Source organism: Rutidosis leptorrhynchoides, chromosome 2 (genome assembly GCF_046630445.1).
Source record: "Rutidosis leptorrhynchoides isolate AG116_Rl617_1_P2 chromosome 2, CSIRO_AGI_Rlap_v1, whole genome shotgun sequence".
Classification (NCBI taxonomy): domain Eukaryota; kingdom Viridiplantae; phylum Streptophyta; class Magnoliopsida; order Asterales; family Asteraceae; genus Rutidosis; species Rutidosis leptorrhynchoides.
Genome location: NC_092334.1, coordinates 610,249,760 through 610,321,848, shown reverse-complemented (window position 1 = coordinate 610,321,848; position 72,089 = coordinate 610,249,760). Strand labels below are relative to the sequence as shown.

The window sequence follows — 72,089 nt, the reverse complement described above, 5'->3', positions numbered from 1 at the left end:
GAACTTGGTAAATTCTTCCCACACTTAGCTTTTATTTATTCTTTTCTTTGCCTTTTTATTCTCTTCTATTCCATTTTAAATGAATTCAAGCGTTTTGGGTTGTCTCTCCATTTATGTTCTCTCCGAGGTAACAATAATTTCGGCATTAATACCTAGTTTTATCGTTCATAAATATGTATAAACATGATTTTGAATTCATTTAGTTGAAATTTTTTCAAATTTTCACAAAATTTGGCAATTAAACTAAGTGTAAACCCGAGAGAATTTATAACCCTTCCCCACACTTGAGATCATGCAATGCCTTCATTTGCATGAAATCAGACTATAATTATAAATTCATGAGGGTGATTAGTGTAGAAAAGTGATTAAAAATACCCAGTTTGTAATTACTAAGCTCGTCAAATGATAGATGGTTCGCCTCATCGTTCATTCCTTTTGTTGTAATTTCACATATATTTTGCGTCTTATCGTCAAAATTAGTAGCTTTTGCTGAACTTAATGTCAGTCTTTGAAAGTGCGCTGTTTTTCAATGTTTTACATAAGATAAACTACAAACATATATATATATATATATATATATATATATATATATATATATATATATATATATATATATATTATAAAACCTTTAACAATTCAAATGAATAATTTTTTAAAATTTTGTTTCCTTTTACTTTAGGTAGTTTCGGTATGTTTACCTAGTCCGTCCCTCGACAAAATTTAAAATTTGTCGTTAAAGCGATTGTTTTAAAAGCAAAGATTTTTGGGTTTTTTTAATTTTTTTGGTATACTTTAGATCAATAAAATTAAAAATAATGATAACAAAATTTTTTGCCCCGCCCTCGGGTAAAGCAATTTCGATTCTATGATCTAGTCTTTAACTTACGATGAATTTTAGAAATCATTTTTTTAAACTTAATAAAATAAAGTAAATTTTGTTTTTAAATTCACACAAAATTTAAAAAGCGTATTAATTTCATACAAATCTACAAAACAAAATAAAATTCAGAATGGGGGGAAGAAAACTAGTTCTTTAGTGTCTGCTAGTGGAAAAGACCAATCGGATTTCATTCTCGAAACTACACGAGAACAGAATAAATAACTCTAGACAGCATTATTTCTTAGAACATTTGAATCTCGCCACACTTAGGTAGCTGTGTTTTTGAAATTGTAATTAACTTTATCGTCAATTTCTCTTGGACCATAATCAACTTGCATATCTGTGACTTTTTCTTTAAGCCATTGGTCGGATTCCTGTGTAATATACACAAATTCAACTAGTTTCGCCTTTTCTTTAGGCGATAGATTGGATACTAACCGGTTACATAACTTAAAGTTCCCCTTGGTTCTAGCATCATGAATCCGTTTAATAAGTTTCTTCATTGAACTGTTAATAACGGAGTCATTTAATTTCGTATCAACAACGGGGTTCTTTGTTATCAAGTCATCATTAGGTGTTACTTCATTTTCCCCACACTTAGGCGTTTTATTATTGTTAAGCACTACCATTGGAGTTGGTAAAATAACATGGTTCTTACCAATCGTTTTTGTTGGTTCAACAGTTTTGGTTGGTGGAGATTTAGCCTTTCGACTCACAAAGGTGACCGATTTGTCACCATCACTAAGTGTCATTCTACCCTCTCGTACATCAAATAACGCCCCGGTGGACGCTAAGAATGGTCGACCTAAAATTAGAGGAACGTTTAAGTCTTCTTCTATGTCAATGACAATAAATTCGACTAAAAAGGTTAAATTACCCACTTGAACGGGTAGGTTGTCAGCAATTCCAACTGGGTGCCTAATTGTTTGATCAAAGAGTCGAACACTCATCTCTGTTGGACTTAACTCACCTACTCCTAATCTCTTATATAATGAAAGAGGCATAACACTCACACTCGCACCTAAATCTGCTAGTGCATCATACATGACACAATCACTAAGTAGTCAAGGAACAATAAATTCACCTGGATCACCCACCCTGGGTGGAGGTTTTGGTGGAACTGTCTTCACCGGGTTTACTTCTATGGTTTTTATTTCTTGCACTTTCTTATTCTTCTTCTTCTTTCCAGAGGTATCACAAACTTTATTACCTATTACTTGCTCATACTCAAGTCCTTTTCTTGGAAACAGGATGGGTGGTCTGTATGGTGCCACCACTGACTTTACATACTCGGGTAGTGGTGGTGGCGTAACTTCTTCATTGTTACTCACATCGAAAACCTTCCCATCTTCTGATGCTGGTTTTTCAGAATTCGTTGATACCATATTAACATTCTCATTCCGAGGATTTACTTCAGTATCACTTGGTAGCTTTCCTTGTTCCCTCTTACTCATCAAGCAATCAAGAGTACCTACGTGTTTTTCTAGATTCAAAATGGAAGCTTGTTGAGTTCTTAATGACTGATCAAACCTCTCATTTGTTTGGGTTTGAGATGTAATAAATTGTGTTTGAGATTCCATTAGCTTTGCCATCATTTCTTCCAGATTTGGATTTTTCTCTTTGGTTTGTTGTGGTGGTTTATATAAGCCAGGTCTTTGTTGATTGAAAGTGTTATTTTGAGTTGATTGGTTATTCGGACTGTGACGACCCGAAAATTTCCGACCAAATTTAAACTTTAATCTTTATATGATTCCGACACGATAAGCAAAGTTTGTTAAGTTAAACCTCAAGAATTTTAAACTGTGTTCATACATTCATTCAACCTTGATCAAATTCCGACGATTCACGAACAATTGTTTGTAATTAAATATGTATACATATAAAGATGTAAAAATAAGATACAACATAATTAAGTGTAATTTAAAAGGAATTTATATATATATAATTATAAATGATTTCCATGTATAATTATCATTATATGTATATTGTAATAAAAATTATAAATAATAAGTATTCAAGAGAAGTTATTATATAATGTATCATATGATTATTAGTTATTACATAGATAATATATAATATATATATATATATAAGTTAAAAATATATATGTTATAATATTACTACTTTCAATCTTAAAATAAATATTAATACCATGAATTATAATAATATTAAGATACGAATATGATATTTGATATGTATAATTGTTATATCGTTATTATTAGTATTATAATTAGTATTATTATTACTATAGCTATTATTACCATTATCAATAATGATAATAATATTATTGTTATTACTAATATAGTATTTTGAATTTTATTATTATTATTATTAATATTTATCAATTATTAATAGGAAATAAATATAAAATATAAATGCTGATAAGGGTACATAAAAATCATATATATATATATATATATATATATATATATATATATATATATATATATATATATATATATATATATATATATATATATATTCAGATATCAGATATATATCTCGTCATATACAGATACAAATACAGTTATATATTTATGCAATTATATATAAGGTTAATTATATGTATATAAATACTTTGGATTAATATCAATTATAAATATTAAATATGAATATAATTTATAAAAAGGAACCGTAAAATCTGATTTGGAATCAGAATAGATTTCAAGTTGCTTTCAACCTGTTGGTAATTGGTACTACACTATCTCTAATTGTGTTTGATGACAAAACGAATCTGAATGCCAGCTAAATCAGTTATACATCTATTTCAACCTTTAATTTTTTAACCTCTTCTTCATGTCCGATGTTTTCTCGGAATGATGGCAAATTTATCATGTCCGATGTTTTCTCGGAATGATGGCGAATTTATCATGTCCGATGTTTTTCCGGAATGATGGCGAATTTATCATGTCTGATGTTTTCCCGGAATGATGGCGAATTTATCATGTCCGAAGTTTTCCCGGAATGATGGCGAATTTATCATGTCTGAAGTTTTCCCGGAATGATGAGGATATTCTATATGCAATTTGTTAAGGTCGATTACCAGGTGTTCAATCCATATGAATGAATTTTATGCATGATGGTTATGGGAAATGGGAATATTAAATCTGGTGGTCTATTAAAATGATGAATTTTATTGTTTATGATAAACCTATGAACTCACCAACCTTTTGGTTGACACTTTAAAGCATGTTTATTCTCAGGTATGAAAGAAATCTTCTGTTGTTCATTAGCTCATTTTAAGGATATTACTTGGAGTCATTCATGGCATATTTCGAAAGACATTGCATTCGAGTTGTTGAGTTCATCAAGATTATTATTAAGTCAGTTATAATTGGATGTATTATGAAATGGTATGCATGCCGTCAATATTCGTTGCAAAGAAAGTTTGTCTTTTAAAAACGAATGCAATGTTTGTAAAATGTATCATATAGAGGTCAAATACCTCGCGATGTAATCAACAATTGTGAATCGTTTATAATGTATATGAACGGGTCCTTTCAGTTGGTATCAGAGCGGTGGTCTTAGCGAACCAGGTCTTATATTAGTGTGCCTAACTGATAGTTGTTTAGATGCATTAGTGAGTCTGGACTTCGACTGTGTCTGCATGTCAAAAGTTTTGCTTATCATTTCGTGTCGAAAATTACCTGCTTATCATTCTTAGGAAATCATTTGCTTATCATTCTTAGTCTAGACACATCTTACTGGATTGATTGCACGAATAGTGTATAGACAAGATTCATATCTTAGCGCATCGGCTAATTTATATCTTAACGCATCTGTTACTGTAAACTTTGCCTGGCATATTCCGTAAATTCCTCCGTAATCTACGAAATATTTTGTTCTATATATATATAGGTATTCTATATAATTAGAATACTACCCGATAGTCGGAAATCATTTCATATCGAAAAATCCTTTATTCAATTGTACAAAATGGAACTTGCCACTAGTTCAAGTCCCTCGAACTCCGACAGCTATTCCGATGTGGATATTCACCTGAACTCCGAAAGCAGTGTGACCGAAATGGACCAACCAATCAGCCATCATCTATTCTGGATGAATTGGGGATGGGTTCGTAGCCTCCTCAATCATTGGAGACAAGAAGAAGGCGATCCTTTCCATCCACCACATTGCCCTCTTGGCGAAGAACCTGAAGCACTTACCGACGAACCTATCCGAAACACCATTTTCAGCCTTATTTCCAGGGTAGCTCGACACGATTATATTCTATCCACAATTCTAAACCTTATTCATCCGCTCGTTCCAACCGACAATCATTCCGGAATAATGGAAGAAGTCAACGAGCTTCGCGCTCGAGTAATCAATTTGGAAAATATGATGCACAACTTGCAGGCATCACAGACAACACCATCCGTACCAACAGCACCACCAGCACCAGTAGTACCACCAACAACAACATCCGCATCACACGCCTCAACATCACAATCTGTACCTCGAGCATAATCTTCGTTCTACGTATCGTTCTACATCATTTATCTTCGTTCGACATGACGATTATGTAATCTCTAATGTTTTAGAGATTATATATTATTGTTCTAATGGTAAATCAAATGAGTTTAATATCATATTAACTCATTAAATCCATGATTACATCTGAAGAAAATATATAGGTATATATATTTTTTCATAAAGATTGTAATTAAAAATTCATTTGTACAAACTGTTAATGGTGAAAATATTTTAACGGGTAGGTAATACCCGAGGAATATTTAGATTTTACATTAATAAGTTACACTGTACATCCTTCGAATCTGATTCAACAGTCATTTACTATCCTACTTACATTCACCGATATACGAATCTGTTCACCACAGAATAACCATTTTCATTCAATTTCATAATTGGATTTTGACTTATCAGAATCTAACAAGTGGCATAATGAAGAAAACATTGGACAAAATAAAGTTTGGTAGAAACAAACAAATTAACTATGAGAAGAATTTTGTTAAGAATCCGCGCTAACTGTTCCTAGATAACTGGTTACATTTTATTACCGCAATTTAATTATCGCAATTTATATTCTCGCAATTTTATTTATCGTCATTTAATTTCTGCTATTTATTTTACGCACTTTAAATATCGGGACACGTATACAAAGTTTTGACATATCATATCGATGCATATATATATATATATATATATATATATATATATATATATATATATATATATATATATATATATATATATATATATATATATATATATATATTATTTAAAATAACCATAGACACTCTATATGCTGTAATGCTCGAGTTCGCTATACAGGGTTGAGGTTTATTCTTAAACAATATATATACTTTGAGTTGTGATCGAGTCTGAGACATGTACACGGGTCACGACACGTATTAATTAATTCGAATAATATATATTAAACTATATATGAAATATTGAATTGCTAACTGTGGACTATCAACTGAGGACTGCCAACATTTGGACAATTAAAATGAATTAAAATATTGATTATAACATATGAAACTAAACAATTCTTCAAGTTTGCCACTTGATTTCATCCTAAACCTCATTTGTATCTTGACGATTACAATCTGCGTTCAAACCTTTCATAATTCTTGAAAACACCTCAATCGAGAAGATGAACCAACCGCACTTCATCTACGGAAGAAAAGATTTATGCATATAGTTATGCACCTGAAAAACTCGCGGAAACTGAGTAAACGTTTAACACGTAGTTGTGCTAATTCCTTAGTGTTATTATTACCCAAAATAACTTGATAATTCCTTTCAAAGTAGCAAATTTTGTCACAGCTCCAACAAGACAACTTCGACTTTTCATTTGAAACAACCTTATTATAACTTTGATATATATGCGTGTTCTTTTATTGTTACCGGGGAACCTTTCATATTCTACCATATTACCATCAGCGTTTAATCATCTAAAAACACAATTCTCCTGAAACCACCTCGGATTGATAACCGATGATTCAGATATCGTAGCATTAAATGCAGAGGAGACAGAAAAATGGTAGAAGGTCTAAACGGCCAAAAGTTTGATAATAAAGAATGGAATATTGGGAACGCTCGATAGAAAATTTGGTACTAAAAAACAGATTGAGCGAACTATGAAGGAGACCAAGGACAAATACAAGGACCAAACCCTATATTCAAAGAATTCAGGTAATTCTGGATCAGATGAAATCTTTAGAGAATATCCTGCTCCGAAGTCATGTAAAAATCTTGCGAAAAATCTTTCTTCATCAACCATCGAACTTAGAAATTCCAAAATATCATCATAAATATCTTCGATATTTCTGAAGATATTTTCATAATTATTCTCGTCCGAAATTATTTAACTCTTCGTGCTATCTATATTACATCATAAAGGAAACTACTTTAGTTTCAAAATTTCTTTAAAATTTGAGTTTGAATTATGAATGATTTTGAAGTAGTGTTGGGAACTAATGCATGAGTTAGTATAATATAATGACACTTGATCAACGTGATTATATTACAGTAAGTCATGTTGAGTTTCTAATGAAACGTGATGATTCACAGACTCTAACGTCATCATGTGCCATGTTACACAACTCTTGTATTCTATTTAACCTCTAAAATATCAAGCAAATATTTCTTGATGATTCGGTCTTTTCCAGGGTATTCTGGTAATTTAACAAATCAAGATCATGCCATTATCATTTCCTTATTAGAACATTAACAATGTTCATTCCAAAATTTATATCTGCGAATTCTGGACCATTACAAGCGGTGCTTAATCGCAAGAAGAAGAAACGAAGGGACAAAGCTCCGAAATAGAAATTTGAGTATAAAACGCAGCAAATAGGAGGGAGTATTAACTGTGGATGTCAATAATTATAGAAGACAGAAACAGGGACTTTGAAATATAAGAGAGAATATAAAGCCCGATAACAACACATAAATTACAAACCGTGGATACCAATGTTTATCGCAACATAAAGATACGGGAGAATTAAAAGCACTATAACCCCAAGGGCAAAGTAGAAGTAAGCAGATTCCTCTGGTGAAAGTTGGAAAAGGAGAATGAACGTTGCAATAGTAAGGATAAGGACAAGGATCAGAACTGGATTAAGCATTTTCATAAACTTTTAAATTTGGGAATTGGGTATAGAAATGGTGAAAGTAACGGAACGAAAGAAGTTAATTTATAGTGAAATATCTGATAGAAAAATCAAGGCAGATCTCCGCATTTAATTAAAGAATCCTAATTTTCTTATTCGCTGAAGAATCAAATCTTTTAGATTTTGAAAAATTTTCTTTAAATCCCTTGAATTCCGGAATTCAACCAAGATAACGTCAAAAGCTAAAACAAAACTTTATTTCTCATTTCATTTCTTTTATGATAGCTTCACTCGTACTCTTCAAGTAATCGAATCGTTTTATCTATATTACTCAATAGTGATAAAACTCTATATACCAACTCATATTCGTCATAAAAACATTTTTATGATTAGCCATGACGACCACGATCAAATTTCGGGACGAAATTTCTTTAACAGGTAGGTGCTGTGACGACCCGAAAATTTTCGACCAAATTTAAACTTTAATCTTTATATGATTCCGACACGATAAGTAAAGTTTGTTAAGTTAAACCTCAAGAATTTTAAACTGTGTTCATACATTCATTCAACCTCGATCAAATTCCGACGATTCAGGAACAATTGTTTGTAATTAAATATGTATACATATAAAGATGTAAAAACAAGATACAACATAATTAAGTGTAATTTAAAAGGAATTTATATATATAATTATAAATGATTTCCATGTATAATTATCATTATATGTATATTGTAATAAAAATTATAAATAATAAGTATTCAAGAGAAGTTATTATATAATATATCATATGATTATTAGTTATTACATAGATAATATATATATATATATATATATATATATATATATATATATATATATATATATATATATATATATATATATATATATATATATATATATAATATAATATAAGTTAAAAATATATATGTTATAATATTACTACTTTCAATCTTAAAATAAATATTAATACCATGAATTATAATAATATTAAGATACGGATATGATATTTGATATGTATAATTGTTATATCGTTATTATTAGTATTATAATTAGTATTATTATTACTATAGCTATTATTACCATTATCAATAATGATAATAATATTATTGTTATTACTAATATAGTATTTTGAATTTTATTATTATTATTAATATTAATCAGTTATTAATAGGAAATAAATATAAAAGATAAATGCTGATAAGGGTACATAAAAATCAGATATATATATATATATATATATATATATATATATATATATATATATATATATATATATATATATATATATATATATATATATATTATGTCCGAAGTTTTCCCGGAATGATGAGGATATTCTATATGCAATTTGTTAAGGTCGATTACCAGGTGTTCAATCCATATGAATGAATTTTATGCATGATGGTTATGGGAAATGAGAATATTAAATCTGGTGGTCTATTAAAATGATGAATTTTATTGTTTATGATAAACCTATGAACTCACCAACCTTTTGGTTGACACTTTAAAGCATGTTTATTCTCAGGTATGAAAGAAATCTTCCTCTATGCATTAGCTCATTTTAAGGATATTACTTGGAGTCATTCATGGCAGATTTCGAAAGACATTGCATTCGAGTCGTTGAGTTCATCAAGATTATTATTAAGTCAGTTATAGTTGGATGTATTATGAAATGGTATGCATGCCGTCAATTTTCGTTGCAAAGAAAGTTTGTCTTTTAAAAACGAATGCAATGTTTGTAAAATGTATCATATAGAGGTCAAATACCTCGCGATGTAATCAACTATTGTGAATCGTTTATAATGTATATGAACGGGTCCTTTCACGACCTTATTGGTTGTATGAGTTATTGTTGGGTCCATCTGGATTGTAAAGAATGTTTTGATTTCGATTGAAGTTTGGTCTTGGCGGTTGATAATTATTTTGATAATTATTTCCCGGTCTTTGGTTCATGTAGGAAACATTCTCACGTTGTTCCATCGTTTGTTCAATGTGACAATCTTTTGTTAAGTGTGGTCTACTGCATTGCTCACAACTGATTCGTATTGCGTGAATATCTTTAGTCATCTTTTCCATTCGTCTCTCGAAAGCATCTTTTCCATTCAGTTGCGGTTTTCTTCATAATGGAACCATCAGCTGCTGTGTCGAGGTCTTTTCGTGTAGCAACGTCGACACCTTGGTAGAATATTTGTACTATTTGATAAGTGTCTAAACCGTGTTGAGGACATCCTCTCAACAACTTTCCGAATCTTGTCCATGCCTCATATAGAGTTTCATTTGGCTTTTGCGCGAACGTAACAATTTCTCCTTGAAGTCTCACGGCTTTAGATGCCGGAAAGAATCTTTTAAGAAATTTTTCAACTAAGACATCCCATGTGTCAATCGCTCCTTCGGGTAACGATTCTAACTAATCTTTGGCTTCTCCCTTTAAAGTCCCGGGAAACAACATGAGATAGATCTGTTACGAATAACAACGGCCCTGGTCTAGATCGGGTTTGGGTCATACACTAGGTATGCCTTTTTGTTTTTAATTTTCGCAAATAAGCTAAATTATAATAAGCTAAACTAAACTAATCTAATTCTAAGGTAATCTAATTTAATCTAAGGCAATCTAAGCTGGTCTAATCTAAGGTAAACTAGAGTAATCTAAAGTAATCTGATCTAATTAACTAACTATCCTATGGTGGAATATGTTTTTGGTTCTGGCTACTGATTCCCTGGTATTTCGGTAACAAAGTTCCGCACAAACTATTCAACAAACCAAGTGGCCAGGCCGACTACGGAGAGGCAGGATCCTTTTGGTCCTAATATAATTGGCCACTGTTCGGAAAATCCAATAACCAAGTCCGTGTATAATTGTCTTTCTTAGACACCACTAAATGCTTGTGAATAAGTTTGATAGAGAGCAGTATTGCCTGATACCAGTTCCCCGGCAGCGGCGCCAAAAACTAGTAGATCTCTTGATATGGCCGAAACGGACGGTTTTTATTTGCGCGGTGTCGTTAGGCCGCGGCTCGCCAGGATCAGCCACTCGTGGGAGAGGGTACTGTTTTAAATTTATATTTAGCGGGGCCTAAATCTTACTACTCCTTATACGTAAGGGAAGTATAACCTAGAGTCGTATTTTTGAGATATCAGTAACATCGAACCCATATTGTAGCCTAAGATAGTTAGGGAGTAGTGAATATTTATTTTGGGATTTTCTAGTTTATAAGATAGATAAAGTAAATGCGATAAAATTTGTAATTCAGATAAGGTTAAAGTAAGTGCATACTATGACTTCATCAGTTATTCTGCCGAGATTATGGAATGCTGGCTCATGAATAGGCAGAGGCCATGTATTCATTACACTGGTCCTAAACGCCCCTGTCATAAGACATGTCACTGGGTACTGCGTTAGGCATGAAGATTCTGAATAGACATCAATGTCCCTTACCCCCGATGCCTGTGCAATCTGACTACAGGCATACACGTTCAGACGGCTCATCCAATTGAGCGACTCGGTTGGGTGACGTATTAACATTCCAAAATGGTCTAAACTTTCTTAAGCATAATAGAATACATGGTGTACCATATCCGAGAGACGTGATGTGCTTCAATGCTTTCATTAATGATTGGTAAAAGATAGTTAGGCCCTTAAAAAGAGTTCAACCATAAAGAACACCATGGCCAAGTCAAGTCTGAGTTCCATGAACACGTTCGGTTATCCTAACGGTCCAATCCTTTATGTGTCTAAACAAACAGTTCCTTAATTAACTAAGAATCCCTCAAGCGGGGTGCAATGCTTGAGACCGCGTTATGGTGTAGTGTACTGGTCAACACTAACCGTGTTCTATGGCCTTACTTAGCAGAGGTACAGCTTACAACAACCGCTGTGCTTCAGCGTGCACGTACGAAGTTTATATGCTTGGTGACTACACCAGCATGGTCTAGGACCGACAATGTACTAGGGGTCTAGTCAGATGTTTCACTACGAAAGAGTCCTTAGTCAGAATCCAAAGCTTGATAGACTTACTACAACCGGTGTGCCTCAGTCGATCTTACATTGTATCCGATAGACTTCTCTTACCAAGGGGTGACACAGATAGTGTACTCTGAATCAGGGTTCGCGACTTCCCAATAACAGAGCCTATAACTACGTTCTATTAGTTGGAAAAGCGATTGAGTTTAAAGCATAATCGGAAAGCATTTCAACAGCATACACAAACCATAATATTATTTCGGCATTATAACTGCTTACATCATAGCATACACTAAAGATAACTACTCGCTAATCATGGCAATAATATCATAAAACATTATATAAGATAAAGGATAGAAGTACTAGTATATTAAACGAGTTCCGAATACAAAAGTGACAACTTCAAGACTCCAGACCGCTCCTAATACAATCTTCAGCGTTCGCCTCCGGGTACTTAATTTCCCACTCGGAGGTGAGAAGGCCTTGAAAGTATGACTAATATTGTACAAGAGAGAAAAAGAAGTGAATTAAAGTGTGTGTTGGAATGAATGACAAAGACCCTTTAAATAGACTTGAAAATTGCCAAATACGCCTGGCAGGCCGTTTGGCAGGCCGTATTTGGCAGGGCGGATGCAAGGCAGGCCGTTTGGTGGCTCATGTGGTGGCACGTATATGGCAGGCCGTTTCCATACTGGCAGGCCGTATGGCAGGCCGTATGTCTTGCTGGTCAGCCTGAATTCCCTGGATCGTAACTTGATTTCTTGTCTTTCACCGTTTTCGCTCTAGAATCTTCGTTTTAGCTCCGATTCTCTTGATTCTTTTTGCACTGTTTTCGTAATTACTTTTTCTTCAATTCTAACCGACGAAGTGGGTATTTTCCCTACAAAGTTCGAATCTTTCTTGTTTTTGGGCCTTAATACCGGGGTGAAAACGTGACTTTTTAGCCGATATCAAATATCTCACACTTAGACTTTGCTTGTCCTCAAGCAAACTCTCATTTTAAAGAATCTTTTCGGCGTTTCCTTTCTTATAGCCTAAGCGGTTTGCTTTTATTATAAGAGCAAAAAGATAAGGTGAGTCATCTATGTTAGGACTGAAATTATCTCTGCAAGCATGCGAGGAGGTTACATGACATAGGCTAGCTTTCACGGGTCACTCAAATCACTCAAGTGTTTAGAATTCCCTATAGATCTAAGAAATGAATACGCTCATAGCCAGTCATGCTGCACCCATCGTCATAGGCTTGATAAAGACTCAAATCCTTGCTGCTAATGCGAGAACGGTAGTAATCTCAGCTTTATGGGTTATTTGTCAATGATGGAAAGAATTTTGGAGTGGTAGTGAGGTTATTTTTGAAGGGTGAGATAAAAGGGTAATGTAGTCTTTATACAGACTTTTATTCGGATAGATAGGAGTGCTGAAGTATTTTGAGAAGCACTTTTGAACTTTTTCTTCATTTGATAATCATTTTCGGTCGAGTTCTCTTCGGCATTTCTCTTATTTAGTTCTGCTCCTTTTTTCAGAACTTCATCATTTTTTTTAGAGACTTCATCTCGAGAAACTTTTTGCCGGTAAACTTTTTCAAGACCTTTGCCATGATACTTGAGAGGTTTATAACATTGGGTTTTCGGAAGGAATCTCATTTTCTGGGTTTTCTGAGAAATAGTAAAGGTGATATGGATGTGATGGTGGAGTAGAAGTAGTGGAGGTGTGGAAGGCTTATATTTGACAAATGGGTAGCTATTTTGATTACAATCGAATCACGCTTTGCTGCTTGGAGATGTAGATCTAAAGCAAGTTCTGATTCTGAACACAGACATCGGCACTCTCAACGGAAAATAGTGAAGCATTAAAGATGAATGCTGGTCTTATTTGGGGTGCCTCACCATAATCAATTTAGGTCGATAATGCCTTAGTCATGCAATGCTCTATTAGAGATTTCAATCTAACAAGAATTTTACCTTACTTAAGCCTTATTTTTATTGACAAACGTTTTAGGCTTTCAAAAATACTTTTTCGAAAAAGGTTTCTTTTGCAAAAAATTTGAAATTTGGCTTAAGGACTTGGAATCTTCGTAATGGTTTATTATGATATAGCATAAAAAGATACCAACATCCCATACTTAGACGAACATTGTCCTCAATGTTCCTAGTGTATCCCACACTTAGTGATAATCTAGGATGCGGTATAGTTTGAATCTTGAGCTAGTAGCGAAAAGAAAGAAATACCCCTAGAAGATGCGGCTGGCTTCCTTGCTTCTTTATCGGCTCATTTGTCATCCTTTATTCTTCTACTCTACTTTATTGCACGAGTTGCCTCCAGATAAGCGCTTTTTTTAAGGGCGTTGGCTCGACCGTAGTGATTCTTCAAAAAGCAAACATTCCTCGTTGATGGTTGTGATCTTGGTCTTCTTGAGGGAATGTGAGTCTTGGTGGATAAGTCCTGAGAAAGTGTCGGACCAATAGTGGTAACAAGTCCGGTACTTCTCTTGAAGATCTTCTGAACGATAAGTAGTGCGCAGTTTCAGCTCTTGATAAGTCTTGAAGTCCGATGAGAATGTGATCCACAGCTCTGCTGGTTGACCCATGAATGTCAATCATGGTAGCAGTGCTGGTGTTGATGATTTCTCTGATGGGATGCTCATTTCGGAGGTCTTCAAAAAATGTCAGAAACTGTATCTTTAGAATTTCGAAGTCTTCGGAACGGTGATCTCTATAGTAAGAGTCTGTAGCTTTGCACAGATTAGTTAAGAGACGAAGCTGGAAGGAAGTGAACAGCAATCCTGATCCGAGTATCAATTTCACCGTCTTTGAGTATATCTCCCGACATCCAGCTTTAAATATGAAACTAGGATCTGTGGATTCATGGAAGATACGTGATAGCTGCTTCGTAACATAGGTGGCAATGTTGACTCGATCTGGTTCAAGATGAGAGAACGGATTGTTTCGTCTTGCTTCCTCCATAACAGCGTCTTGTAACTCTTTGATAATCAGATCAGTGTGGTGATCAATTGTTACGTAAATCACTAGTCTATCTGGTGTGCTTTCGAAGTTATCTCTATCCAGAAGAGCGAAAAGACTGTGAATATCCTCGATCATTTGCAAATCAGAGTGATAAGTCGGGCGGCCGGTGGAAAGATCCATATGCTTCCGGATGAGAGTCAGTAGTGCTCGCTCGTTTCGTGAGAACGGAAGTGCAGATCCGGCTAAGGCATTATAAACCTTAGAGTAAATGATCTTCTGATCTCGACAGAATCTTGTCTCGAGAATAGTGCGAACTACTGAATTATGCTCTCGTTGCCTTTCTTCGGGATAGATATGATCGTGAAGAGAATTGATAAAGTCTTAAATGCGTTCTTCTAGGATTTCAACATCATTGTCTTCTCTTCGGAGATAGAGGTGGTGCTCTTCTCTGATAGCCATGATTCGTTCTGTTAAGCGTAGCGAAAAATCAATGGTTGACTTTCGGATGGCTTTGAGAATGTCTTCAAATTCATCGGTATCATTGATGAAGGTAATCATGTCTGCATGTGTGGATATAACCGGAATTTGATCTGAAGAAGAGTCCGGCTCCCCTTGATCTAGTTCGGTTGAAGAGTGTGAGTTAGTCAGAATGTCTTCGTGATGCTCTTCCTCATTATCATCGGTATCCGGTTCCACTGAGGATGCGTCTGATGAACGGGTTCCTTCAGTATTCTGATTCTCCACTTTGATACTTACAGGATCAATTTCTATATCCTTAACTTCAGCCTTGTCGTTCTTCTTTTTGAAGCTAATGATTAAACTGTGATATGTCGTTTCAAGCCTCATTATTTCTTCATGACGCTCAGTGCTTGGGACGGGTGCTGTCGCAGTTTCTTTTACGTCTTCCATTTCCTCTTCCTCTTCAGATTCCTCCTCTTCCTCTATTTCTTCGCTGGGATCCTCTTCTTCCATTTCTGGGTCATCTACAGACTGTGATTCGACACCCATCTCGATATCGTCGGCTGATGGTAATGACTCATCATCAGAAGTGATCCGTCTGGTGGAAATAGAAAACATCTCTGCATGTCCAGAAAGATCGGTTGGTCGGTCAATTTTGAAGGTAACGCTCTCCCCATGTGATCGTAAGATCATGGTTTGATTGTACACATCAATGACAGTCTTAGCCGTATTCATGAAAGGTCTTCCTAACACTATTGGGGTGTGTAGGTCTTCCTTAATATCCATTACTACGAAATCCGTAGGATACAAGAATTTGTCGACTTTCACCAAGACGTTCTCAACTATGCCCTTAGGATATCGAATTGTATGATCGGAAAGTTAGATTGTCATTTTGGTGGGTGACAAGTCTCCTAACTCTAATCTCTTGTAGAGAGAGTGGGGGATTAGGTTGATACTTGCTCCTAAATCTGCTAGCGCATGAATGGTTCCAGATTGGTAGATTGAACACGGGAAAACGAATCGGCCCGTATCTCCTAGCTTAGGTGGTAGAGAGTTTCTGAGTAATGCAGAGCATTCTTCACTTAGTGGAATTTTGTTAGAGTCTAGTATCCTCTCCTTCGTAGAAAGAATCCTTCGGATGTATCTTTTCTGGTTGGGAACTTTGGACATAGTGTCCAAGAATCTTCCATCTAGTTTGAAGGAATCAAGCTTGGATGTTTCTTCTTGTAGCCTTCCAAGATAAGGTATGCGAACTAGAGTTTCAGGGGTCAGCTTCTGAGTATATGTTGATTTGTTCTTGAGCCTAGTTGACCTTCTCCGTGGTTCTTCCTCTGGGATTACGGAATCCATTTGCTTTGCTTCTTCTATGTGGGGATTCTGAATAGTATTACTTGGCAATCTTCCCTGCGGTCGGGTTTCAAGGCGTTGTGATAACTGTACGAGCTGCGTTTCCAAACTTTTGAGCAGAGCCAATTGATTTCTCATTAGTATCTCCGTCTGATCTTGTCTAGTTGCAGTTCTCTGATTTAACTGTTGTTGTCCTTGGATGAACTGAGTTAACTGATCATCAGCTCCGAGAGTGGGGTTAGTTGCTTTTGTAATCTGGGTGGTAGGGGAATTCTCCTCAACTGGGGGACCAGTGAGTGGAAGTGGTTAATCGTAGGTCAATTGAGATTGTTGGGCTAGATAAGGTGGATAGCGATAGCGGAAAGGTTGATTGCTTCGCTGAAATTGATTAACCCTTGGTGGTTGATTGAATCCGGGATTTGGTGGACGATCTGGGTATTGAACGTAACAGACTGAACCGTCAGGGTTTTCGTACTCAACTTGATAGTCTTCAGTAGGTTGCGGGTTGGTACAATTAGCACAAGCCTGAGCTTGGTTAACCTGCTGCGGTTGTGTCTTCAATTCTCCGAGTTGCTTTGCAAGAGATTCCATCTTATCCGTGAGGGATTTGATGGCCTCCGTTTGATTGTTAAGTGCAGAGAGTGGGGCAGATGATGAAGTGGTTTCACCACTGTTCCAGTCATGATGATGCATCGTCATGTTCTCGAGCAATTCCCATGCTTCATCTGCGGTTTGGTTCATCAGATTCCCTTGAGCTGCTGCATCGATCGTCGTCCTATGATTTACCGTAAGACCATTGTAGAAGGTACAGATTTGGGCTGACCGTTCTAACTGGTGATTAGGGCACTTCTTCAGCAGGGTTTTGAAACGCTCCCATGCAGTGTAAAGAGATTCATCATAACTTTGTTTGAAGTTAATGATGTCATTCTTCAGTTTGGTTTGTTTTGAAGGAGGGAAATATTTGGTTAGGAATTTAGTCACCATCTCCGTCCATGACGTGATGGAATCTTTTTCCAGTCCTTCAAACCAAGTTTGAGCATGATGAGTGAGAGAATAGGGGAACAAGTATAGCCGGACTATATCTTGTCCTATCCCTAGCTGTTTGTAGGAGTTCGAAAGAGATATGAATTTATCAAGGTGAGAATTAGGATCGTCATTCGGTAATCCATGAAACTGACAGCTATTCTGAATGAGCTGGATGATGTGATGTTTTAACTCGAACGAGTGTCCTTGAATCTCTGGAAATCTGATTGGTCCTCCACGACCTTCAATCGAGGGTTTCGTGTTTTCTGCTAAAGTAACGCGTAACACCATTTGGTTTCTAATTCGTGCTTCCTTGCATGCTTTAGAGATTATTGCGTCTGGATCAGGTACGAATAACAACGGCCCTGTTCTAGATCGGGTTTGGGTCATACACTAGGTATGCCTTTTTGTTTTTAATTTTCGCAAATAAGCTAAATTATAATAAGCTAAACTAAACTAATCTAATTCTAAGGTAATCTAATTTAATCTAAGGCAATCTAAGCTGGTCTAATCTAAGGTAAACTAGAGTAATCTAAAGTAATCTGATCTAATTAACTAACTATCCTATGGTGGAATATGTTTTTGGTTCTGGCTACTGATTCCCTGGTATTTCGGTAACAAAGTTTCGCACAAACTATTCAACAAACCAAGTGGCCAGGCCGACTACGGAGAGACAGGATCCTTTTGGTCCCAATATAATTGGCCACTGTTCGGAAAATCCAATAACCAAGTCCGTGTATAATTGTCTTTCTTAGACACCACTAAATGCTTGTGAATAAGTTTGATAAAGAGCAGTATTGCCTGATACTAGTTCCCCGGCAACGGCACCAAAAACTAGTAGATCTCTTGATATGGCCGAAACGGAACGGTTTTTATTTGCGCGGTGTCGTTAGGCCGCGGCTCGCCAGGATCTGCCACTCGTGGGAGAGGGTACTGTTTTAAATTTATATTTAGCGGAGTCTAAATCTTACTACTCCTTATAAGTAATGGAAGTATGACCTAGAGTCGTATTTTTGAGATATCAGTAACATCGAACCTATATTGTAGCCTAAGATAGTTAGGGAGTAGTGAATATTTATTTTGGGATTTTCTAGTTTATAAGATAGATAAAGTAAATGAAATAAAATTTATAATTCAGATAAGGTTAAAGTAAGTGCATACTATGACTTCATCAGTTATTCTGCCAAGATTATGGAATGCTGGCTCATGAATAGGCAGAGGCCCTGTATTCATTACACTCGTCCTAAACGCCCCTGTCATAAGACATGTCACTGGGTACTGCGTTAGGCTTGAAGATTCTGAATAGACTGCAACGTCCCTTACCCCCGACGCCCGTGCAGTCTGACTACAGGCATACACGTTCAGATGGTTCATCCAATTGAGCGACTCGGTTGGGTGACGTATTAACATTCCAAAATAGTCTAAACTTTCTTAAGCATAATAGAATACATGGTGTACCATATCCGAGAGACGTGATGTGCTTCAATGCTTTCGTTAATGATTGGTAAAAGATAGTTAGGCCCTTAAAAAGAGTTCAACCATAAAGAACACCATGGCCAAGTCAAGTCTGAGTTCCATGAACACGTTCGGTTATCCTAACGGTCCAATCCTTTATGTGTCTAAACAAACAGTTCCTTAATTAACTAAGAATCCCTCAAGCGGGGTGCAATGCTTGAGACCGCGTTATGGTGCAGTGTACTGGTCAACACTAATCGTGTTCCATGGCCTTACTTAGCAGAGGTACAGCTTACAACAACCGCTGTGCTTCAGCGTGCACGTACGAAGTTTATATGCTTGGTGACTACACCAGCATGGTCTAGGACCGACAATGTATTAGGGGTCTAGTCAGATGTTTCACTACGAAAGAGTCCTCAGTCGGAATCCAAAGCTTGATAGACTTACTACAACCGGTGTGCCTCAGTCGATCTTACATTGTATCCGATAGACTTCTCTTACCAAGGGGTGACACAGATAGTGTACTCTGAATCGGGGTTGGCGACTTCCCAATAACAGAGCCTATAACTATGTTCTATTAGTTGGAAAAGCGATTGAGTTTAAAGCATAATCGGAAAGCATTTCAATAGCATACACAAACCATAATATTATTTCGGCATTATAACTGCTTACATCATAGCATACACTAAAGATAACTACTCGCTAATCATGGCAATAATATCATAAAACATTATATAAGATAAAGGATAGAAGTACCAGTAGATTAAACGAGTTCCGAATACAAAAGTGACAACTTCAAGACTCCAGACCGCTCCTAATACAATCTTCAGCGTTCACCTCCGGGTACTTAATTTCCCGCTCGGAGGTGAGAAGGCCTTGAAAGTATGACTAATATTGTACAAGAGAGAGAAAGAAGTGAATTGAAGTGTGTGTTGGAATGAATGACAAAGACCCTTTAAATAGACTTGAAAATTGCCAAATACGCCTGGCAGGCCGTTTGGCAGGTCGTATGGCAGGCCGTATTTGGCAGGCCGTATGCAAGGCAGGCCGTTTGGTGGCTCGTGTGGTGGCACGTATATGGCAGGCCGTTTTCATACTGGCAGGCCGTATGGCAGGCCGTATGGCAGGCCGTATGGCTTGCTGGTCAGCCTGAATTCCCTGGATCGTAACTTGATTTCTTGTCTTTCACCGTTTTCGCTCTAGAATCTTCGTTTTAGCTCTGATTCTCTTGATTCTTTTTGCACCGTCTTCGTAATTACTTGTTCTTCAATTCTAACCGACGAAGTGGGTATTTTTCCTACAAAGTTCGAATCTTTCTTGTTTTTGGGCCTTAATACCGGGGTAAAAACGTGACTTTTTAGCCGATATCAGTGACCTTGGCCAGTGCGTGTGGCTCTCATTCGGTCTTCCATACTTAGAGGTTCCTGATTTTTCATGGTTTCTGATTTAATGGTTTCTTCCTCTACAATCTCCGGTTAAATGATTTGTGGTTCAGGAGGAATAATTAGTGGTTCAGGATATCTGAATTGTCCTTGAATATCCTCCGGGTTCTCAATTGTGAGGTCGGATTCAAAAAATGGATTATCAAAAATTTGAATTGGGGTACTTGGTCGACTAGATGACGATTCTAAAGAAAAATCAACGGCGACAATATTGGCTAGATGTCTTGATCGAGTTACAGGTGGTGAACGTATGAAAGGTGGTGAACGTTTTGCTCGGTGCATTCACTAAATATCCTATTAGTTATAAAAATAAAAAATTATATAAGTTATCAAATTAATAGACTTTTTTTGATTTTCCCCACGTTTCGAATAGCCAATAGATGCGGCAGGTAGCCAGGACCCTTTAAATCGAAAGCCCACAATTCGCCACTAACAAATGCAACTATTACTACGAACCAGAAAATTTGGATGTCTATCAATTTAACCGCTTAAAATAATTTTTCGCCGAAATTTTGAAATAAAAATCTATGTCCTAAAAACTAGAGCGTAGAAATGAGAAAGAAGAAGAGTGCGTCGAAAAACATCGAAAAATAAAAAGTCAAAAAATAGAAATAAGAAAGTAGAGCGTCGAAACTTAAAAGTCTAAAAACTAAATATTAAAACTTGCGTCTAAAGGTATTAAAGCTTAAAGGAATTCTAAACGGAAAACGACAATTACTTAAAAACGTACTAAAATTTATAAACTGCGTCGTAAAATTTTAAAGCGCCTAAATCTTAATCTAAAGAAAAGCAGTTAAGGAATTTTACGGCAAAGCCTAAAAATCTAGAAATACTACGGCAAAATACTAAGCTTAAAACTATATATTACGAACGATAATTATAAAGACTACGTACTAAATAATAAAAAGATACAAATTATAAAAGGATATAGTCTAAAAATGATAAAAATAAAATTTTATAAAAATATTATTTTTATATTATTTTTTTTTATAAAAGTATTAATCTATATAAATACTAATAATAAAATAAAACTTAATAAAACAAATTAAAACTAAAACTAAAACTAAAACTAAAAATTAATTTAATAAACCCTAATTAAATTAATTAATATTAAACTAAACCCTAATTTCGCATTAAATGCATTTAAGGTTTCCTGTCAGACAGGCCTACGCGATCACATGGTATTTTGTCTGTTTGGCTCCGCGATCGCGGAGTATGCAGGTTCAGTTGTTGTTGTAGGCTCAAAATAGTTTTTTTTTTTTTTTTTTTTACAATGTAAAAGATAGATAATTTAATAAAAATGAATTTATATTTTAAAATCTAAATAAAAATATTTTTTAAAGAAAATCTTAAATATATATATATATATATATATATATATATATATATATATATATATATATATTTATTTTTAATTTTTTAACACTTATTACTAAAACAAAATATTTTTACGAAATAAGAAATAATATATTTTTACAAAAATATAGCGTTTTTCACCGAGTCCCTGGCAGCGGCGCCAAAAACTTGATGTGTGCGAGGTGTAGTACGAAGTACTATTATTTTTAATACGAAATACGGTACAATTTACACAAGTTTTAATTATTTATATAGATGGGATATACCTAAAGCTTGCTACAATACTATAGTTAGTGTACCTAATCGTAGAGTAGTGTAGTTTTTAGTAAGTCCGGTTCGTTTCACAGGGAGACGTCTTATTGCGTACACTATATTTTTAAACAATTATATTTGTATAAATATATATATTTATAATATAGTAGTATTATTATTATTATTATAAAAGGGGGTTTTACCGTTTAATGACCGGTTTGTCGATTTTAAATAAAGCGTAAAGATAAATGACGATAATATAAATGACAGAATTTAAATTGCGATAAAGTAAATTGCAGTAATTAAAATGACAGTAAATAAAGGTACGATGAAATATGAAATAAAAGTATTATGCTTATTTAAACTTCCGTAATCATGATGTTTAACGTTTTGATTTTAGTTAATTGTTACCCGGGTTAATTGTCTTTTGTCCTGGTTTATTTGATACCTATCTGGTTTTTGTCCATAATAGTCCATCGGTCATAATTATAAAATGCTCGTCAAATTAACCTTATTTCCGAAGTCAAATATTCCAACTAATTAGGGATTCGAACTGTAACAAGGTTTTAATACTTTGTTAATAATTACACTAGGTTATCGACTGCGTGTAATCCAAGGTTTTAATACTTTGTTAACAATTACACCAATTACCCTTGTATGTAATCCACCCCTGTTTTAATAAGATATGAACATTAATTTACCCACTTGATCAGTTTGAATAATCAATTACCCAACCCGAATAATTAATTAAATGATCGTAAAAGATGTCGTATAAACGTCACTAAATAGGACATGCATAATCATTTAATAATTATTAGATTAACTAATTTGAAGATAGGTTCGACAGATTCTAATGAGTTGTCATTAGATTAGACAATACCCCCCATCTATTAATAGTTCATAGTCCAATGTCCACAAGTATCGGTCTTTTGTCCAAACCCGAATTATGGTACAAAATCCAATAACCCCGTCTTAAATATTTAGTCCAACATCACGATTACTTCGGCTCAAATAAGCATAATAATAACTTAGTTACGAGAAATTAATTTAAAAAGGAAGAACATAGCTTACAGCGGTTATTAATCGCGTAGCGTTACACGGACAGAACTCCGACTTTAAAACTCGTAAAACGTTTCTTACAATAACCCAACTAAACCATAATTTATTATTAATCTTAAATTAAAATTATAATTATAATATAAATATATTACATATAGAGATTGAGAGATTGGAAAAAGGTGTAGGTAACTCGGCAGAATTCGTGGCTATTTATAGGGGATTTATGACACTTGCAGCTCCGCGATCGTGGTACTTTTGTGCCTCACAGCTCCGCGATCGCGGAGGTCCTGATTCCAGCTCATTTCTTGGACAAAATGTGGGCTGCTGTGAATATTACAATATAATATATATATATATATATATATATATATATATATATATATATATATATATATATATATATATATATATATATATAATTATTTATATATTATATTATATTCTTGTGCATAGTGGACTTGTAATTTTAACTCCGTTGAGTTGTACTTTGATAGTTGTTTCATTTCTCGGTTCCGAATTTTCGAACGTCCTTTTGTACGCGTAGATATCTTGTACTTTACGTTTCGCGACTTGTACTCTTGTCATTTTTAGACGTTATTCATCAATAAATTGAACCATTTGGATTGTATCTTGCACATTTAAGATTTTTGGTCATTTGCATCTTCAAATCGTCGATTCTTCTTTTGTCTTCGCACTTATTTATTTAAACGATTATTACTTAAAAATAGAACAATAGTAACTAAAAGCTTTACATATTTGAAGGATATTGATACTAAATATATGTTCATTTAGAGCACTATCACTTGATTTCCGGGATTGTGACTTGGCTTCCGAAGTCGCAACTTGATTTTCACTGTTTTCGCTCTAACTTCTTCGTTTTAAGCACTTTTCCTTCCATTCTTCTTGCATCACCTTTGTAATTACATGATCTACAAAATAAAGCATATAAACGCTAAAATCTTCGATAAAGCTAATAAATCTACCATTTTAGGGCTCAATTTCAAGGTAAAAACGTGAATTTTAGCCGACATCAAGACACAAACCAAGGATTGAACTTAACAAAGATTTAATAAAGCTATATTGAGATTCACACATGTTTTTTGAAAAATAACTTGACACCAAATATAATATAATTATCTTATAGACTAAGGATTGTCAACTCCGTGGACATGTACAAGCATTTAATGCTCCGAGCCGTTGCATATCAAGCATTAAATGCTAAAAGATTTTGCACGTCTTTCTATCATCTTTTTGCAGATATGCTATCATAAGAAGTGGTCTAAAATAAAAATTCAAACTAAGCACACGAATACATTGTGGAGTCCAAGGCAACTATGATCGTTGAACAAACTAACTATTGATCCACACCAGCAGTCTGTCAAGTTTCGCATGGCTGTATAAGGCAACACTCGACCAAAATTGAAGACACGCCCTCTTGGATTATAACTTTCAAATACTACAACAAATTCACTAAAGCTTCCAAGCATCTTTTTTAGGTGTTTTGTGGCGAAGGGGATTCTAACATTGTTTAGTATTTGTTAACGTTAAACAATTATAACCTCTGTGATTAACTTAGTGAGTTACTTCCATAAGAAAACCTGGAAGTAAATGGTGCGCTCAATGGTAGCACTCTGAATCTTGTCAGTCAAGATTATACTTGGTGTTACTTAGTGATTCTTAATGACAGACCGTCGTTGGACGGCACCGTTGCTAGCGAGGGTGGTTGAGTCCGCCGTTGAAAGCCCGACCTCCATTATGCCCAACAACGACATTTTGATCGACGGTGAGTTTGGGAAAAAAAAGAAAATTAAATTGAAATATAGCCGTTGAAAAAAGAAAAAAAATTAAAAAATTTAAAATTAGCCCTTAGGTGTTCAACGATGGGATTTTTTTTTTATTTCTTATTATAGCCTATTTAAACACTACCCCATTTTAACATTTCAAACACAACAAACACTCTCTTCACTCCAAAATGTAAAAAAAAACAACAAAGAAAAAAACAACACAAAGAAAAAATATCGAGCAATCTTTAAACAATGTGGATAACGATATGTGGACCTCGTTAATGCAAGATAGTGCGCAACACAAAATAGTGATTCCAATTTCGGGATTCCAATTAAATTTCACCCGACCAAATTATCCACCACAAGGCGGTTTTGGGTATGGTTTTGGACCGCCTCAAGGCGGTTTCGCATCTCCTCATGGCGGTTTCGCGCATCCTCAAGGCGGTTTCGCGGGTTACGGACGATCATAAGGCGGTTTTGGGGGATTCGGACCGCCACAACAATTCAGTTATGGTAATGGACCAAATAGCACACCGTCAGAAAATTCCCAACCCGGTCCGAATGCGGTCCAAAAACTCAATTTGAGGCCGAAGAAGTTGAAGAAACGAAAACACCCGAGTCACGTGGTAAACGAAAACGGCCCAAGGTTATGTGGTCCGATGATGAAAGTTGAATTTTAGCAGAATGTTGTGCGCGAGCTTCTCAAAACAACATTATCGGGAACTCTCAAACTACCGGGACATTTTGGGCCACTGTCCGAGCCGAGTACAACAATTTGGTGAACGAGCCTCGACGACAAGATCAATTAACCGGAAAATGGAGTAAGATGTGTAAAGACTTCAAGATCTTCATTTGAATTTACGAAAAGCTTTCAAAACATTGGCAAAGTGGACAATCGGACGCTGGTATTATGAAACATGCGGAAAAAAAAGCTTAAAATTCAAACTAATAAGACATTCATGTATGAAGAGGCTTGAAAAAGTATAAAAGATTGTCCACAATTTTTAACTTATGAAGGCTTCAATAACAAACGCCGAGAACCCGAGTTGATTAATCTGGAAGATCCCGACCCGACTCCGAAACCTAACATGAATGTACCAAATTTGGAGCCTTTATTCCGAGGAGATCCTATTGGTCGTCCTCTAGGTCGTGATACTTCCAAAGTTGCTAGAAGTTCTGGTTCTTCTGATGCGGCTTCTCGTTTATCTTCAGATGACGCCCCATTGATTCCGCGACTACTACAAGACTTACCATGGAGGAGTTACGAAAGGAAGCACAAACACGTACGAAGTTTGACGGTTTAAGACTCTTATCTCAACCGGTTTCTACCGACATAACTCCAGAACAATATGATTTGGTTATGAAATATCGTAACCAGCTTACAAAAAAAATACGCCAAGGGGTACAAGTCGGACGACGAAGAAAATTAAATTCTATCTTTTTTATTTGTAGTTTTTAATTATGTATTGTTTTTTAAATTTATTTGTACCTTTTTATTAATGTAATGTTTGATTTTATTGTAATGAAAATTTCTATTTTAATATAATTTTTATTTGAATATTTTTAATTATTATTTGTATTTATACGTTTTATAAAAAAAAAATACAATAGTATTAATAATAGTAAAAATAATAATAATCATAATAATTATAAAATATATAAATGTGGGGTCAATGTGATGGTAGTCATGGATATTAGTGAAAATGATGGGTTATGTGATAGAAAGAAGCTGCTAAGGTGGCGCTGATGTAGTAGCAATGTCTTTCCATGACATGTGTCATGGATAAGAGTAATCTTAGTGGCTTTGTGTGAGAACTGCTCTCCACCGGTTTTAGAGATATCTTAGTGAAACTCTCAATCAGAGGATTGGGAAGTGGATAAGGAAGTTTGGTGAACGTCTTCCCCAACCACTATAAATCCTTGTATTTGTATCTCTTTCCTTATACTCTTATTTACCTTACAAGCACATTCTCAATCAAGCTCAAGTTATTAATAAGAATAAATTAAAAAGATCGTATCAAACTAACAAGTTTATTTAATCTCCCCTTCAAGTTACTTAAAGATTACTCTAAATTCATGTTATCCTCATGGCGTGTTAGCGCCTTTAAGAAAAGTGTTGTTTGTTATCGAGGTGGTTGGCTTGGCTTTAATGCAATTTGTGTGGTGGATTTGATGTTGATTCCCGATGAACTTCTAAGTGAGCCAACTAGGTACAAGTTTTAGCAAGTTTGTGTGGTGGATTTGATGTTGATGCCTACAAGTTGTACACATAGGCATTGGCTTGGATATAATGCAATTTTGTGTGGTAGATTTGATGTTGATGCCTGATGAACTTCTAGGTGAGCCAAATATGTAAAAGTTTTAGTAACTTGTCAACATGTCCTAAGATGAAATTCTTAGAATGTGTTATTTGGATTTGTGATACTCTTTTATGGTGAAGTGTCATAATTCGCTCAAAATTATAATTGTTGATTTAGACAAGGGTTAAAGCTATAAATTCGATCAAAAGTGGTTAGATATTTTCATTTTTGTTCCGACCTATATGCTATATATCTATAAAAAAAAATTTACTAGTATAGGCTATAAAAACATCTATAAATTTTTGATCTAATATTTTTTTGTCAAGCTTACGTGGCGATGACTTGGTACATATGTGACATCTTGATGGAATTTTATTAGTGGAGAATAAATAGTGGTATATGTGATTGTAACATTTTTTCTTATAATGAATTTCTCTCTTTCGAGCTATTAGTTCTCTAGTTTTATAATTTTCACGTATATTCTTGAATTTTAACTTCTTTCTGCTTTTAGTGGTTGTCTATTGAGTATTGGCGAGATCATTTGTTTCCAACAAAAACATCAATCATAACTTACATAAATTCACTACGTACGTACTATACAGTATGTTCTATCGAGGATATGTAAACATCAACCATATTACTTTTTTTTTAAACGACAGTGAGGAGTCACTGACTATCCATCGTTAGTGAAACCACTCGATCATTGACCAGCGTACATCTATTCCCCACAAAACTCATAATCAACAATAGAGCATATTGCGATATTGAAAAACCCCAAGAGAACCCCCCCCCCCCCCTCCCCCCCACCCCACCCCCCAAGTGAGATTCGAACCCTAAAGGTATCACAATCTCATACACTCAGAAAACAGACGTTACCAGTTCATCTATTAGGATCTGGTAACATCGTCCATATTACTAATTGGTTGCTGGTTCTAGAATTTTTATTATTAACATATTTTTTGTTCTAGTGAATTTATGTAAGTTATTTAAATAAAGAAAACTAATTTATAGTTCTAGGTTACTTATTACTTCCCCGTCTGAGTAGAAGTGTTTACTAGTGACTTATCATAATCTTTCATTATCAATTTTAACTATAAATATTTTAATTTTTGTTACATAATATCACATAAAAATTATACAAAAGAATTTAGTTTTAATATATTTTCATTAATATAATTTTATTCAAATACAAAGTATTATGTAATACAAATCAAAATATTTTTGAGAAAGAAAATTTTTAAAAAATTAATAGTTAATACTTATAGTGGAAGATGTTATGTTGTCATCATAGTTAGTATTTAATAGTAACCTTGAAATCATAATCGGGAGGGGATTTATGTTGTCATCATAGTTTGTATATAAATAGTAGTAACCTTGAAATCATAATCAATTTTTTCTTCTGTGTTTTGTTAGTTGAACCATTGAAGTCGATCCTTCAATATTAAAGAGTATCACAACTGAAATATAATAAGGTGTGGCGCTTAATGTGTATAGAAACTTAATTAAGGTCAAACGATAACTATAACAAGAACATGTATATATACAACAGTAAAGAGTGTAAAGTTACATACGTATTCAAGTTTATCCATATAGAGATAGAGACAACTAATCTCTCCGTTTCAGAATAAATGTTCCTTATGAGTAATAAGGATTATCATCTACGAGTTCATTACAAATATCCAGTAATACAATCCGTTTACACCGTTTTCAAGTAAATCGCTTTAATTTAGCATTTGGGCATATGATTTTTTCATGCTAATATGTAACAAACAATGATTAATTACAAAAGTTGATGTGGGCAAAACGGTCTGAGTGTGTTCTTGAAAACAAGCATGCTCAAGAAAAGGGAGTTATGAATGATCAAGTGACTAACAAAAAGAAATATCCATCATAAATACTATTTCGTAGGTTAATTTTGTTTTAGTAAAGCCTTTATTTTATAAGTAAAACTAAACTATATAGGGTATCATTTTAGGAGTTTTAGAAATTCATGATTGACGTTCTCATAGCCACATAAGATACCTCATATATCTCCTTTTAGTAAAGCGTTTTTTTTTTTTTTTTAAAATTCAAATCCCATTTTTATATCCAAAACTTGCACTCTGCATGTGGATAGCTTGAACATAGAGAAATCTTCTCCATTTACTTTTAACATCTTTAGATTTTCACCGACAATTGATTCAAACTTACTTTCTTTGTCACGGACTTTGTATCTTGAGTTAAATAATAAGTGATAAAAAGTACAAACTATTTGTGCGTTTATTTTTTTTTTATCTGGCAAAAAAACGATAACATTAATAACGGATCCGAAGATCAACTATTTGTGATAACATTAAAAAGTACAAACTATTTGTGCGTTTTAATTATATCTTTCGGCGTGTAATTAATTGTATCTATATTACTCCGTACTACATCTACTAAAAGACAAAAATAATGAATGGTAATTTTATATTTTTGAGATATATGTTTTAGGCAGCACCGTATAGCTCGTGAAACGAACCGCCAGGGAGAGTGGCGAACCGTCACTGTGTAACCTTCACCGGGGGCAATTCGCCAGCTTGTCCGTTCGTTGAGCGTGCAACGGTCCCTTGACGATCAGAAGTGGGGACCACTCGATTCCAACGTTCAAAATTGTAGCCGTCTGCCTTTATTTTTTTTCTCTTTAAACTTATTTTTACCCTATAAATATATACTCTTTCAAAACCAATTTTCTCACTCAATACTCCTCTTTATTTCATACATTTTATTTCATTCAATAAAAAAAATGTATCAACCAAACAATGATTATATCAACCATATGCTCAATAATCCAATCTCGTCACCAAACAATTCCTCATCGAATCAAGCGAACAATTCTTCACCAAGTCAAACTAGTTTTTCACAATTTGCACCTAATCAAAATGTATTTTATCAACAAAACTTCATTCCACCACAACAAAAACACCTTCCATTTCCACAACAACAACAACTTCCATATCACAACCCATTTTATACACAACAACGACCACCTTTCCCGTACATTTCACAACAACAACAATTTTATTCACAGCCTACACCATATGTCCCACAACCGACAATTGAAACCATACCCAAAACACAACCTGAACCACAAACCGAAACCGAAGCACAAAAAATAAAAAGAAAAGGGAAGAAAAAGGCAGGCGAAACTAGTGAACGCCTGAGACGCCAATTATGCTTGGGACTCAGGAAGAAGAAAAAATCTTGGCGGAACGGTGGCTCGATGCTACCGAAAATCCGGCCATCGAAATCTCGCAAACTCACGAATCATTTTGGAATACAGTTGTAGCCAACTATAATCGTGTTGCTGATCGAAAAAGGAACAACAATCAATAACCGGCAAATGGGGGAAAATGGCAAAAGAAGTCAAACTTTTTATTAATTTTTACAAAGAATTTAAAAATGATTGGCGAAGTGGAAACAATGACTCAGATGTCATTGAAGCTACACGATTAGAATATCGAACACGTCAACGGTCAAGTTTTACACACGAAGAAGCATGGAAAGTACTTCGTGAGTGTCCACAATTTAGTATGTAGGACGGCGTTATGAGTAATCGTAGACTTCCAAAACCGGAACCACCAATCGTTCTACGTGACGAGGAACCTTTAAGGGTTGATCCAAACTCGAATCAAACTGAACTATTCAATGATGACCCAACATGCGTCCACTCGGTCGACATCTTAGTCGAAAAAGTCGTAAAAGTGAAGGTTCGTCCGACACCGCATCTTCCCGTTGCTCATCCGATGAGGTTCGTTCTCAAATCTTGGTATCCCATCAAGAAATCGTTCGAACTCAACAAGAAAAACGTCAAGGCTCAATTATGAAACGAATGAGTAAAACGTTTAAAATTCTCAACACAACCATCACCCCGTTGTTGCCTAAACGAGAGAAACAAATTCTTCAAAAATATCATGAGAGAATGATATCGGTATTGGCACCCGACGAAGACAAAAACAATCATAAAGACGAAGACAAAGATCAAGAAGACATGACGCCTCTCGAATAATTTAAAAAATTAAAAAAAAAAGTTCATTATCAGAAAACACAAAATGTCATTATTTACTTGCATTACATATGAAATGAGAATGAATAGTGAAAAGATAAACAAAATATGTTAATAATATATTATGAGAGTTCATAAACGTTAGAACCTTTATCTAAAAAGTCTACAAACATGAAAATATAGAACCTTTATATTTAGTACTGGTATTTATTAATTCTATAATACAATTAATGAAAAAACCCTTTTCCTACTGATAATATCTTTATCCAAAGCATTAGTATTGAATACGAACGCATATATTATGAGTCCGTCATTTGGAACTATTTTAACTTTAATTACATATTAATCGATAAACACCAGACATAAGCTCGTAAGAAGTTATTTCAAAACTGATCGTTAATAATAATATTTTATGTACATCTCTAATTGTATATACTTTTAGTACAAACCAATTCCATTGTTTCAGCTATTTTAACTTTAATTGACAAACATGAGCATGTAAAATTTGATGGTTAATATAATATTTTAGTGTATACGTATATCTATATAATTAAATATGTTAATATGGCAACACTATCTATTTAACAACTAAACGAAGTTCTTATTTTTCATTCTCACATATTATAGCTAAATAATCTCTCCACACACACACACACACACAGATATATATATATATATATATATATATATATATATATATATATATATATATATATATATATATATATAATTTTGGAAAAAGGGCAAGTCTTCATATTAAGTGATGAAATAACAAATGAAATGACAACATAATAACAACAGATCCAATCCTTGTTTTGAAATGTATGTGTATGATTAAACAGTCGAACAGCCAACAATTGTTGGTTGTCAACTTGTTCATTACTTAGAACTTAAACATGCTTTACTTTATTTTTTCTAGAGACAAAATTTATTATATACGTACTAGCAAGAAGTAACAACATAACTACAAAGAATAAAAAAGTTTTGCAATCACAAAGCCCAATTAATCTTGAATTTACAATTTTTTTACTTGAAATCCAATCAAAACAAAAAGGCAAAGTACATAGACGATATGCATATTTTTAAGAACGACAACTCACACACTTAATATCTATTAATTCACCAATATGTTCACGACGAGGGTTGAACCTCCAACATCTTTGTTTGAAAGACTCTTCAAGCTAGGCTATAAACCCTATGGTCGAAGATATGACTCTTCTTATATGTATTGTCATCGAATTCAAATGAGTCTTTAATTCATCGAAGAGACTGCAAAATTTATTTACGTAAGCTTATTATCTAAAGTGATCATGATTTGACATGATTTGAGCTACTTTATGTCACGAACGTTAATAACTTGGTGCCTAATTTATATTCAAAGATTTATACTATTTTACATTTTTAGCATGACTATTATTAGCCAAACGATATACAAGTAAGGTTTTCTTTACCAATTTTGATGATGAGAGAAACGTAGTGAAAATATATACACAATTAATTAATTAATTAATTAATTACACGTACATTCTAAAACACACAGTGTAATCACTGTTCATTTTGTCCTAATTTGTATTTTTACATTTTTGACATTATTTACTGTTTAAATTTTGTGTTTTTTTTATAGAGTGATTGTCAACTGGCTTGTGTGGTAGCCACTCTATTTAGTAACATGACACTAGGATTTGATTCTGTCTAAAATAAAATCCATTCCCTTTTACACCCAATGTGCCCCATTGTTGATTAAATTACCACGTGCAATGTTACAAAATATTTTAATTTTGACGTTTTATATGAAGAAAACCCCTTCCACTCTCCCCGTTCATCACCATTTTATCCATCATTAAACATCGTAAGAGAATAATCGGTTACTTCTCTGTTAGTATGTTGGACATAATCGTATATAAGTTTTTGTGTTATAAATTATATTTTAATTCGATTGTTGTTATACAAATATGTTTAGGTACCGCTGTGAAACGATTATATATGCGCTCTTATAACTTAATATTAACCGTTCTTGAACAGATTAATCAATATATATATATATATATATATATATATATATATATATATATATATATATATATATATATATATATATATATATATATATTAGTTTTTGAGCCCGTGCGTTGCACGGCTACTCAAAATCTGTTTAAAGATTAGTTACATAAAAACATGTTTTTTCTCTATCGATCTTGGTTTACAATAATGACATATAAATGAAGAACGACACAATAATGAATATATATCGTAAGTGGTCTACTAATTCACAAGTGGTAATTAATCTATACTCGTGAGTTTTATAAGGATATATGTGTTCTACTATAATTACCCGTACTGAATTGTTCTCATTTTTTTTATTAATTTCTTTATTCTCTAATATTGTTATTAATCATTTATTTAATGGATTTTAATCACAATCATTGAGAATTTAACAAGTGTAAATTCCACTTGTCATTATTGCTCTCATTTTTTTTATTAATTTTTTTATTCTCTAATATTGTTATTAATCATTTATTTAATGGATTTTAATAACAATCATTGAGAATTTGACAAGTGTAAATTTCACTTGTCATTAAGCCCTTAAAAAATAGTTTTGTTGACAAGTAAGCTAAACAAATCTCTTTTATATATATATATATATATATATATATATATATATATATATATATATATATATATATATATATATATATATATTAAAAGAGAGTCTCGATTAGCTAATAAATGTTTTCAAAACCCCTTTAATCACCGTTAGATTAGAAAATTACATTACAATACCCTTTGATCCAACGGTTCATAATCATTCACTGAAAATATTAACTAATAAATCAATTTTACATACACTCTTCCCTAAAATGCCCTTTACTAATACGGAGTAATAATTACTCAATTCAGATTCAAGCTGCTATCAATAACATCCAGCCACCTAAACAAAATCTTGCCGACTCATGAATTACCCCTAAACCCCTGGTTTCAATCCCTGATTAATGAGAAATCGGTCTTCTAATTTTACTCTTAATCATCGCTCATATCTATTGTCGCCGCATAATTCAAGCCTCAATCTTAAACCGATGCGAGATTATTATGTTACAAACAAAGCGATCATACAACTCACTTTGTATTTAATTCTCATCTCATTCTTTATTTAGGTTTTAGTTTTTCAGGTTTATCGAATTGGTACTTAAATTAATTGGTTTGTTCATCTGAATCAACAGGTTCGAGGGATATGTTTGATATCTGCAGATCCAAATAAACCCGTTTCGGTATTAAATCTAGGTTAACAATCTTCATCTCATTCCGTTTCTGATTGTGTTTCTATTGATGTATTGTGTAGGTTTATATATTTTAAGATTTGTTTTAATTACAGGTGTACCTTGATTTTGGTCTTGCTATTCCAAAACTCAGTGTGCATGGCATGACATCATCATTAAAAGAACTTTTGGAGCTCACACCACTAAAAAAGGTGATCTCATCAACAAAAGATTTGTATTAGCTTAGTTTGTGTGTATTGTATAAGATTGTGTTTGATGTACTTTGAATAAGCTTGTGAGTATTGTAATAGTATATTAAGCTAATCTGTATTTTGGACATTGTATGCGCGGGTGATGTTCAGATAATCAGATCAGATGCAGTTGGATTTCCTGAAGCATTTTACGTAGGTTTGTGAAACCCGAATTATATGTTTTCCCTGTATGACTTGTACATACATATGCATATAGCTAAAAGGTCTATATCTCTAAAAGGTCAAAAGGGTGATATCTTAACTGATATATCATTCCGATGACTTGAACGACTCGAAAAGATAAAACCTTTTTAGATTTTATTTTAATGACTAAGAAGATTACCAAGTGAAATCATATTTGGCACAGTAATTATTTAGTGACTAAGATTACAAAGTGGATAGGTTTAATATTTACTATCTCATTATAATTACTTTGGCTGGTGCTAAGAGAGCACGGGAAGTATTTTCTGTTCTACGCGATGCATGTAATGAGGGTGATTTATCAATTCCCGAAGCTCTTGAAGCTGTTAAAGACATCTTTGCTGAAAATGCAAAAGCGTTATACAAAATCGATAGCATTGTGACAGCTACACATGTTTTGATACGTTATCAAAGTTGGATAATCACGCGAAAGAAGAGTTTAACTTTACCCAACAAGATGTTGTGCTTGTTCGCGTTCTATGGGTAGACGCTTCTGGACAACATAGGTGCCGTGTATGTAGTTTCTCTTTTGCAGATTAAGTTGTTATTTATTTATTTATTTATTTAGCCGTATGTAATCCTAAAGCCTTTGAGAATTTGTATACATTTGGTCTCAGATGGTCCCACAAAAACGGTTCAATAATATTGTGAAGGAAAATGGGTTAGGTCTAACCTGTGCCGCTATGGGTATGAGTTCAGCAACGGATAGTTCAGGTGATGAGACCAATCTGACTGGGACCGGTGAGATCAGACTCATGCCAGATTTATCAACCAGATGCAAAATCCCATGGTATTATTATGTTGTTATAAAACGTTTACACTATAATAGAATACAGTACTTTTATATTCCTTGCTACTATCTTTTTATGATAAAATTACTTGATCAACACTTTTGAAAAGGATATTAATTAACACAACATTCAAATAGTTCTTTTTAACAATATAGCACTATATTTTGTAACGTAAGGATATAATCGTCTTTGCACAAGGTGATGAATGAAGAGAAGGTTTTGGGTGACATGCACTGCATGAATAGCGGTACGCATTGCTTTACCTTTAAATTTGTGAGGGCTTCTTTTAAAAAGTACTTTTAAGATTTGTGAAGCTTGGGAAAAGTAGTTTGCTGAAGGAACGGGGCAGGGCCGTTCTCGAGAATTTGAATGCCCTGAGCGAGGCGAAAAAAAGGGCCCTAACGAATAATATAAACTTAAAAAAGACGCCAATTAACGTCAACATAAAGAATCAACCGGGTCGGGTTGACCCGATTTTACCGTTCATTCAACATTGTGAATTGATGTATATATATATATATATATATATATATATATATATATATATATATATATATATATATATATATATATATAGTGACTATTATATCCATTTTAATTTATTATTTCATTACTTCATGAAATAATTCAATCACCTGCAAAAACTATATTACTAAATCACATCACATATACTATTAAAACTCATGTTAAAGTGAACAAATACTGTAAAAAAAATAGCATGTGAATAAATGTTCTAAAATTCTATCAAGAATTCGTTCAAAGTAAATTTATTTATCTTTACTATTAGTAACTTGTGATAATACTTTTATATATATACTAAAAAAACAACATAAAGCAAATTATTGTTATAATTCAGTAGACTTATAACTACCTTTAATGGTTATAAGAACAAAGAGAGAAAAAGAGAGAAGAAGGAGAGAAGAAATATTGATATTGATATTTCAAGAGAAATGGTGCACCTTAAATGGTTACCATACATGTCTATTTATAGTATAAAATATTACTATGCAAGAAATATAATAATAATAAAATTAACATCCAATCTAGATATTTTATAACACAATCTAGATATTTTATAACACTCCCCCTTGGATGACAATTTTATTAGAGAATAACTAGTACTGCCTCGTTAAAAACCTTGCTAATGAAAACTCATTGGGATAAAACTTTAGCTAAGGGAAAAAGAGTGCAGCATAAAGTTGACTCCCCCTCAAGTAGGCAACGCCTGAGTTGTTACATCTTCTGAACATGCCTCATGCCAATATTATGAACGTGTGTTCTGAAAATAGCAGTTAGCAGTGCTTTGGTATAAAGATCAGCAGAGTTGTTGATTGAACGTATCTCATTTTAATCTGGTTGTCTTTTACGATATCTTGAGTATATGAGAAAAATCTGAGGTTTTCATCTGAAACTGTATCATCTAAATCTTTTATGTACAAGTTTGGCCCTCGTGATTTGTCTACAGTCTCCTTCATGGTTTGTTCAAACCGTTGTTTCAGTTCCTATTCCCTTTCAGTCTTTTTCTGAGCCTTACCAATATACCATTCTTTTCCATCAAACTTATGACCGTTAAGACCGTTTATAGCTTTAGCGCCTCGTCAGCATTTATGTTTTGTTCTGTCATTTTTGATACTCTTCTTTCATTTGTATTATGTAAGCTGTATTATCTTCATAGATAGTTGTTACGCTTTTATAGCGTTCTAGTCCACAAGAATCAATAATGATTTGTATCATTGATCTTAACTAAAATCATTCCCGAGTAGCTTCATGTAATGCAATCACTTCGGCATGATTTGATGATGTTGCAACAAGTGTTTGTTTTGAGAACGTCATGATATTGCGGTGCCTCCATTTAGGAATACATATCCAGTTTGAGATTTAGCTTTATGTAGATCGGATAAATAATCTGCATCTGTATAACCAAACAAATCTTGTTTCGAGTTGTTAGAATAAAATAATTATAAATCAGTAGTTCCCCGAAGGTATCAAACTATTTGTTTGATCCCATTCCAATGTCTTTTGGTAGGGGCTGAGCTGAACCTTGTCAACAAATTAACTGCAAAAGAAATGTCAGATCTTGTATAATCTATAAGATACATAAGAACCTCAATTGCACTAAAATATAGAACTTCCGATCTGTTAAAATTTTCATGATCTTCGCAGGGATGAAATAGATCAGTGTCAATATTGAGTGATCTAACAACAATGAGTTTGTCTTTAAAAAAAATTTTTTAAAATTTTTTCGGTATAAGTTGTTTGATGTACAAGTAAACCATTAGGCATATGCTCAATTTGCAATCCAAGGTAATACTTGGTTTTTTCAAGATCTTTCATTTCAAAATAATTCTTTAGAAGTTGAATGATTTCATAGATCTCTTTATTTGTTCATATGATGTTAAGAACATTGACATAAACAACTACGATCTCATATCCGAACATTGTTTTTATAAAACATACGTGCAAAATAAGTTTATATTTATACCCTTTTTTTTATCAAGTAGTCATTTAATCGGTTATACCACATACGTCCCGTTTGTATAAACTCACTTAGAAATCTTTGTGATTTAATGGAATATATTCCCTTGGGTTTTACATTAGATGCTTATGATACCTTAACCCTTTAGGTATATTCATATATATCACTATTAAGTGATCCATACAGATAAGCAGTAACAACATTCATGAGATGCATTTAAATAACTACCAGGTTGATTAAGTATCTAATAAGTAATTGTATCCATTACAGGAGGATAATTTTTCCTCCTAATTCATTTCTGGTCTTTGTGGGAAATATTGAGTTACAAGTCTAGTTTTGCCTTGTAACTTCATTTGCACATTTCTTTTCGGATAAAAATTCATTTGTATCCCATACGTTTCACATCTTTAAAAGTGATAACGATTGATCCGAAAACTTTTCTTTTATCGAGCGATTCTAATTCAGCTCTTATTGCTCCTTTCCATTGAGCTCAATCATGTCCATTTTGTATATTCAATGACAGATTTTAGTTCCAGATCATCATCTTTATTCATGATGTCATTGTAACATTATATGAAAATATCTCATAGAGATTTTAGTTTCATTTCGGTTCCATAATATTGCATAATTTATCGCAATTTTAGTATTTACATTTATCAATATCCTCTGCAGAAGGAATATTGATTTGTGGTTCTTCTTGAACACTTTCTCTTACCTCATTATCAGCTGATTTTCTTTTTCGAGGATTTTTATCTTCGGAACCAATTGATCTTCCACGTTTGATGCGTGGCAAAGACTCAACAGTGACATTATTGCCAGCTTTTGGAATTTCAGTTCGAGCTGGAGCATTTATCGCTGGTATATATGATTTAGTCACTTTTTTATATCTGTAATGCATAAAGTAATTAATTTGCAAGTTCTTGCATATGCATTATTTTTGAACTTTCGTTTCACATTCTTTTGTGCGAGTTCAATATACCTTAATTGATGTTCACATCATGAAGCATCATTTTATTTTTTATTTTTATTTCTCCCCCTAATCTAGGGAACAATGTTTTATTAAAATGACAATCAGCAAAACGTGCTGTAAAAACATCACCCATCATGGGTTCAATATATCTTATGATTGAAGATGTTTTATATCCAAAATATATTATCATCTTTCTTTGAAGAACCATTTTATTGTGTTGTGGTGATACAATTGGAACATACACTGCACAACCAATGTTTTAAGGTAGAAAATATTTGGCTCTTGGCCAAAATCAAGTATTAAGTGAAAATATTAACGACTTCCACATGGTATAATGCGAATTAATGTCGCAGCATGTAAATTTACATGTCCACATATAAATATTGAGAGATTTGTACTCATTATCAATTGTCTAGTTATTAGCTGTAAGCGTTTATCTATTGATTCAGCTAAACCAATTTTGTGTATGCACATGAGCAACTGGATGTTCAATAACAATCCCTGTAGATATATAATGATCATTAAATGCTTGAGATGTTAACTCACCAGCATTATCAAGTCTCATCCTTTTAATGGTGTAATCAGAATAATGTGTTCTCAATTTAATAATTTGTGCAAGAAACTTTGCAAATGCCATATTACGGCTTGATAACATACAAATATGAGACCATCCGCTAGATGCGTCTATTAGAACCATGAAATATCAAAATGGTTCACATGATGGATGAATTGGTTCATATATCTTACCTTGAATTCTTTCAAGAAACATTTGTGATTCTTTTTCACAATATACTTTTCATTAATCACCATATGTGCTTTCCATTAACCACCATATGTGTTTTTTTTTTTTTTTTTATAAATCACCATATGTGTTTTTTTTTTATCATATATCCTTTTCACCATATACGCTTTTAATCATATGCGCTGTGTTTTTCACCATATGCGCTTTTAATCATATGCGATTTTCATCATATGCGTTGTGTTTTTCATCATATTCGCTTTTTATCATATGCGCTTATCATATGCGATGCGCTTTTTATCATATGCGCTTTTTTATGTGAATAGTAAATTAATTAATTTCGTTTTACTATTCATATGAATTAATTTAGATTTACTATTTTGTTAATTGAGTAATATATATATACATCATATACTTGTGACTCCGAAGGCTCAAATGAATTTGACCATATAGTTATACGTTGTACCTTGCACATTAATTTTCAGTAGAAGCTTTAGATGCATATTATTTTCAGTAGAAGCTTTAGATGCACTTTTTTTTTAATCACCAAATACCACAAACACTTTGTTTGCGTTTGTTCATAGTCATCAATGAAAACCATTTTCTTTAATTTTATTTTATACAATAAAATTAACGCATCATTATTCTTTTCAAAAACAATAATCTATTGTTATTGTTCACTTGTGCCATGTTTAACAACAAAAGTCAACAACCTCTGTCTTGTTTGTTGTGGCAACCAAAAACAACCTTTGCTTTTGTTACCGAAAATCCAAGACCAAAAAACAATTAATTTTTAATTAATCTTTTATCAAAATCATAAATTATTTTATTGATCTACGTTGATATGGCCATAAAGAATTGACGGCTGACCTACTTTTGTAAGTGTATTTCGGCTATCATCCCGAAAACGCACAACGACCTTTTTTTTTTTATGAACTATTTGTTTCATATCTAGCTTAGGCAATTATTGTGAACATTTGGTCCCTATAAGAGCATTTATTTTTTAGACTTTTAGTTGATTTGTACTTGTCACAATTAGGGATAGCACCTGCGGGTCGTGGATGCGGATCTATTGGATCCATCACCCGTACCCGCGGATTTTTTTTAAGAGACATCCAATTGAACCCTTGTTCGTTGAAACAATTTGACTATATTTTTACTCCCCATTATTAAACGGGCCATTTTGATGCACACTCTTAAAAAAATAATTTGTTTTTTAAGTTTTATTATTCAACCTCCTTTTTTCAACGGTCACGTTTTTAACAAAACATTTGACAAGTTTGGAAAAAAGTTTTTTATTGATTATCATCAAAAGTTTTCTATTGTCACTCTACTGGATGGAATTATGGCATACAACCAAAATTGCAACCCAACACTACATAAGAACAAAAAGGTTGTTTTTAATTAACATATGTATATGTGTTAAACTCGGAATAATAATAACTTATTTTAGAAAATTAACATAAGACATGTTGAAACATTTTTGTCACATTTAGCTCATCAAGTCTAATACTTATCATTGATAGATTTTATCACGTCTAGGAGATGTTTACTTTTTTCTTATATTAAGTCCTACTTTCATTTACCTTTGTTTGGAAAAAAGTTTTTTTTTTACTTTGCTTTCCCCCTTTCTGTAAAACTCATTTAAACACTTTCTTTGTTTTTTTTTTAAAAAAAAACTTCCTTTTTTTTACGTTACCCGTAAATTATAAATATATAAAAAAAACTTTTTGTTTAATTTTTTTTTCTAGTTTTTAAAAGGCCACATGACCAATTTTTTTTAATTCTTTCACAACACCTGATATCGTGATCGTGACCTTTCACCAAAGCAAGAGATATTCTTGATAAACTAAACACGGACTCGTGTTTGAAATTGTCGGCCACAAAAAAATTCATTTGATAAAAGTATATATATATATATTTTTTTAGTTATAGAAGGAGACCACTTCATTTTCAATACTTCATTTTTGACAAAAAAAACTATTCCATTTTACCATCCCCTTTTTTTTCTTACTTTAACTTTTAAGATATACTTTTAATAAAAATACAAACTACTTTTTCTTATTTTAACTTTTAAGATTTACTTTTAATAAAAATACAAAATACTTTTTGTATTTTAACTTTTAAGATTTACTTTTAATAAAAGTACAAACTACTTTTTCTTATTTTAACTTTTAAGATTTACTTTTAATAAAAATATAAACTACTTTTTGTATTTTAACTTTTAAGATTTACTTTTAATAAAAGTACAAACTACTTTTTCTTATTTTAACTTTTAAGATTTACTTTTAATAAAAATACAAACTATTTTTTTATTTTAACTTTTAAAATTATAAATTTAAGAATAAACATTAGTATGCATGAAATAAATAATGATTAATTGCATAAGTAATCATAAATGTTAGATAACATATAAAGACCCCGTCGTATTCGTATTGATCGGAATTAATCTCGACCCATGGTACCGTGTTGTCAAATGACGTGTTGCGTACATAAAGTACCGTGTTGTCAAATGACGTGTTGCGTACAATCATGAGGTCTTATTAACATAAATATAAATGTTAGTGAAGTTAATAAGAGTTAGATTACAGAAAATATAATTCAGGTGGTATAACCGACCATATATAACTTAAATAACATAAATATAAATGTTAGTGAAGTTAGTAAAAGTTAGATTACAGAAATATAATTCAGGTGGTATAACCGACCATATATAACTTAAATAACATAAATATAAATGTTAGTGAAGTTAGTAAAAGTTAGATTACAGAAATATAATTCAGGTGGTATAACCGACCATATATAACTTAAATAATATAAATATAAATGTTAGTGAAGTTAGTAAAAGTTAGATTACAGAAATATAATTCAGGTGGTATAACCGACCATATATAACTTAAATAACATAAATATAAATGTTAGTAGTCCAAAATTTGATATATTCGAGTCTGAAAATTATTAATAATTTCATACCTTGATTAGTGATTCGTGATCGTTTGAGATATCTTTTAATTACACTAAGCTTTTCGTGCTGATAACGTGTTATAATTCAGTAGGCTTATAACTACCTTTAATGGTTATAAGAACAAAGAGAGAAGAAGGAGAGAAGAAGGAGAGAAGAAATATTGATATTGATATTTCAAGAGAAATGGTGCACCTTAAATGGTTACCATACATGTCTATTTATAGTATAAAATATTACTATGCAAGAAATATAATAATAATAAAATTAACATCCAATCTAGATATTTTATAACACAATCTAGATATTTTATAACAATTATATCAATTTCCTGAAGTACTCGTATTCATGAAGCATTAATTAGTGACAAGCAGTTTGATCAAGTTTAATGAATTTCATAGACAACAAAAAGCTATATTGTCCCACATCGGTGTGCTAAGCTGAAAATATATTGTATAAATATAATAGCCGCGAATTGGAATCAAAATGAATTAAAGATGGGCTCCTTTAGATGGGCTTGATTTCTACCCCCTACCGGCCGGGCCTGAACAGGGGTACAAATTGCTCTGCTTATAAATTTGTTTGCGCTCGCAGTTTAAATGAAGTCTGACGTCTTCAGGTGTTGGTTGTTGTTTAACATACTCTTTGTAGAATTCTTTTCACATGCTATTTATGAAAAACTAACTCGGACACTCGAAATGTATAACTGTTTTTTTAACATACTCTTCATAGAATTCTTTGCACGACATACAAATGTCCCGCATATCAATCGATCATTTGGGTTAGTTCGAACTGAGGGATTTGATTCCTCTTTACCTTAAAAGAGAAAACTTATTACGTATTGCATAGCTGTTGACAAATACAATTAAGGAAAACGATATCGCTGCATAGCTGTTAAGCGATGAGAACATTAATCAACGGGTGGTTTTAGATATTACATTCATTCAATCAGCGTATTATCTTTTATCCTTTTAATTCATTTATTATTTAGCCGAATTACACTAATCCACAAATTCCTCTAATATTTTCATGACACCAATGGATGGAAGCACAGATTGTGTTATGATATCATCTAGGATTACGAGTGAATGTCGACGTGTTTCGATTGAGAAACGATGTGTATGAAACAGGTATGGATTCATTATATAAAAATTCAGAATTTTTATACAAACGTTACATATTTTATATCTAATTTATTATTATTAAAACTTGACATTGACTACAAACGTATTTATAAAATCTACCAACACGACTTTGAGCTGAAGTTTTGCAAATCTCTTCCAGCTTTACATGTAAATCCTCTCCTTTTACACTTAAAGTGTTATAATTATTCAACTATCTTATAAAATGTGACAACTTTGATCCTCTTAATAATAAATTGGATTGTGTTATGTAATTTCTTTAATGACTGGAAGATCTTTTTGACGAGATATTTAGTCGATTTATGAATATGTTTGAGGTACTTACAACATATAATAATATAATAAAATGTAGTAATATCTTAGCAACAGTATAGGCAAAATGTTGTAAGTTGTATTACTTGTGCAGGTGCATGTGGTAAGTGGAGGTGGATTGTACCCGTTTTCTATTTATGTCCCGAGAAATACAAGATTTTTGTTTACGAATAGATCAAAAACTCCGTCTAAAGCCATTGCAAAATCAATTGTAAGTTCAATATGTAGTTTATAGTCTTGTAAGACCACAATTACGAATTCTAGAGGTGACAAGATGGACGGGTCGGGTAATAAGTCATGATAGATACAGTTCCAAATGAATTTGTTCAATTAATAATTTTTTAGTTACAACTAATAGATGCAATAATGATCTAAATCTTGGTGATTTAGGAGGTTGTATGCTTTAAAAATAAACTTTGGACAACTTCCAACCCATTCTAGATTCTAGATTTCGTTACTTGCATTATTTGATGTGTTGTGTTGTGTTGTTAGGATGTGTATCATTTACATGTTGGATACTTCGTGCAGATATTACCACTCTTCTAATGGCGGTCGATGGACGTATTCACTAGAGGGGTTTTTGTCACATTTGGCTTATGCACTTCAGAAACTTTTACAACAAGAGAAAGAGTAAGATTTTTGATCCTCTGTATGACATTATTATCTTCTTTAAATTTGCTTTAATATGTAATTTATTAAATTGTTAAATTTATAATATGATGCTTTGTCGATCTAGGAATGGACAGATTGAATTCTGTCTGGGCAGCAGATTGAATCAGGATCGGGTCGTGTTGGGCCAACTTGCCAACATTTCTTTGTCCATCATTTGATATCGTTAAATTATTAATGTATTAAATTTAATAACATCTTACAACATATAGTGTTGTAGCAATTATCTATTTGCTTATAGTTTACTATTGGAGATAGAATACAACAAAAACCAACCCCATTTTATGTAAACGGGCTGAAAATGTTACCAATATTGTTAGTTCTGGTACCTAATCGTTCATTTATGTCTTGTTGTGTGATCGATTTCACTCACCTTTCTCACTTTCTATTGTTTTGTGACAACAACTAATCAGTTTAAGACGGCTTTGACATCACTAGCGTTTTCTGTTTGGTCGGTATTTTTTACGTCGTTATCTGCTCCATCGATGAAAATAGACGATGTTAATGACGGGAATATGTTTCGTGATGTCCTTATGCTATCGCTCGCTAATGCCTTACTCGGGATGGATGTTAATGAAATATAATATACACATTTTTAAGAAATTTAATGTTCCGATTTTTAAAGGCTCCCGAATTACGTGATAAAGCTTTGTTGGAGATTGAAAAGATACTCACCATAAGACAACAAGCTATGAAATTATTTACAATCTATGAACACCTCAAAAACATTAATGACATTAACGAATTTGTGGAAAACCATTAGCAGAATTGAGAAACATCAAAAAGTTACATTATCATCATTCTATAAAAACGCAAAACCGCGAGTCTTTAACTACCACATGGGTCAAGAATGTATTTTTGGTATAACTCTAATTATATATAATACTTATAGTACAAACTAGATTCATTTTGACAACTAATATAAGTTTAATGGATAAAAAGGATTCACATTGATAGTTAATGGTTTAAGGTTAAAGAATTGCTATTTAGGGTTTACGGTTTATGGTTTACAGTTTACGATTTAGGGTTTAGGGTTAAGATTTTAAAATTTATGCTTTAGGGTTTAGGGTTTAGGATTTAGTGTATAGGGTTTACGGTTTAGTGTTTAGGGTTTAGGGTTTAGAGTTTAGGCTTTAGAATTCAGGGTATAAAGTTTAGGGTTCAGGGTTTTATGGTTTATGGTATATGGTTTAGTGTCTAGGATTTACATATAGGGTTTAGGGTTTATGGTTTAATGTATAGGGTTTAGTTTATAGGGTATAGGTTTTAGAGCATAGGGTTTAGGGTTTAGATTTTAGAATTTATAGTTTAGGGTATAGTGTTTAAGGTATAGGGTTTAGTGCGTAAGGTTCAGGCTTGGTGGTTAAGGGTTCATTTAGGGTTTAGGGTTTACATATAGGGTTTAGGGTTCAGAGTTTAGTGTATAGGGTTTAGGGTCTATGGTTTAGGGTTTAGTGTGTAGGGTTTAGTGTTTAGAGTTTAGAGTTTAGTGTTTAGGGTTTAGTGTGTATGGTTTAGTGTTTAGTGTTTAGGGTTTAGTGTTTAGGGGTTAGGGTTTAGAGTTTAGAGTTTAGGGTTTAATGTTTAGGGTTTAGTGTTTAGGGTTAAGTGTTTAGGGTTTAGAATTTATGGTTTAGGGTTTAGAGTTTAGTGTATAGGGTTTAGGGTTTAGTGTGTAGGGTATAGCGTTGGGTGTGTAGGGTATAGCGTTGGTGGTTTAGAGTTTAGAGTTGGTTTAGGTTTTAGAGTTTAGGGTTTAGATATAGGGTTTAGGGTTTAACGATAATTCGTATTTATTAACTATCGAAAGATCATCAAATAAACAAACTTTTAATTATAATCAAAAAAGTATGAATGATATAGATGAACAATTGCAAATGTTTATGGACTGTTTAACGATTAAAATATGAATGTGATTTAGCGGCTGCCGGAAGAGCTTCAAAAACTACCTGAACTACAAAGTAATTGTGACTATGAGTGTGTCGATCTAAACAACAAAACTCATATACGGGGTTTCAAGCAAGAAAAAAGATCAAAGAAAAATATGTTTCTAAAGGGTGGCTAAAGTTCTTAACTGTAAATGGGTATGTCCGGACGACAAGTGTTTAATTGCGTTGTTGCTTGACGAACGCGGGTTCATCATGATCCTAGATGGAACTCACCCAGTGTAACAGTTTGTTTCGGTATCAAAGTCTTTTGATTCTGCAGGATGTCCGTTAGTTTGTGTAGAAGTGTTAATAAATATGAATTTAGTTTCTTTCTATTTTGATGCTTAGACATATAATTATTAAACACTTTAAGATATAACTTATGGTAGCTTAGTAACCATTGAATAGTTTGGCATGTAATTGAACTTTATGATATGCCAATCGATGAATGATGGTAATTTTGATATGCTACAAATCTTATCATTAAACACAAGTTGCAACTAAACAACTAAAATGTATGATCTTATGTTTGTATAATCTTATTCTTCTGTATATTATAAAAAAATTACCAATATAAATATATTACAAATAGTATTGTTATGGAAACATCAACTTCATATTAATCATCTTCTATTGTTAGATTGTATGGATAACCAAATTCAAAGCAAAATAACAAATACAATATAATATGATATTAATAAATAATTTCACCCTTAAAAAATCCCGCAAAATCGCGGGTTTTTAACTAGTTATATATGAATTTTTGGTTATTAGTTGTTTAAATTCTAAATTATATATATATATATATATATATATATATATATATATATATATATATATATATATATATATATATATATATATATATATATATATATATATATATATATAATTAGGAGAGAAACACTTTTTTGAAGGAAAAGGATAAGTAGTTTTTTTTTCTTTCATTTTTTCATTTTTTTTTAATTTTCTTTACAAACATTAAGATCACGTGAAAATTTGAACATTTAAAAAGACACTTTGTAATGAATATTATTATATTGACCAGAAAATGCTCAAAGAAATAATATTCATCGATAAATGTTATTATTCCTGATAACATTCATCTATGATTTTCCGTCCCAACAATCGGAAAACCCAACATACGCCTTTGTAGACTATTCATCAAGACTTCAGTGAGAACGAAATCACAACCTTGAGATCTACACCTTTGAACTTATTTCGCTTTCACGCTGGTATACTGATCAATCCTCATAACTATGAATTTCACGAACACATCTTCTCATTCCTAAGCACGCTCCCACTATACGAGTAAGAAATAAACCCTGTGGCTACAAGAGAAGAATATGGTTCATACCATGGTCAGTTGCAAATCTCTTTGCCATTCGAGGGTATACTTGCAGCATCTAAGTACCCTAGTGTTATACGCACTAATCTTTTGAGGACTGGAGACCCACATCGCATAAACGTCTCCAGAACTCCCCGTAGTCGTCAAGCTCCCACTAGATCGGTACTTCTGTTCGGTTAACAAACTCCCATCGAGTTCCCGACACTCTCTAGAAAGCTCAAGTTCCAGGACTTACAAGATTATCCACTTCTACCATCACCTAAAGATTCCTAATTGTTTACCCCGAAGAAAACCGCTCGCTTTGTTGAACAAACCATCAACCAAACCCGAGCCACATTCGAACGCGTCCTTTCAGACAACTTCAAATCAATTTCTTAAGTGATAGAAGCTCTTACCCTGCCCACATACTCCAAATACTATGGAATATTCGACCAAATAGATTGGTCGACCCGTTCAATAATCTGATGTTGGACTTTTACAATCCGACAAACCTCCCCTCAAACCAAAATTCAAATGGGCCTCACTCTAATGATAGTCCAGATCCATCCTACTTTAGTACCTGTCGCAAACTCGGAACACAACCTGACTGGGACCAGATCAAGTCGACTTACGGTACAAGGCTACAACTAAGGGGTGCGCCAACTGTCGACATGCTGCAAATGCCACGTTACGTTATCCACACATCCAGACTACAACCACAAGTATCTAAACTTCCACGATAACTCTCACTGTCGATTTTTAAACAAATATTCCAATTGTTTGCTACCTCACCGTCCAAACCTGAAAGAAACCTCCTCCAAAGCATACATTGGTTTCTTCCTCATATCTGATGTATGACTTTGGTTTGCACCATAACAAACATTCCCTCAAACCCAAGTCCATAAGGGCCTCCCATCTAATGATAGTTCAGACCCAACCTTTACCGTCGCCAAACGGGACTCTCAAGCTGTGTGTGTGCGGACCAGTGAGTTTTCGATACAAGGCTCCGAGATCAACTCAACGTCACCAAGGGAACATACGCGCTGAGATGTGCGCCCACAGCGCCATCCACCACATCCGGTATATAGTTTGGCTCCTGTAACAAACCTACATCTATGAAAATAAAGTCTTATCGCCCGAAGTTTCTCAAAACAAAATCGTCTTTCCACTCGCGACATCAAACCTGAAAAAGTTCTCCCTGATAACTGCCCAAATTCGAAAAATCATATCTCAAGATCCAACGGTCATCAGCCTCAGATTTTTACCACGTGTAGATCCGTGTGTCTTCTATCCACAACCTAAAAATCAAGTCGATCCAATGGCTAAACGAACCCACAATGAATTTTCTTTTGCAGTTGCACATGAACGTCCGAATTTAATAGTTCAATCATTCTTTCGCACGGGATCGCGAAGAATGAGAACTCAGATCCGACACTCGGATCTCCCGAAAAATCTCTCCGCAACAAGACCCATCGATCCAACCATCTACCCCGTTAAATAACCTCTAATCTCGATATATGTTGCATGCAAACCTTCATTTGTTCATCCTGATGATAACCGAATCATCCTCCTATCAAAACATGCTCTCAATCCGCCATTGTTTCCCAATTCGGAACCTTAAGCTCTGATACCACTTGTTAGAATTTCGTTAGTGGACCCTAACAAGAATATGTGAGTGTGGCATCTTCAATCACAACACCCACATTTAACAAACGGATGATAACAAGCATAAACGATTATATAAAGATAAACAACACAAGGATTTAACGTGGTTATATCCCAACTCCAAAATGCGGAGAAATGTTTAGTCCATTGGCACAAACCAGAGATATTCTTCTATTGATTTTGTGCACACATTACAATGAGGTTATGAGTCTATTTATAGGGGAAGCATTAAACCTAAAACCTTGTTGTACATGTTAACTTTGTCTTCAAGCTAGAGAACTTTCATAAATAAACAACTTATTGTTTCTTAAATAAACTTGTCTTTCAAGCTTGAGTAGTCTTCCAAGTTTAACTCAATCTCCAAGCCATTTCTATCTTGTTTCCTTTTTTTGTTCTAATGCTTCATCATTCTAGAAGAAATAAATAATCCTCTTAAATGACATGTATAATCTCTCAACTCACATGTAATCCTCTTATCCTCACCTTATGTAATTGTAACAATATGAATTGAAACTGATCAGGTTCACAGCAGCATATTCATATCATCATCATCTAGATTCATCATCACCTTCATCACTTATTCATACATATACATATACAATAGATACATATTCACTGTATCATCATCAATCAACTGCAAATCATGAATTGAAGCTAGATTCATCATAAAACGTACTCAACAACATGCATCATCAGTAATGTTTTAATTAGAGTTTTTTTTCATCGTTTTTTTCATTTTATCTGAAGTTTTTTTTTTTCAAATTTAGCCCGATTTAGAGGTTAGGGTATAGGATTTAGGGTTTAGTGTTTTGAGTTTAGTCATTAAACCTTAAATCCTAAATCCTAAACTCTAAACCGTCCGTGTTAAAAATTCAATTTAAACCTTTATTTCTAAACCATAAACCCTAATTTCTGAAACTTAATTTTTAAACCCTAATTTCTAAACCCTTAAAAAAAACTCTAATAAAACATTACTCATGATGCATGTCATCATTTATTTATTCGAGCGTTTTTTTGCCAAAATAATACTTAACATTTATCAATAAGTGTCTCTTTTTAAATGTTCATATTTTCATGTGAACTTAATGTTTGAAAAAAAATTAAATAAATGAAAAAATACTTTCTCCCAAAAAAGTGATTCTCCATTCATAAAACAATATATATATATATATATATATATATATATATATATATATATATATATATATATATATATATATATATATATATATATATATATATATATATATATATAGTGATAGGATTAATGGGGAAGTAATCAATTGGGAGAAAGCGGGGGAAGCAATTTTTTTATTTTTGTTTTTTAAAAAAACTTTGTTCACGAACTTATAGATTGGATGAAAATATGAACATTTAAAAAAACTTTGTGATAAATATTTTTATTTTGGTGGAAAACGCTTGAAGAAATAATATATAACAATTATCGTGTTTTTCGAGCGTATTTTGAGGGTTTAGAAATTAGGGTTTAGATATTAGGGTTTCAAAATTTAGGGTTTAAGGTTTAGATTTAGGGTTTAGATTTACGATTTAGATTGAGTTTTTAAAACGAAGGTTTAGAGTTTAGGGTTTTGGGTTTAGAGCCCTAAACCCTAAACTCTAAACTCTTAATCGGGCTAAATTTGACAAAAAGTACTTCACAAAACATGAATTTTTTTTTCAAAGATTAACATTCTTCACTATCAATATTATCGTAAATGTTATTTTTGTCGATCGTTTTCCCGCCTAAATAATAACATTCATCACGAAATGTCTTTTTTTAAATGTTCATATTTTCATTTGATCTTGATGCCTAAAACAAATTTGAAAAAAACGAAATTTTTTTTTTTCCTTTCCCCCGCTTCCTCCCAATTGGTTACTTCCCTATTGATTCTACCCCTATATATATAGACTATAGTACAGGGATAAAATGCGAACCTTTTTTAGAGAGAGAACCCTGAGAACTAGTGAAATTCGAGCAAAAAAAAAAAGGAAGGGTGAGCAAGAAAATTGAAAGTCGAGCAAAAAAATAGAAGGGCGAGCAAAAATTGATGAATTCGAACATGTTCTACATTTTCCTGTTCTACCAGCTATGTTCTACAACTTGGTTCTACATTTTCAACATCTCAAATTTTTGCTCGAATTGCTCCATTTTTGTTCGTCCGCCATTTTTTTGCTCGAATTCCTTGTTTTTTGTTCGAATTCCTTGTTTTTTTGCTCGAATTCCTTGTTTTTTTCTCGCCCGCCACTTTTTTTGCTCAAATTTCAGTGTATTTGGAGTTCCTAGAGTTCTCACACTAAAAAAGTTCTCACTGGATCCTCTCCATATATATATATATATATATATATATATATATATATATATATCTTTTCAATCTGAACATGTTCATATTTGTTCTTTTTATTTTTATTTTTGGGTTAAGAGTTTTGCAGGTTTGTTGTTGATTTTCATAACTGGAAATGACTATCTGTGAAATGATAAAGTGAAGAGAAGGACTAAAAGTGTTACTTGCTAAAAGCTAGAAGCTGGGCTTAAAGGTTTTTATACATTTCTTTAGCTGGACATCTGGAGTGTTATTGAGCTTAAAGCCTTATAATACTAATGGTATAACCTGATGATGTTGGGGTTATATCATTCATTCATTCGTTCGTTTATTCTGTATTATTTTCATCTTTTCAATCTCTCAATTAGGGTTTCTGTTTTCTATAATCTTGTGAGTTACAAGTTCATATTTTCATGAACTTATGAGAGTTTTGTTTACTGTGAACTGTTGTGTACTGGATACCATCGTTTTGATTGTATTGGTACAACAAAGATCTGACTTCCTGTGATTGGAAGGTTTACCTTCCGTGATTGGAGGATTTATATTGCTTGTTTGTTAATGGTATCAGAGTGTAGGTTCTGATAATCAATAATTGTGATCTTAATTTCATTTATCGAATACGAAAGGAAATTGGGTTTTTTGGGTTTTGGTCAAGTTTCTTTGAGTAAATCGTGTTCTTGGCCTTGTTTGGGTTAGATAAGGATCTGTGGTGTTTCAACTGGTTCATCATTGCTGTTTTTAGGGTTTCTATACTCGAAACCCCGAAATGAAAAAATTAGGGTTTCTTCAAACCTTAATCCATTATTCCGCTGCTATTACTGGTCTGAAATCTTCATTTCTTCAATTTATTTTTTCAAGATTGCTCTCACTATAAGCATTCTTTCATTTTCTCTCTTAGTCTGCATCTACTCATGAGTTTCAAGTGAATCTTGTTACTCGATCTACCAACATGATTTGTGTGAAAACCTGGCTTTCACATATTCAAATACTTGATTCTTGTAGCTGTTGGAGTAGTATCGAAGGATATCCTTCTTGACATTGCTACTCTATTCTATTGAATTGTTTTTTCTTTAATTTTTACATTATATATCATTTACTAACAATTGCAGGTTGCTTTAAGTGTCAAAATTTTCTTTGTTGGTGTTCTGGTAGTTTGTAATTTCTAAGTTGCTTTACTCTTTTTTTATTTTTTATTTTTCTTTTTGCTACTTTCTTATCTATGATCATGCCTGATTCTGATTCTACTGCTAGTTTAAATGTTATTAAATTTAGTAAATTTGAGCTCAATGATCCTTTATATTTACATCTCGGTGATACTTTTGGTGCTTCTCTTATGACACAAAAATTAAATGGAACTGGGAATTATAATGTGTGATGTTGTGCTATGAAATTGGCTTTACAAACTAAAAATAAAGTAGAATTTACAGATGGATCTTGTCCTAGATTTCAGTATGAAAAAGATGATATTCTGTTAATCAATGGGATAGATGTAACTTTGTTGTTCTTACTTGAATCTTAATGTCTTTATCCGAGAAAGTGTATACTGGTAGGATTTTTTCTAAAAGTACTTAAATTGTTTGGCTTGAACTTAAAGAAACATATGACAAAGTTGATGCTTGTGTTACTTTTAATCTTTATCAACAAATTAATTCATGTAATCAAAATGGTCAGCCTCTTTTAAATTGTTATCGTAAACTTAATTTTATTTAGAGACAATTTGATGATATGATAAAAATTGATTATAAAATCATAGTATCTAAGTCATTTCAAGGTCAAAACCAATTTTTAAAACTGATACAATTTTTGATGGGTCTTGATGACGTCTATGTTCTTATTAGAAGTCAAATACTTACTTCTGACATTGTGCCATATTTGAAGGTTGCTTTCTCTATTATTTCTAGAAATGAATCATATAGAATGCATTCTTCTAGCTCTAATGCATTCTTCTAGCTCTAATGCTTCTGGAACTCAGTCACTTGCTTTTGTTTCTATTAACTGCTAATTTTGTTGTTGGGTGATGCAACTCATACTGGTTCACCCTTACTGGTGTGTATAAGGTTGGATTCTTACAAGCACGTGGTTCTCACTAGTCGTTATTGTGATTTCAGACTGGAGGATCACCTTTAAATGTATTTATAGTTGGTGTAACATCCCGCCTTACCACGACCACAATATTGTCCGCTTTGCCCGTAGGCGCACGACTTTTTCTTGGTGACCACACGAGGCCTTCCCAGGAGGTCACCCATCCTAGTAATACTCCCGCTCGAGCACGCTTAACTGCAGAGTTCTTACGGGATCTTTTGTGCTTGTAGCCCCAAAACGCGTTGTGTTTGGTATGGATGGAAGTTACCTTATAGGGACTCAAACTTACTTATGCAAACCGATGTGGGACGGGGTATTACAAACTCCCCCACTTAGAATCCTGACGTCCTCGTCAGGCTGAAACAAATTGATAATCAGGATCTATACCTCAGGAGATTTACGAGCCAAGTGCCCGTCAAACCTCGAGAGGCTAGTGCTCTAATACCATCTGTGACATCCCGCCTAAACACGACCACAATATTGTCCGCTTTATCCGTAGGTGCACGGCTTTTTCTTGGTGACCACACGAGGCCTTCCCAGGAGGTCACTCATCCTAGTACTACTCCCGCTCGAGCACGCTTAACTGCAGAGTTCTGACGGGATCTGTTGTGCTTGTAGCCCCAAAACGCGTTGTGTCTGGTATGGATGGAAGCTATCTTATAGAGACTCAAACTTACTTATGCAAACCGATGTGGGACGGGCTATTATAGTGGGGGCTCAAACTATATACTACCTACTCGTTTGTTATAACTAGTAAGTAATAAGTTTAACCTAAGATCATTCTTTAAATGTCATTACGACGAGAAACAAAGGTGATATTTCTATTAAGAGAACCCTAAGGGTAAAGGCGCAAGTAGGTAAGGTTATGATTATTGTTGTAGGTTTTCTAATCTAAACCATAAAGTAAATAAAGTAGATAGAGGTAGATACGTTTATTTAGAATGACTCGATCAAGTAATAAAAATAGGAACTTTAAGTAAGATCGATTGTTTTGCCTAAAGTAAACACTAATCCTCTATCAGCTTAATCTAGATTCTATCCTGATATGTCACTGAAAATTTGGTTATCGTAATTCTGACTGAAACATAATATCCTACCCCTAACGTCGCTCCTAAGGAACCAAATGGCCTTTTATGGTATGAACCTAGGCTAATGCATAAGGTGATATACTAAATAAAAAATTCGGCTTTTCTTAACATTATACAAGGACAGTCTTTTAATTGAAAAGTATTAATCCTCAAAGAATAACTTACTCAGTATTAATGGCTAGTGGTTTTTGATCTTAACCTTAATTGGCTAGTGGTTTCAGTATTAATGAAAGTGTCTTGCAATTCAAGGTCGTCTAGATGCCGAAAATGATAATTTACTCATTTTAATATTAGTTTTTTGAAAGTTTTGAATTTGTATCATATTAATATTTTTGAGTACGCATGACTTAGCATTGTATATAGAGTTTTAAGGCCTATTATATCACTCACATTGTAATTACGTATAACACATATAAATTTGAATCTAACGTCACTTCACTTAACACACGATTTAACTCATATATATGCGCCGCCAAATGGAGTAGCATTTGGCGGCGAGTAATTTACGGTTTCAAATTGGGCTGAAATTTTCATGATCGCCCTAAAACGGCCCAACGAGCAAGACTCTCAGAAATTATCTTGCCAATCAAATTTCGTCTATATATCGAAAATGATATTTTACTCATGGGTTAAAGCAAAAAATAGGCTACAAACTTACACAAATGTAGCGATGTCGACCACAAACTCATTTCCGTCCTCCTGTCGCCTACAAACTTTCAAAAAATGTGCTAATATCAACATTTTATAGTTTTGACCTGTTGCATACTAATTTTGACCTGATAAATTTTTTTTTTTAAGAATTAAGATCCAATCCACGAACGACACGTGTTGATTTTTAACCAGTTTAGCCGATAGCAAGTCATTTTTGTTTACATTGGTACACTTTTTGTAAGTTTTTGTTTACATTGGTACATTTTTTGAAAGTTTGTAGGCGACAGTAGGACGGAAATGAGTTTGTGGGCGACATCGGTACATTTGTGTAAGTTTGTAGCCTATTTTTGGCTTTATCCCTTTACTCATTTTAATGTTCTTTTCAAAATTTTTGGATTTGTGATAACGCCCAAATTATACATATTTTTACAAACAATTTATGGCATTATCTTGGCATTTAAACAATATTTTTATAACTTTTATATTAAAAAGTGAATAATTCTTGTAAAATGGTGTTTTGATGTGTTTGTATAGCAATTGGGATTAAACAGGACAAAAACGGGAAAAACCAGAAAAGTAGCTGGAGCCGCCGACCTTGGGGACACCCGAGCCGCCTGCTGGAGTCCAAAATTCCATAAAATTCTAGAAAATCAAGTCAGAAATCGAAGAACTTGGAGCCCAATACAATAACTTGGAGCCATAGATTAACATATATTTAGCCGCCGGCTTAAAAAGCTGTTTCTTGTACGTAAAGCGCAAGTCAGAGATAAATAAGGAAAAGAATCTGTATCGAATTACAATAGCTAGAGCAGCCGGCTGGATCACCATAGCCGACGGCTAGACATGCAGAATGGCAGTTTCTTGTGCTTGAAGAACAAGTTAAATGCGTAAAAATACTTAATCGACTTACCTAGCTGTCGGTTAGACCTACCCTTAGCCGCCGGCTAGGCTGTATTTTGGAGTCTTATAAATAGATGTCTAATTCTGATGTTTATAATGTACATTCAGTTTTAGGGTTTAGCTACGAAAAGTTATGATTTGTTTAGGGTTTTAATCTTTATTTCAAGTTGTAATCATCATCTTTTCAATACAAATCAAGTTTATTTCATTCAATTGAGGTACTTTTACTTTTCCATTCCCGTTTATCTTTAATTATGTTTCAATTATTGTTCTTTTGTTTATGTTCGTCTACCATTATGAACTAAATGTTCATAGTGGTTGTAACAACCCGAACCAAACCCATGTAAAATATTACAAAAAAAAAAAAAAAAATTGCCTGACCAGCATATGGCGCGGCGCTCCAGGTAGTTGCGCGGTGCGCCAAACCACCTGGACAGCCTGCTGTCCTCGAGAGTCAAATACACGAAAATGTTTGGCCGTTTCCCGACATAATTAGACAAAACGCTTTTCACAACATATTCATATATGTAAAACTAACACGTTCCATTAATAAAATGAGTTTTATGAAGCGGGGCCCACACGACCCAAATTACAATTTTAATACAAAATATGAGTTTCGACCACCAAAAGTTTAAGTATCAAACTACACTACGAGCATGGCGTTTGGGATTAAACTACCAAGTCTCGGTCAAACTCCAAAAGTCAACACCTCCAAAAGCGTCCCCTAACACAACGGGATCTTTAATCTAAGATAATGCCCTTACCCTTGTCCACAACTGAACCTATAAAAAGGTAAACAACGAGAGGGTAAGCAAAGCTTAGTGAATGCAATAATTATACATACATATATATATAACCCGCCTATTTGCAATCACAACCACCAAATACCTCGTACGAACTTGTAACTCAAATAGCATGTCAATCATACCCGTAATACCAACAAGTCGTACATTATCACAGAACCGCATTAGCATAATACTCATAACAGTATATATATATATATATATATATATATATATATATATATATATATATATATATATATACAATATGCTAAACAAACAACAATCTAAATATGATTAACCATAAACGCTATGGTGCTACCGGCTCGTGGTTCACACCATACACAATTGAGTCATACTCTTTTATAGTGCTACCGGCTCGTGGTTCACACTTTGTTTTATAGTGCTACCGGCTCGTGGTTCACACTCGATGCTACCGGCTCGTGGTTCGCATTTTAGTTTATAGTGCTACCGGCTCGTGGTTCACACTCGATGCTACCGGCTCGTGGTTCACATCTTATCGCACACATGTTATGGCACTACTGGCTCGATGGTTCATACCATAACACCCACAAATAAACGCGTCATATACACATACGTATAATTACTCCACTCACCTCAAAATCTCTTGTGAAAGATAATCAAGCTCGGAAATCTTCAATGTAACGTACCTATTACATTATACATAATATCAATCACAAACTCAAGTTGGTCAACCCACTAAAACTCCATTCTAGGGTTATCTTGACCCATGGTGCAATTTTGACCCATTTGCAACCCTAACCCTAATATTTGGGTTAACATCCCTAAAACCCTAATCATTATCCAAGTTAGGTCCTAAGACACTTTCCAATACAAAGTTTATGCATCAAACACATACATTTACCCACTTAGGTCCATCATGACCCATTTGACCATTTAAAGTCAATACACCCATTTCGGGTCACCCACTAACCCACTTAACACCTATTTACATATATATAAGTGTGCTAGTACTTTAACTAACCAATTTAGGCTCATAAACATAGTTTAATACTTTGAAAACCCTAGTTAGTCATCTTTGGGTCTACACGACCCAAATTCACCCAAAACACCCAATTTACTAACAAATGGGTTTTAGGTTCATCACTTACCCCAAACCCTAACCCATAATCAAATTAAAATCAAGAAATCAAGATTAGAGTATGCCACTACCACCAAAACGTAGCTAGAGGAAAGATGAACAACTTTGAAACTCGCACTAAGACCCGATTCAACCTCCTTCTTCTTTTAATGGAGCTTTCTCACTCTAGAACCTCCTCTCTCTCTAGGATTTAATGGAAGATGATTAAGTGGGTGGAAATGGAGTAAATGAGGCTCCAACAACTGATCCCAAGCCTTAAAGTCGGATTCCTTGTGATTTTACCAATTTGCCCTCAAAATATCTAATTAAAAAGGAATCTGTCACAGAACAATGGCGCGGCGCGACCACATTCGCCTTCGTGTTGAACTCCGATTGCCCCACAATTCATTCTTCGTGTTTGTTGTGAACGTAAGCCTCTATTTGAATCTCACCAAGTTTTTCAAGAAAATCATTAGTAATAATCATACGTAACAATCCCAATCGTAACGTCGGGTGATGACTCTTTCGACTTAACGCATCCGCGACCACATTCGCCTTGCCCGGATGATAAAGTATTTCACAATCATAATCTTTCACCACATCCATCCACCTACGTTGACGATAATTCAAATCTCGTTGATTAAAGAGGTGTTTCAAGCTCTTATGATCCGAATAAATCGTACTCTTGACACCGTACAAGTAATGGCGCCAAATTTTCAACGCATGCACAACCGCCGCCAACTCAAGATCATGAGTCGGATATCTCGTTTCGTGTTCCTTTAATTGTCGAGAGGTGTAAGCAATGACTTTACGTCTTTGCATTAGAACACACCCGAGCCCATTTAGCGAAGCATCACAATAAACCGTCATGTCTTCCACTCCTTCCAGTAACACTAACACTGGAGTCTGACACAATTTCTCTTTTAGCAATTGAAAAGCAATTTCTTGCTCGTTCTCCCAATTAAATCTCGCATTCTTCCTCGTCAATTTCGTCAACGAAGAAGCGATCTTAGAAAAGTCTTGGATAAACCGACAATAATAACCGGCCAATCCGAGAAAACTTCAGATTTTCGTAGGCGTAGTCGGTTGTCTCCAACTCTTCACCGTCTCTATCTTCCTCGGATCTACTTGAATACCGTCTTTGTTCACAATATGACCAAGGAATTGAACTTCCCTTAGCCAAAATTCACATTTGGAGGATTTAGCATACAACTTCTCCTTCCGCAACGTCTTTAACACACCCCTCAAATGATGTTCATGTTCCTTCATACTTTTCGAATAGACAAGTATGTCGTCAATGAACACAATTACTGAATTGTCCAACATAGGTTGGCACACTCGGTTCATAAGATCCATGAATGCCGCCAGTGCATTCGTAAGACCAAAAGGCATAACTACAAACTCAAAATGCCCATAACGCGTTCTTAAAGCCGTTTTCTCGATATCTTCCTCGCGGACCCGCATTTGGTTATAGCCGGACCGTAGGTCAATCTTTGAGAAATACGTCGCACCTTGGAGTTGATCAAACAAATCGTCAATCCGAGGCAATGGATAACGATTCTTGATCGTCCCTTATTCAACTCCCGATAATCGATGCACATCCGCATACTACCATCCTTCTTCTTCACAAATAAAACCGGAGCGCCCCATGGCGAAGCACTCGGTCGAATAAAACCCTTCTCGAGCAACTCTTGGGTTTGATTTTACAACTCTTGCATTTCCATCGGCGCTAAACGATAAGGAGTTTTAGCAATGGGGGTAGCCCCCAGAACCAACTCAATGCGAAATTCAACTTGTCTTTCTGCCGGAACACCCGGTAACTCGTCTGGAAAAACGACTTCGAATTCACTAACCACCGGAATTTCACGAATGGGTGGTGGCTCATCACGAGTATCAACAACATGGGCAAGAAAAGCCATGCCACCACTAACAAGAAAACGATGTGCCCGAGCAAAAGAACATATCGGCACAAGTCTTCTCCGCTTATCACCGTGAATAATTAACTCTCCCCCACTTGGGATCTTCACACGAATAAATTTCTCCTGGCATGCAATATCGGCTCTATTTCGATCGAGCCAATCCATACCAACAATGATATCAAAATCGCCCAAAGTCATAGGGATGAGATCAATTTTAAAGTTTTCGGCACCAAAAACGACATCACAATTTTTACACACATCAACCACTAGCACCGTCTTGCCGTCCGCTATTTCGACTTCTACCGGACGACTTAACTTAGCTAACGGTCTATTAAGTCTAGGCACAAATCTTGGAGATACAAACGACAAATTTGCACCGCTATCAAATAGGATCCTTGCCGGATTAGAGTTAATCATAAAAGTACCTGAAACAACTTCGTTGGATTGTTTGGCTTCACCATTGGTCATCAAGTAATTGCGACCCTTAGCCGTACCCGCCGTTCTCTCCAACTTCTTCACATGATCATTATTCATATTGGGACATTCCGGCCTCTTGTGTCCCTCTTTACCACAATTAAAACAAGTAAGCTTGGTCGTCGCCTTGGTACAATCACGGGCGATGTGCCCTCTTGGATTACAATTATAACACGTGGGTCCGAAACCTCCGGAAGCACCTTCTTCACACTATTAACGCTTTCGGAGCCTTTCTTGTTCTTTTTATTTGAAAAGTTCGAATAGCTCGAACCTTCAAACTTTCTCTTCGAAAAAGTCAAATCGGTTTTCCTTGGAACCTCCGGCTCAAAACCCCGAGCCAACTCGAATAGCTCTTCAAAAGACTTAGCCATTTCCCGGCTAATCTTACCCTTTAATTCATTGTTCAAGGTACGGTAGAAATCTTTCATTAGCTTGTGATCATCACCAACATATTCCGGGAAAAAACGAGTCTTTGCCAAAAAGGTAGACTTGAGAGTAACCAAGTCCATTGAACCTTGTTGCAAATGATGCAACTCGTCCCGGATTCTATCAAGGTCAGAAGAAGTTCGGTATTCTTGGAAAAATTCCTTCTTAAACCCCTCCCATGTCAAGCTCATGCATTGCTCTTCACCATATAAATTGATTTTATCGTCCCACCACAACTTGCCTTCTTCACGTAACATGCTAGACCCATACCTCGTCTTCTTCTCGGGAGGACACTCCGCGGTACGGAACGCTCCCTCGATATTGGAAATCCAACAAGTGCTTTTCAATGGATCTCTCACCCCATTAAACATCGAAGGTTGAGTATCCTTGAAATTTTTGTAGTGGAAGTCCCGCCTTCCACCCCCACCATTACCTTCACCCCCTTCGCCTCGAGGATAATGTTTCTAGCCTATAAAGCCTCCTCTATTGCGGCTTTCATTCGATCATTGATCATTTCGGTCACTTGTCCATCGACCGACTCTTGGAAGGCCTTTCGGACATCGTCAAGAAAATCCTTCTTTAGCCTTTTAAAGATGGCCTCAACCTTGGCCGTGAACTCGGAGTCCTCGCTTGTACCTCCGATATCGTTATCATGTCCGTTTCTCGTCTTCCTTCTATAAAACGGAAAAGGTTAAACAAAGAACGATAGAACATAACGCGTAAGTATATACATGTACACCACGCTACCCCATCTTGCTCAACAATTGTCGTACATTTCTTGTTTGATATGATTTGCACCCGTAACAACGGTAGCTAATCGTTGCTACGCGAGCACGTCGCATTAACTTGCTAGTACGACGTCCATCTCGCTTGATGTTTGCTAAACACAACACAAAACAATTAGCACAAGGTTAGTTCACATAAACCAAAGCACTAAAAATTCCCGATTAGACCCAAAGTCTTACAAGTCCCGCATAAAGCACTCACACAATAAAGTCTAAGTCTAGGCACCTATCTCAAGTCGCCTAAATCCCTTAGACCATGCTCTTATACCACTTGTAACAACCCGAACCAAACCCGTGTAAAATATTACAAAACAAAAAAATTTTTTGCCTGACCAGCATATGGCGCGGTGCTCCAGGTAGTTGCGCGGCGCGCCAAACCACCTGGACAACCTGCTGTCCCCGAGAGTCAAATACACAAAAATGTTTGGCCGTTTCCCGACATAATTAGACAAAACGCTTATCATAACATATTCATATATGTAAAACTAACACGTTCCATTAATAAAATGAGTTTTACGAAGTGGGGCCCACACGACCCAAATTACAAGTTTAATACAAAATATGAGTTTCGACCACCAAAAGTTTAAGTACCAAACTACACTACGAGCATGGCGTTTGGGATTAAACTACCCAAGTCTCGGTCAAACTCCAAAAGTCAACACCTCCAAAAGCGTCCCCTAACACAACGGGATCTTTAATCTAAGATAAAGCCCTTACCCTTGTCCACAACCGAACCTATAAAAAGGTTAACAACGAGAGGGTAAGCAAAGCTTAGTGAATGCAATAATTATACATACATATATATAACCTGCCTATTTGCAATCACAACCACCAAATACCTCGTACGAACTTGTAACTCAAATAGCATGTCAATCATACCCGTAATACCAACAAGTCGTACATTATCACAGAACCGCATTAGCATAATACTCATTACAGTATATATATATATATACAATATGCTAAACAAACAACAATCTAAATATGGTTAACCATAAACGCTATGGTGCTACCGGCTCGTAGTTCACACCATACGCAATTGAGTCATACTCTTTTATAGTGCTACCGGCTCGTGGTTCACACTTTGTTTTATAGTACTACCAGCTCGTGGTTCACACTCGATGCTACCGGCTCGTGGTTCACATCTTAGTTTATAGTGCTACCGGCTCGTGGTTCACATCTTATCGCACACATGTTAAGGCACTACCGGCTCGATGGTTCATACCATAACATCCACAAATAAACGCGTCATATACACATACGTATAATTACTCCACTCTCCTCAAAATATCTTGTGAAAGATAATCAAGCTCGGAAATCTTCAATGTAACGTACCTATTACATTATACATAATATCAATCACAAACTCAAGTTGGTCAACCCACTAAAACTCCATTCTAGGGTTATCTTGACCCATGGTGCAATTTTGACCCATTTGCAACCCTAACCCTAATATTTGGGTTAACATCCCTAAAACACTAATAATTATCCAAGTTAGGTCCTAAGACACTTTCCAATACAAAGTTTATGCATCAAACACATACATTTACCCACTTAGGTCCATCATGACCCATTTGACCATTTAAAGTCAATACACCCATTTCGGGTCACCCACTAACCCACTTAACACCCATTTACATATATATAAGTGTGCTAGTACTTTAACTAACCAATTTAGGCTCATAAACATAGTTTAATACTTTTAAAACCCTTGTTAGTCATCTTTGGGTCTACACGACCCAAATTCACCCAAAACACCCAATTTACTAACAAATGGGTTTTAGGTTCATCACTTACCCCAAACCCTAACCCATAATCAAATTAAAATCAAGAAATCAAGATTAGAGCATACCACTACCACCAAAACGTAGCTAGAGGAAAGATGAACTACTTTGAAACTCGCACTAAGACCCAATTCAACCTCTGATAGTGTTCCAAATGAACATATATTTAGTAGCAATATCGTTCCAATATGTAAAGTTTTTAAATGTAATTTCCTTATTTTTAGTTGTAATAGTTAAATAAATAAGTGCGAAGACGAAAGACGCAAATCGCTCGAAAATGAAGATTTAAAGACAAAAACGAAGATTTGAAAGACCAAAACATCCAAAAAGCTCAAAAGTACAAGATACAATTAAAAAGGTTCAATTTATTGATAAGGAACGTCTAAAAATGACAAGAGTACAAGTTACGAAACGCAAAGTACAAAATATCTCAGCGTACGCAAGGACGTTCGAAAATCCGGAACTGGGACATGAACCAACTCTCAACGCTCGACGCAACGGTGTAAAAATTACAAGTCAACTATGCACAAGAATAAAATATAATATTTAAATAATTCATAATAAGAATAATATTAAATAATAAAAAGTTGTTAATTGAGCATAGTTCAGGGGTCGTCAATGAAAATTCAATTTACAATTTAGCCTATAAAAGGAACGAACGATTGTAACGATGGAGAGGAAGAAAATTCTTTCCGATCTTTTTTTTTCTTCTATCAATTATCAATATCAATTATCAATATCTATATTCTATATCTCTATCATAATGTTAATGTAATAAGATATAACAATAATCTTAATTTTAAGTTTAAATTATGATAATAATAAGATTTATGATAGAGATCATTTGAGTGTGTAAGTCGAAATTCTGTCCGTGTAACGCTACGCTATTTTTAATCATTGTAAGTTATGTTCAACCTTTTTACATTAATGTCTCGTAGCTAAGTTGTTATTATGCTTATTTAAAATGAAGTAATCATGATGTTGGGCTAATTACTAAAATTGGGTAATTGGGCTTTGTACCATAATTGGGGTTTGAACAAAAGAACGACACTTGTGGAAATTGAACTATGGACTATTAATAGATGGGGGGTATTGTCTAATTGAGTGACAACTCATTGGAGTCTGTCGAACCTATCTTCAAATTAATTAACCTAATAATTAATAATGATTATGGTTGTCCTATTTAGTGATGTTCATATGGAATCTGTTATAATCATTTAATTAATCAATTGGGTTGGGTAATTGATTATTCATTCTGATCAAGTGGATGAATTAATATTCATAAACTAATTAAAACAGGGGTGGATTACATACAGTGATAACTGGTGTAATTGTTGACAGAAGTGATAACTGCGTCACAGTTTAAATCTTTAATCAGTTGGAATATTTGATTTCGGGTATAAGGGTAATTTGACGAGGATACTCGCACTTTATATTTATGACCGATGGACTATTATGGACAAAAACCAGATAGACGTATCAAATAAACCAGGACAAAGGACAATTAACCCATGGTAATAAATTAAAATCAACACGTCAAACATCATGATTACGGAAGTTTAAATAAGCATAATTCTTTTATTATATTTCTCATCGTATCTTTATTTACTGTCATTTTATTACTCGCAATTTTATTTACTTTCATTTTATTTATTGTCATTATTTTACGCACTTTAATTATCGTCATTTATCTTTACGCTTAAAATATAGAATCGACAAACCGGTCATTAAACGGTAAAACCCCCATTTTATAATAATACTACTACTTATTTATATATATATTTTTACAAATAAACTTAATAATATAGCGTTAACTTCACCAGCTCCCTGTGGAACGAACCGGACTTACTAAAAACTACACTACTCTACGATTAGGTACACTGCCTATAGTGTTGTAGCAAGGTTTAGGTATATCCCATCCGTAAATTAATAAAACTTGTGTCATATTTTGTAGTATTTTGTATTAAAAATAATACTATTTCGTACCCTCACGCTACCACATCAAGTTTTTGGCGCCGCTGCCGGGGAGCGCTAAAACGCTATATTTTTAATTATAATAATATTGAAATAAAATATAATAATATAATAATATTGAAATAGAATATAATAATATAAAAATATTTAAGAATAAAAGTTTACGTAAAATTTAAAAAAAAAAAGTCGTATTTATTAAATACTTCAGGGGTATATTATGTAACTTATAATTAATAATTGCTATCATGTCGCTTTCATGTGAATAGTAAATTAATTAATTAATTTCATTTACTATTCATGAATAGTAAATGAATTAAAAAAAAAAAAAAAAAAGTTTTAAAAAAAATTATAATTATAAAAAAATTATTAATTTGTAAAAAAAAAATCGTTTTTAAAAAAAAAAAAAAAAAAAAAAAAAAAAAAAAAAAAATTCGTTTTTTAAAAAAAAAAAAAAAAAAAAAAATTTGTGTAAAAAAAAAAAAAAAAAATCGTTTTTTTTTAAAAAAAAAAAAAAAAAAAAAAAAAAAAATCGTTTTTAAAAAAAAAAAAATTTGTAAAAAAAAATAAAAATCGTTTTTTTTAAAAAAAAAAAAAAAAAAAAAAAAAAAAAAAAAAAAAAAAAAACGTAAAAAAAAAAAAAAAAAAAAAAAAAAACATAAAAAAAAAAAAAAAAAAAAAACGTAAAAAAAAAAAAACGTAGAGAAAAAAAAAAAAAAAAATTACTAAAAAAAAATATATATATTTTTAAAATTTTGTCTATAAAAAAAAATGTTTTTTTTTTAGTTTTATTACCTTTAGATTTTTAGACTATAGTCGCAACTTTTAGTATTAAGTTTAGTTTTGCCATAGTTATTTTTACTTCTAAGAATTTTTAGACTTTGCCGTAAAATCCCTTAAGTGCTTATTCCTTAGATTAAGTTTTAGGTGCTTTAGAATTTTACGACGCCGTATTTCGCACTACTTTCTTATTTTTATTTTTCGACGCCTATTTTTCGACCTTTTATTTTTCGACATTTTTCGACGCGCAATCTATTTCTTTCTTATTTCTCGCCATTCTAGTTTTTAGGACTTAGAATTTTTTTCTACTTCTTCTCTAAATATCTTAAAATTACGAAAATTTATTTTAAGTGGTTAAATTGATAGACATCAAAATTTTCTGGTTCGTAGTAATAGTTGGATTTGTACGTGGACCGGGTTATTGGAGCCAAACAGTCCTCAATTATATTGAGACCAAACGAATCCTGCCCCTCTGCTGCATCTTTTGGCTATTCGAAACGTGGGCAAAATCAGAAAAGTCTATTGGTTGGATAACTTATTATAATTTTTCTTTCCTTTTTAAAAACTAATAGGATATTCAGTGAATGCACCGAGCAAGACGTTCGCCGCCGGTCATACGTTCACCACCTGTAACTCGATCAAGACATCGTTTAACGAATATCGCCGCCGTTGATTTTTCTTTAGAATCGTCATCTAGTCGACCAAATACTCAAATTTCCGATAATCCAGTTTTTGAAACCAACCTCACAATTGAGAATCCGGAGAATACTCAGGGACAATTCCGAGACCCTGATCCACTAATTATTCCTCCGGAACCACCAATCATTCAAACAGAGATTGCTGAGGAAGAAACCATTAAATCAGAAACCTCTAGTGATTCGGAAACAACACTTCCAATCATGGAAAATCTGGAACCTCTAAGTATGGAAGATCGAATGAGAGCCACACGCACGGGCCAAGGTCACGCCATTATTAAACCAGAAGTTAATGCTCCAGATTATGAAATTAAAGGACAAATTCTACACATGGTAACTAATCAGTGCCAATATAGTGGTACGCCGAATGAAGACCCAAACGAACACCTTCGTACGTTTAAAAGAATTTGTACACTATTCAAAATCCGAGAAGTGGAGGATGAACAGATCTATCTCATGTTGTTTCCCTGGACTTTAAAGGGAGAAGCCAAAGATTGGTTAGAATCATTACCTGAAGGGGCGATTGACACATGGGATGTTTTAGTTGAGAAATTTCTTAAAAGATTCTTTCCGGCATCCAAAGCCGTGAGACTTCAAGGAGAAATTGTTACGTTCGCGCAAAAGCCAAATGAAACATTATATGAGGCGTGGACAAGATTCGGAAGGATGTTGAGAGGATGTCCTCAACACGGATTAGATACTTTTCAAATAGTACAAATCTTCTATAAAGGCGTAGACATCGCCACACGAAAAGACATCGACATAACCGCTGGTGGATCCATTATGAAGAAAACCGCAACTGAAGCTTACAAAATTATTGATAACACAGCCTCCCACTCGCATGAGTGGCACCAAGAAAAAGATATCTTTCGATCATCTAAAGCGGCTAGAGCCGATTCTAGCCCTGACTTTGATTCCGTTTCCGCAAAAATAGATGCTTTTGAAAGACGAATGGAAAAGATGAATAAAATACGAATCAGTTGTGAGCAATGCGGTGGACCACACTTATTGAAAGATTGTCACATTGAACCAACGATGGAACAACGAGAGAATGTTTCCTATATGAACCAAAGGCCTGGAAATAATTATCAAAATAATTATCAACCGCCAAGGCTAAACTTAAATCGAAATCAAAACATTCTTTACAATCCAAAAGGACCCGAAAGTAACTGGTATAACCAACAAGGTCCGAATAACCAACCAACTCAAAACAACACTTTCAATCAACAAAAACCTGGCTTATATAAACCACAACAACAAACCGAAGAGAAAAAGTCAAATATGGAAGACGTGGTATTCAAGCTAGTTGAATCTCAAACACAATTCATTACATCTCAAACCCAAACGAACGAGAGGTTTGATCAGTCATTAAGAACTCAACAAGCTTCCATTTTGAATCTAGAAAAACACGTAGGTACTCTTGCTAGCATGATGAGTGAGAGGGAACAAGGAAAGCTACCGAGTAATACTGAAGTAAATCCTCGGAATGAGAATGTTAATATGGTGTCAACAAATTCTGAAAAACCAGCATCAGAAGATGGGAAGGTTTTAGATGAGAGTAACAATGAAGAAGTTACACCACCACCACCCGAGTATGTAAAGCCAGTGGTGGCACCATACAAACCACCCATCCCGTTTCCAAGAAAAGGAGTTGAGTATGAGCAAGTGATAGGTAATAAAGATTGTGATACCTCTGGAAAGAAGAAGAAGAAAAAGAATAAGAAAGTGCAAGAAACAAAAGCCGTAAATATAAACCCGGTGAAGACAGTTCCACCAAAACCTCCACCTAGGGTAGGTGATCCGGGTGAATTTATTGTTCCTTGTCTACTTAGTGATTGTGTCATGTATGATGCACTAGCAGATTTAGGTGCAAGTGTAAGTGTTATGCCTCTTTCCTTATATAAGAGATTAGGTGTAGGTAAGTTAAGTCCAACGGATATGAGTGTTCGACTCTTTGATCAAACCATTAAGCACCCAGTTGGAATTGCTGACAACCTACCCGTTCAAGTAGGCAATTTAACCTTTCTAGTCGAATTTATTGTCATTGACATAGAAGAGGACCCAAACATTCCTCTAATTTTAGGTCGGCCATTCTTAGCGTCCACCGGGGCGTTATTTGATGTAGGAAATGGAAGAATGACACTTAAAAGTGGTAACAAATCTATCACCTTTATGATTCGAAAGTCTAAATCTCCACCAACTAAAACCGTTGAACCAGTAAAAACGATTGGTAATAACCATGTTGTTTTACCAACTCCAACGGTAGTGCTTAGCAATAATAAAACGCCTAAGTGTGGGGAAAATGAAGTAAAATCTAATGATGACTTGATAATAAAGAACCCCGTTGTTGATACGAAATTAAATGACCCCGTTATTAACAGTTCAATGAAGAAACTTTATAAACGGGCTATTGATGCTAGAAGTAAGGGGAACTTTAAGTTATGTAACCGGTTAATATCCAATCTGTCGCCTAAAGAAAAGGCGAAACTAGTTGAATTTTGGGATATTACGGAAGAAGCCGGGCACTGGCTTAAAGAAAAAGTCACAGATAGACAAGTTGATTATGGACCAAAAGAAATTGACGATGAAGTTAATCACAATTTCGACACCACAGCTACCTAAGTGTGGGGAGATTCAAATGTTCTAAGAAAATGTTATCTAGAGTTAGTTGTTCTGTTCTCGTGTAGTTCCGAGAATGGAATCCGATTGGTCTTTTCCGCTAGCAGACACTAAAGAACTAGTTTTCTCCCCCCATTCTGAATTTTTGTTTTTTTTTAGGTTTTATATGAAATTAATATGCTTTTAAGTTTTGTGTGATTTTAAAAACAAAATTTACTTTAATTCATTAAGTTTAAAAAATGATTTCTAAACTCGTCGTGAGTTGTAGACTAGGTCATTAAGCCGAAATTGCTTTACCCGAGGGTGGGACGGCAAATTTTGTTATCATTATTTTTAATTTTATTGATCTAAAGTATGCCAAAAAGATATTAGACTTTATAAATTTTTGAACGTGGGGTAATATACCCAACTTCAAAAATATGTATATATATGTTTGTATTTTATATTATGTACAAAACAGGGTAGAACAACGCACTTTCAAAGACTAACATTAAGTTCAGCAATAGCTACTGATTTTGACGACAAGAAGCAAAATATCAAATGTGATGTAAAATAATATGCTTACAAACTGGGTATTTTTAATCACTTTTCTACACTAATCACCCTCATGAATTTATAATTATAGTCTGATTTCATGCAAATGAGGGCATTGCATAATCTCAAGTGTGGGGAAGGGTTATAAATTCTCTCAGGTTTATACTTGGTTTATTTGCCAAATTTTGTGAAAATTTGAAAAATTTCAATTAAATGAAGTCAAAATCATGTTTATACATATTTATGAACGGTGAAAACTAGGTGATAATACCGAAATTATCGTTACCTCGGAAAGGACATAAATTGAGAAACACCCTAAAACGCTTGAATTCATTTAAAATGAAATAAAAGAAAATAAAAAGGCAAAGAAAGAAACTAAGTGTGGGAAGAATGTACCAAGTTATTCAATTTAAAACATATATCACATATTTTTGTACAAGATTATTGCAGGTACTTTTGCTTTGGACGATACTAATCAGTTTTACCCGGTTTACTGTAATACATTTGAAAGAAAGATGGATCTACACGATGAATCAATTCCATCATTAAAAGGAAGTAAAGTCTTCCGAAAAAGACACGCGCTTCTTGATTTAGGTCATGAAGTTGTCGTCCAGACCAGCTGTAGGTTGACGAAAAAACTAGAAAAGTCATCACTAAAATCAGCAGGAAATCCACGGACCTCAGCATCAAACAGGGTCGCCAAGTGGTCAGACTTATCCTAACCATGAGAGGGTCTGTCTTGTAAAATGGGGAGGGCACCGTGCAAATTAGCTTGATAAGACTAATGAATCAGATCCCCAGAAAGGATAATCTCCTTAAAGATTAAAAATCAGCTTTTAAGACTGATAATACTCAATCCTAGAGATTGACCTTAAAGATTGAGAATTCAAACTCATGGAATTCAATGATATCTAAACTCGAGCTTGAACGAGAAAATATTTTGATCAAAAATACAAACCGATTTGTTTTCTGAAAACCCATTTTCAATGCGTTCATTACCATTGAACGTAAAATCCTAGGAATTCACCTGGAATTCATTAGGTCACCTGAACCAAATCGGGTGTCAACTGTAAGAACGGTGGTTGCATAGCATGGTCGGAGACA

The 72,089-nt window shown here is 33.9% G+C and overlaps 1 long non-coding RNA gene and 1 other non-coding gene across 4 annotated transcripts; both read left to right on the top strand.

Moving 5' to 3' along the window:
- Positions 1-17,519: 17,519 nt before the first annotated feature.
- Positions 17,520-17,626, top strand: LOC139895037 (small nucleolar RNA R71). Its single transcript, XR_011775508.1, has one exon. It is a non-coding gene; the product is annotated as a small nucleolar RNA R71 (small nucleolar RNA).
- A 16,691-nt stretch (positions 17,627-34,317) lies between these two features.
- Positions 34,318-45,457, top strand: LOC139893475 (uncharacterized). 3 transcript variants are annotated; one of them, XR_011774550.1, is made up of 9 exons: positions 34,318-34,664; positions 34,756-34,851; positions 35,010-35,604; positions 35,745-35,881; positions 36,081-36,129; positions 44,084-44,159; positions 44,578-44,694; positions 45,012-45,113; positions 45,220-45,457. It is a non-coding gene; the product is annotated as an uncharacterized lncRNA (long non-coding RNA). The 3 variants fall into 3 exon arrangements; XR_011774549.1 differs by having other exon boundaries at positions 35,709-35,881; XR_011774548.1 differs by lacking the exons at positions 34,318-34,664; positions 34,756-34,851; positions 35,010-35,604; positions 35,745-35,881; positions 36,081-36,129 and having other exon boundaries at positions 43,582-44,159.
- Positions 45,458-72,089: the final 26,632 nt, after the last annotated feature.